This window comes from Crocodylus siamensis, chromosome 9 (genome assembly GCF_052110815.1).
Source record: "Crocodylus siamensis isolate JL-2025a chromosome 9, ASM5211081v1, whole genome shotgun sequence".
NCBI lineage: Eukaryota > Metazoa > Chordata > Crocodylia > Crocodylidae > Crocodylus > Crocodylus siamensis.
In genome coordinates, this window is record NC_143403.1 from 10,571,916 (window position 1) to 10,644,004 (window position 72,089).

Sequence of the window (72,089 nt, forward strand, 5' to 3'; positions counted from 1 at the left end):
AAGTTATGACCCATTCACTAGGCTATATTGCTATATCATTGCTTGCTATTTAAACAGGAAAAAGTGGCTTTCAATAAAATATCTGTTTTGGCAAACAAGATACTGTTAAAGTAATTCTTTTAAAACACCAAACTTGTGAGACGTGATTTTCGTGGGGAAATTATCTAAAACCTAAGAAGTAAAAGCATTTAAAATGGAGTAGCAAACAGACATTTTTTTCCATGCATATGCCTATTTTTGCAGATAACCTCTTTATATTTCAATACTGCCAGTTGCACAAAAAAGGTAAAAACAAAAATTAGACACACTTAAAGACATGCTTCCTCTGCTAAACTATTCTGCTGGGACTTGGTATGGATAAAAGTAAACCGTTAAAATATTCTGCATGGCTAAGCCTGCTATCTCCGGGTAATATTCATTGGTTAGGATAACACTTTTAGGGTTTAGTACCTAGCTTCTTAAGGGTAAAAATAAAGACTCTATCTGTCCATTGGGATTATTAACGGTAAGTGATTTGCACATTAACATCAATAGCAATAATGAAGATGTCTTTTCCAATTCATCCTGGGGAACCTTGAATGAGAACCGTTATTTGTCTGGGGCTTCATTCTTTAATAGAGTCCAAAGATAATTGACTATTGAAAATTCTGTCTAAATCAACCAAATAAATCTTTCGCTTACCAAATTAATAATTTCATTGATGCCATCAGCCTTCAATTCTCACTCCATTAAATTCCTAAATTCATGTTAGAATGGCACAGCAAACAAATTAAAATGAGATTCTTATAAAAATGAGAATGATAAGATTGTGCCTTCTGAAAAAGCAATTTAACTCCAATAAATTATTTTTTAAATTATTAAATGAGGCATTGCATTAACTATAAAAAAGGAGCTTAAAAGGGCATTGGTCTAGGAACAGCGAGACATCTATAGACCTCTACAACCTTGAACAATTATATTTGTAATAATTGCATCATAAAACTTTATGGCATCTCGTACAATATTTCTTTCTTTTTTTTTTAATATAGCGTTCTGATCAGCGTCACAATGAGACAGTGAACCAGAAACACAGCTAAATGTTTTCCAATAGGCACTTGCTGCTTTATTCAACACACAGAGCATTAAAGCAAAGCATTGCTTGAATATTACAGATTACTGAGTGACTCACATTTGTAATACTGCAAGTTATACTAAAGCTATAGCAAGAATTCCAGGTACAAGACGAGGAAAATTTTGTAATTCAGATTATATGTTTGAAAATCTGGAAGCTTTAAATGTCAGGGCTGTGCTCTCTGCTTTGGAGCTCTGGTCTGGGAGATGAGGATCCTAGAAGAGGAACAGGAATGGAGAAAACTTGCTAGCAAGACTGTGCAAATGATAATTTTTTCACCTGCATAAGAACCATTGATCTGTGAAGAAATCCTTTGTTGACTCTCATTGATAATATGGACGTAAATATTATATCAACTAGTTATAGTTGCAAGTTAAGAGTTTTGACTTTTTTTTTTTTAGATAAATATGCTAACTTTCACTAGTTTATCAGGACATACAGAATCTCCATGACTAGTGTCCCAAGGACCTCCTGCCTGCACAATTCCCTCCCCATAAATTCCCATTTCTTTCCATCTACTCCTTATATTAAATTAATAACAAACTGCAACATTTATTGGATAGGATTATCCACTGCATACACTATGGCTAGTCTTGAAGTAGATTTATCCAGGCCTCTGACTTGACTATAAATTTATCCAGGCCTCTAACTTAACTTCGGAGCGAAGAAAAAAATGCTCTTGCTTCGTATTTTAAAATGTTTTAAGATAAGAAAAACCCTTCTGCTTATTATGTCTCCATGCACAGGTCCTTAGGAACAAATGTTTCTTTCTTTCCTAAAATCAACAAGGTGATAACAGTTCTCAAAACAAAATGTGTTGCTGAGCAAGCAACTGTTATGATCAACCTCTGACTCTCTTTTCAAGGACGCTTTGTTTTAATCATGTGTCTTTTTTTCCCAGTTTGAGGTATAAAAAGGTATGTTAACTTGCAAAGAGGAGGAGTTCTGTTTAGAATCCTCCCTACGATCGTTTGTACGCGTGCCATTAAACTCAGTCTGTGAATTCTAGTACCAAACACAACGCAAAGTTTGATTTCTTCCACACTAGGTAAAGACATTCAAAGAGCCTGAGGATGAATTGACCTAAATTACACATTTTCCTGTAAGCGGCATAATTTATACCGGTAGCAAACTTAACACACATTTGCGTTTTGAGAGGGGCGGGGGGCAAATCTTAGACCAGGTTCCACCATTTTTAAATCAGTCTGAGTATGCCGACTTCTGTTCTGTTATAGGTATAGACCAGTTTCTGATCACTTATACCAGTACAAGTATAATGTCCATACCTGCACTATGGGAGAAAGCCTTGCCATAGTGAAGTTTATAGATAGAGTTCTGCCGTCAATTTGAATGAAACCAGGATTTTATACCACGTGAAACTTCTGCATTTAGGGGATGCCAGACATATATGATGACTACTGCATCAAGTTTCCCTTTGTAGAGATTCATACACAATAATTACTAGGGATAGTGGTGGACAGTATTCAATTTGAAATTGGATTCAGCCCAATCTGGGGGACAGTGAGTCCATTTGCTGATTCAGGTTACTGTCCCCATTCAATTTGGCTGAATTTGAAGATTTGACTCTGAATCAGACAATCAGTAATTCGGCCATACACACAGCTTTATACGTTTTTTCTACATACCTCAAGGTACCAGGTGTGGCTTGCGATTGCTGAGATGGCGGGGCAGATGAAGTGTCCCATGTAGTGTGTGGGGGGGTCCACTGCCGAGCATGCAGAGGACCCCCCCCATCCCCCTGGCTTGGCAGGACCGCCCCCATCCCTTGGCAGTTGGGTGCAGGGGAGTCCCAGGTTCTCCCCTGACCCAGGAGGCACCAGTCACTGAGCTGGGGGGCCAGGGTAGTCCCCTGCATGCTCTGTGGTGGACCCAGAAGTGGACTAGAAGTACTTCTGGTCCACTTCCAGATATGTTGCTGAGCCCATACTCCCATGGGATGCTCCATCCACCCCACCTTCTCAGCATTCATGAGCCAAACCTGATACCTTGAGTTAAATAGAAAAAACATAAAGTTGTGTCTATGGCCAAATCATCAAATCTCTCCAAATCGATTTGGAGGCTTTCAATTCAATTCAATTCAATTCAGAGAGATTAACGAGTCTCTTGATTCAATTCAGATTTGTTGAGTCAGCCTCCAATTAGGGCCAAATCTCCTCCAAATCGTATCAGCGACCGAAGCGTCGCACAGCCCTACTAATTACATCTTACTCATACTCTGCTTATATGCAATGAACCACCTTACTCTGGAGTAGTAGGACTCTGCAAGCTCTGTGCTATTTCTAATTGCTCTGGTTTTAAAAACAAAACAGAAGCACTTTGGCACTTCCCCTCAGCCAGGGTTTTACACACTTTCAAAATGTGTTTGAACTTGAAAAAGTTGAAAACAAGACAATATTAAACAGTCCTAGCCATGAACCATAGACCTACACAATGATGTGACTACGGTTTACACGAATGCACCAGAGAGTTTTGATACCCCTGATCTCAGTACCTTTGATTTCTCAGTGATGTCCAGAATAAATAAATACCTTGTTAAAAGCCAGTATGTTAAGGTAGAATGCATTGAAGTCACTGATTCAGCCTTTGATTTTGTCTGACAGAAAATTAAAAATGAATGAACAAAAAATTAATAATAAATGTATTCATGGCCTTATTGGGATTCATGACTCTTTCCCCAACATTAAACAAGTACAACCAATTGTTTCTCTTAAAGGGAAAAATGTCACAATTATTCAACTGCAGACTCTCCAGACACCATTGCAGTGTATTTGAGCTGAGGTATGGTAAATAGAATAGAAATACAAAAGCTCACATACTTGCCTCAGGGTCCAAGATCCTTGATATTAAAGATTTTCAACAAAGTCTTGAAAGAGAGTTATTCTGTCCCCTCTTTAAATAATAATAATACTTATGACTTACAGCTGCAAGCACAGCTAAAGCTGTAAAGGCTAGACTGCGATCCTCCTTTGCATTGTGTAGACCCTTTCTTTGAAGGTAGCCGCATTCAAACAAATTGTTACTTGTCAAGTAATGGGCTATTTAATATGGGCAAGAGTATCAGAATTTCGATCCTCTCATATGGTAAGTCATCGGTCCAATGTAAGAGGGACAGAGGTTTTCAGAAATGGTCACTGGACCATTTTTTAAATGGACAAACCCATCTTTCCCTTACCTCACTTTCAGGGATGAAAACAAAAATCATATCGATCGAACAGCAATAACAAAATTGCAGCCTAGTGGAAACAGGGAATTTCAGCCCAAATACTTAGAATTGGGCAAAGGGATAAGGCATGTTGCAACTCAGAACAGGTTCTTATAATGGGAAATGGCAGATAACCTTAGAAATTTGTGTGATTCTATAATTTATCACTTTGAAAGCACCAAGTTTATGATGGTTCATAATGGTAGGCAGAAGTACCTTGTGAAAAAGGAAACCCCAACCCCTTAGTCATGTGCCTCTGACTAAGCATGCACAGACCCTGCACCCCCCCCCCCCCACACACACTCTTCTCAAGGAGGTAGGAGTAAATTTCCAGAAACAATTACCACACATAACAGAATAATACTTTTACCCAGATGAGAGCTACAAAAAGATCCCCAACAGGAATTAGGTACATGACAATGTAGCCCTTCCATACACAGGTTATAACCTTTGACTCAATATAGTCCAACCCTATCTCCTAGTCAAAGCTTAGGGTCACATGATTTCAGAATATTTTTTATGGTCCTGCTGAGTAGTTCATTCCAGTTCTTGGAAGTGCTACATTAGCCTGGACTGTCCTGTTGGCTCCAGACTGTTTTTTGCAGCTGCTACTCTTGTACCCTCTGACCAGCATGCAAATCAAACTGCCCCGGTGCCAACAGCACATTTTTCAACTCCTCCTCTGAGATTAACTGGCAGCCCCTTTTACACCCGGCTGACCCCCTTGCTAATCTCCCAGCTTGGTTTTGGAGCCACAGCTACCCTCACCAGCAGCAATCAAGAATTTCTTTTTGCTTAACAGTCCTGTCATTTTTGGTCGGGGTGGAGGGCTACTTTCAGCCTCCTAGACCTGTCCTTCTGTCTGTCCCACCAGGAATTCTGGAGGGTGGTATTCCCCTCCCTGCTTCTACCCAATCATAGCTACACTAGGTGATATTAATATTGCACATGTTGTATTTCAGTGTTCTGGTGTACTGTATTTCTTATACTATGGCATACATGTCAGTGCCTAGAGAACCCCAGTTGAAACTGCAGCCCAATTACACCATGCACTCTGTTCATACATAAGATGACATATTCCTCGGCTTGAAAAATTTACTGTCTAAATAGACAGAAAGGAAGACAGGAAACAGCAATCGGCCCATTTTCTATCTGTAGAACTGAGATCCATTGAGATTAAGTAACTTCTTTCTTTGTAAATAATAGATTATACATGCAACTGGGTCTTGGAGAGGAGGCAGGAGCTGTGAATACCAAAAAGCTTGAGATTATTCAAAGCAAAGATAGGTTTATGTCCAAATAAGAGAAGTTTGGGTTGCCTTCAAAGAAGCTTATGGACAACAGAAGCAGCTTACTGAGTGACGCTTGTCTACAGTGGCTCCATGCCATGCCTGGGAGGGCGGCCACAATGATACCCTGCTCCACACACACTAGCTCCTCCAAATGTATCTGCTTCAGAGTGACTCAGTGCTACTCTTTGTCTCCCTGGCCTTGGTGTGCTTACTGGAGTCCACTCAGGTGGATGCATTGTTTCATTGCTAAGATCTGGTGTGCACAGAGTGGAAGTATATCACAGAGCCATACATCAGAGCCAGAGTATATCAGGGTCATACATCTGGGCCTGGGGGAGCATCTATTTACCAAGTCCCACCCCCCAGGGAAGGACAGGAAATAATGGGCACAAACTGATTGAAGATCACTTCAAGCTAGACATAAGGAAAAGTGTCTTTACAAGTCGAGTGCCGAGGGTTTGGAACAGGCTCACTTCAGAGGTGGTACAGTCCCCCACCTTGGTGATCTTCAAAAAGCATGTTGATGCCCACCTTGCTGGGGTCATCTGACCCCAGCAGTCTTCCCTGCATATGTGCGGGGGTGGGGGCCTGGACCCAATGTTACTCAAATTGCCAATTGCTCAAATCATGAGCAAGACTTTATAAAGGGGGATAAGGCAAGGTGCAGTGTTTATTGATCATGAGTTAGACATAGAGGTTTGGGCACGCCATTCATACAAACACACACAAATCATCCTAAACATCATTACACACAGGCATACACACACACACAAAAGCCATTTCATCCACACATACACCAGATATAGTTACCAGCAATAGTAGCTCAATATCAGCCCAGAATGGCCAACCCAGGCTTATTGAGTAGATGATGATGATTTGAAGAGAGCAGATATGAAGATAACAGCTAGAGCAGGGTGAACAGATGCATCTGTGCTCTGATGAAACAGCAGTAAAGAAAGAAACTCGCCCAATTTGGTATTTTCAAAGTGTTTTTTTTATAGGGATTGGCATCATTTGTTTCAGTGTTTTGGGGTTTTTCAATATCCAGCTTCTGTTTTGGTTGTTGTTCTTCTTTTGTCTTTTGCTTATCTTAGCCTTGGAGTATTCTTGCTGCCTGTCTGGCAGGATTGGTGCATTCCTTCTCCTCATTATCTTCTTTGTGCCCTAGGCCTAAAAGGGATTCTTCAGCCATTCATTAATTAGTTTACTGACTGGTAACTTACATTTGGCACCTTGTTGCTTACATAAACAGTTAAATTCTCTTCTCCCTTCTCTATGCCATTCTCTCACCATTCACCCTCTTATACACGCTTATACATAAAGGCTATGCAGAGTTCATTTACTTGTGTCAAGCAGAAGGATACAAAATGGAGTTTTCAAGTTGCTTACAGGACAAGACTAACCTGGTTATTATATTTCATTATTATTACACTCCATGTTACCATCAGCTACATTAGTTCAGTTCATGCTACACCGATGATCTGTAAGGTCCCTTGCAGCCCCGAACAATTATGAAACTATAAGTGGGGAGGCAGGGCATTGCAGACATGCTCTAGGAGTCAGAAGACCTTGAGTGATGATCACTGTGTCAGGGGAAGGAGAAGGTTTTGCTTTACCCCCGCCCCATCCATTGCATGACTACAGAAGGGGCTCCCACAAGAGTATACACCAGAAGTAGGTTGGTTTCTGCACCTCTCCTTATGGAGCAGAATGACAGGAGCTGGGAAGAGTCATAGTTCCATCCCTTCTATACTAGCACAGGCGCAGTGCTTCAGCTGAAGCAGTCTGGCTCTGCACTGTCCCTTCCACAGAACCAATTATTGAGCCCAAGTTCTCCCTGCTGTCCTCAAGACCAAAAGCATTTTTGCAGTGTTAATGAAGGGGTGACATTCTGCTGTTCAGAATAATGCTCGATTTATGAGTTGGGAATTGGTTGCCTTAAATCAGACTCAGTAAACTGTAGGGTGGAATGTATAATATGCCAGCCCTTTTAGTGTCATGGATATTCTCTCACATTTTAATCTATATGAGACATTAACTACTATTATCTTTTCAATGCACTTGTTTGTTTAGAGTTGACATTTTATTCTCCATCACTGTATTTACTGATTAGATCCAGAATTAAAAGGAAAATGAATACAAATGGAAGAGTTTTGTGCTAATTACAGCAGGGGTACTAGTGCTGCTAGTCTGTAGCTATTTCTCCAGAAGCAGGTTCACAAAACAACACTAAAACAACTCTAAATCTTTGACTGTGGAAAAAAATGTATTTTCCTGGCAAAACCTATATTTGCACAGCTGGTGAGAAAATTGATTGTCCAGATTCCAGTACCAATCCTTCAAGCCCATATCACAAGATATCCAGATCAAGTGTCCTTTTAAGTTATAACAGCTTGATATAACCCAGTTCACTCAGGAAAATCAAGGAAGATTTGCCCAGGTGTCAAAGTAAATTATAGCACCATAAATAACTGTGATGCTAAATTAGCAGCAAAGAAAACAGTTCCTAAAATACTTTTCATTGTTTGGGAAAATGGCAAAATACATGGGTATACATTAAGAACGAAAGAGAGAACGAAAGAAAGTTATATGGAGGATTTTTATTGTTTCAACAGGGGCCCTTCCATAGAGAATTCTATGTCTTTAAAGAATTAATTCATATTGGACTAAAATCACCAATGGGGTAACTCTGCTGACTTTAATCATGCTACCAAAGGGACTAATTTGGCCCTACTAGGAGCATTTCCACTGATCTCAATTGGCTTTGGATCAGGCCTTCTGTTCTGTTCTACACCAGCGTGTAAGTCAGCACAGAATTTGGCTCATTGGGACACATTAAGTTTAAATTCTTGTCAAAACCATACACCATTTCCAATCCATAAACTTAAATAGGAGCTCATAAACTTATAAATATGTTTATTAGTCTTTCACAGACAGACACAGACTAGTAAACATTTCAAAGTCTGCATCCCGCAAGCCCCAAGGGTGTCTTCTTTAAAGAAGTCATTGATTTTTGTCATCAAAAACCAAGTATTCAAGTAACCGTCTCAAACACAGGCTGATGGTAAAGTACCCTGGATTCCCAAAGGTGCCATCTGTAAAAGGATCATTGATTTTGACCTTTTGGGTGGATTTGTCTTTTTTTTCTAGTGTTTTATTATGTGCATCAATAACAGGGAAGCCAAGGAAGACAAAACCAGAGAGAAAAAATATAACTTTTTAGAGATTTATGTTTGGAACTCTGCCAAGAAAACATTTTGCATTCAAGTATTCCAGTGCTACCAGCCCCTAATCCAAGAAAATCTCTGAAAACTGAACATGACTGACAAAATCATATGCTCAATGATTCCAATTGTCTGGTTTTTTTCAGCCCTAACCCTATATAGCATAATATATCCATTAATGTGTTATCTCCCTCATTATCAAAGTGTAGCTTTTTATATCTCACAAAATTATGATGTTAGTTAAAAGGGGGAAATAGGCAAAGGTCAGATTTTGCTGTCCGTTATACTACATTAAACCTAGATCATCACTACTGAAGTGAATGGAGCTGCTCTTGATTTACAAGACTGTAACTGGCAGCAGAATTTGACCCAAGGTAAAATTACTTCCATTTAGCAGGTAGAGCTGCAAATAGCACTCGTCTTGCTCCACTACTTCCCACTTGGAGCGGGAGAATGACAGAAATCCGCCCCCTACACACACAAACACACATTCCCTCAGTCCCAGTGCAAACTATTTCCAATTTTAGACGGGCACTGGGACCAAATCGGTGGATAATCAGCTCTGCTGGATTACCACCACAAATGAAGTATAAAGAAGAAAAGGAGCATGGCTTCAGAGTAACAAGGCACGTGCCAAGATGTCCGGAGGGCTCTTCACATACAGAAGCTTCAAAACAGTGGAAACTCAGCTCGCTGCAGCTGTGTAACGTATTTCACCTCTAGGTCGGTAAAGCCTGCATGCAGTGTCGAACAGAGCTGCCTTTATCTACCCGCTACAACACTGCCAGTCTGCCATTTGAGGAAGGAGCATGGAAGATTGCCTTTACTGGTGCCAAACCGAACCTGGCAGGAAACCAGGCCAGCAGGTGAAGCGATGGCCTCTTGCCCTTGCTGATCATAACAGAGGACTCTTTTGTGATGCCAAGTCCTCTGTCTCAGTAGCTTGATCCTAGGCAAAACACTTTGGGCTGTATTTTGCTGCCACCTGTAGGGCACAAATTGCCCATTCTGATGAACTTTGAACAAGAGGCCTTGTAACCTTTATTTTCTACCTTCCATGATGCCGTGTCAGTGTTCTGCCATTGCTGTTTGCATGCGTCTTGGGTCACATTAGCCTGAGGTAGAGTGGGAGAGCACTGTCCAAATGTGGAGTCATTTAGGTAAAATGGATGTGGCTTGGCCCATTAAGCAAGCTGCATCTGTTCTTCCCTCCCCAAGCATATGCTGCTTGTGAAAAATGAGCACAAGTTACATCCACACAGTTTCTCTCTCTGTGCTCCAGCTGTGGAGCCTGGCTCTTGTGTTCCTTTTCAGTTCCTACAATGGATTTAACTAAGGGCAATTTTGCACATTAGTAAGAATTCTTCTAAACAAAACAATCCTTTCAGTGAAAATGAAGAGGCTTTGAAAATGATTGCAAAGTGGATTATGATCACTTACAGTAGATAGCTGTTGACAGGATATTGCTGGTGATTGCTGTGAATATACATTGATAGATGCCAGAGAGGAAGGGCATAATTGAAATGATAAGAACATTTCAACATACACTCAAACAGATCATGCTACATTAAAGAATTCTTGTCATTGCAATGAAAAAAAAAAAAAAAGTCATTTGGCTATCGAGTAATGTGCATTCACAGCAGCCCATGAGTAATTTAATAATCTGAGTTGCCCAACTGATTCTGGTCTACCTTCGAAAGAAATGATCTTATCCTCCTGCATGGGGTTTGGCACAGTTACTTAACATGTAAAACAGAACTTCACTGACAAAGGAATTTGCTGGATATGAAGAATGTTAATCCTTTTGGTGACCTCTCTTTTTCCGTCTTCTTTGAAGCTAGATGTTGATTTACCGATTATCACCTTGCCCTGCAATAAGCTCAGTGTTATTTCATAAATTGGCTTGGAACGCCAAACCCACTAAATGCTCCAGCTGAACACGTTCCCATTGTTCTTATTTCTGAAACTGTTACCTAGGAAAAGCAGTTATTTTTCCATAATATCTGACTGCTGTCTCTCTGTATTCATTAACCTTTGCTTATGATTAGGCTGACCATATGGAAATCCCAGAAATCTGGGACATTATCCCTCCCCCCACCCCATGCTCTCACAAGGTTGGCAGGCCACATGCTGGGCAGGCAGCAGTGCCCGTCTGTCCATCTGACTCTCGGCCAGACTGCACCCCACGTTCCTGTGTTTCCAGGATGCCCATTGCAATTCTCAACAGCTGGCTGGACCACCCTCTGAAATCTGGGACTGCCCCGGGTAAACTGGAACATACGATAAAACAAATTTAACTGACCATAAGAAAAGCATGGATCTTCTATTACCTTTTTGAGAAATATATATCATTCTGTAGTTCTTCACAGTCCTATAGATACACATAGGCACTCGTATGTAGGAATTCTAGGACCATGCATATGTCCTGAAACATGCACACCTGGTGCCTCTTCAAGCTCTACTGTCGCACCGAAGAATGAAATAGAGAATAGGGTTGCCATATTTCCAGTTTAAAAAAAAAGAGGACACCTGTGGTGGGGAGGGTGAGGAGAGCAGGGGGGAGTATATGATTCAGGGGGTGGGGAGGGCATTGATATGCCTGTGCCCTGCCTCTTCCCCTCACCCCTAAGCCACAGCCCCCCGCCCTCCACCCACACACCCTGCTGCTGCCTCTCACTCCTGACCCACTGTATCCTACCCCCAGACCATGCTGGTGCCCCTCACTCCCAACCTGAAGTCCTTTGCTGCCTGCCTGCCCACACCCCCTCCCCACCGTCTCTGTCTCTTTCTGTCTCTGACCTGCCTGCAGCTGCCGGGCCTGTGCACAGAGCACATGATCCCCTGGCCTCCAATCACCTTCCCCCGCTGCCCCCAGCAGCCAAGCTGGAAGTGCTGGGAAAAAGCAGAGGCAGAGCAAAATCCCAGGCATTTGTTTGCGTTTCCAAAACCTGCCAGATGGAAGACAGAGGACCAAAAAAAAGAGGACATGTCCAGGAAAGCCCGAACATATGGTAACCCTAAGGGTTTACCTGGCATTGCTTGAGAGGTCTCTGCCACCATTATAGGGACTGGGACAAATTCAAGCATTCTTAATGGATGGATTCTTAACTTCCTGGAGTTTGACTGTCTTCCTCTGCATTTGCTGTAGCAACTATGATTAAAATGATGAGCTTTCTTCCACATCTGCCTTACGTGGCTAAGGAATCTATAGGATCTCAGGCTCTGGATGCCAATCCGTGTGGTTTGGGTAGGATCTCACTGTCTGGACAATCCTTTTGCTGATTTAAGTCTGCATGGCAGATGAGGGGTTTTATTACTTCTGCCCCCCAGAGCCAGCAGATGGTCTACTGGGGTCCTCAAAAGCTAATGATCTATGCTGCCTTTCCACTCAGAATTTCCCCTGCTTCTTTATGACCCCTTCTTGCTCTTTGAGTTTCTAGCCCATCTCTTTCCTGACCTCGTTATCATTCTATTCCTCCTGCTTCTGCCTTTTCCTTGGGTTTTGGGTGCAAATTCCTGCAAGCTTTCAGTGATGAGCATGTATCCCTACTTATAAGAGCTGTGAATTTGGCCCCTTGCCTCCTCTCTTGGTAAAAACCGTCCACATTGACTTTTTCTCCCTTTTCCTCGCTGAGATGGTGTGAGAGTTAGACCTGTGGGAGGAAGGGAAACGGGAAGGGAAGCTTTTTCCTTTTAGCTTTGGATCTACCTTCACCCCCCTGCCCCTTCTCATGCGCATCCTCCCATTCCTAATCCTTTTCCTATCTCCCCATTCTAGGTCCCACCAATGCAATTATCCTCTGTGATTAACATGCCACACTGCAGGGAGAACCGATATGCCATTCCCAGTGGAAGCAGCCACGGGGGCCGCCACCACCTGCCACGCAGAGAAGACAATATAATCATCCCTAGGAGTTTGCCTAGATTCCAAGTCAGGATCAGCAGAAAGTAATATGAAGCATTAATAATCCCGGCTCAGCAGCGGATCCTGTGTTCGAGCCAGAAGCGGGAGTAAGACGAGTGGTTAAAAAGTCCCAGGAGACATTCGTACGGTGTGCAAAATTGGAACATAATGCAGGAATAATCATTGGTGTGAGCTCTCACTGGTTTCCTTCATTCTTGCACAGTCATTATTCCTTTTGGGATGCTGTCACGGAGTCTGCCAAGTGGTGGTCAGAAACCAGAGGATAGTGACCAATTAGTGGCGTTCTCATTTGGTGGGAGGTCATGCTGCGTGTTTGTTCTGCGCACAGCAGCAGCTGACACTCAGAAAGGGATTCTGGTGGTGTCCTGGCAGCCGCTCTGCCTGAAGAGCCAAAAGGGAGCCTCCCTCCGGGTAAGTCAGCAGGTGTTAAGTGTATGCTAAGCTGGTCTCAGCTGGAAGTCACTCTTTCAGTGTTAAGGGATTGTTTTGCATATCCGAAAGAGTTTGCTGAGCTGTTTAACTAGAAGTATTGAAGGAATAATGCCGCTTTTATCCATTTCAGTCTATCATTAATAATAAAAGTGGCTTTTCTTTCTCATTTCTGGCTGGTCTGGTAGTACTATGAATTTAGAGGGATCTCTAACGGGAGAATTAAACCAAATCAAATTCACTTCCTATCTACAACAACAGCACCGCAGATGTGACTTTTGACTGAGAAGATGATGCACAATTTTGTACCATGAAAGAGTGAGTTAAATCACTGATCTTTCTCTAGTGGGTGTCCTACCCAGTGGTCTCATTATGAAAAAGCCCCTTATTTGTGGAAAGCTCAGAGATTGCTATTTGGAAGGGTCACCTGCAATTCTGATCTCGGCGCTTCCCTTGGGGATTGCACGTGTTTACTATTCATGTCGAATCCTGATTTAACATGGTTCAGCTTTTGGGTTTAACAGTATACGCCTTACTTCAGAATGGAGGGAAAAAAATCTATACTTAATCCCACATTAGGTTTGTGGTGTCTAATGTTAAAAAGGAGCAAAGAGCACGAGGTTAAATTTAAAGATATACATCACACTATAGATCACTGACAATTAACTTCCGGTCAGTAGCAAGCTTTTTAAATGATGCCTCCAAGGGGAGTCAGTGTGAATATAGGAAATACCAGGAAAGAGGGAAAGTTGTATAAACAGAAAGAGTTTTGAGGGGCAGAGAGGGAAAGCATGGACTTTAAAAAAGGCACGGTAGTTGGAATTTTAGAACAAAAGGCATATAACTCTGGTAACAGCCTGACCCAGTATTAAAAACTCGAATTGACTTCAATCAGTGTTAATGAGACAGTTTTCAGAGTAGTTGCTCCACATTTTTCCAATGAGTAAATCTTTCATGGCTAAAGGACAATACTTTTTTGTGTAATAAGTACTGTTAGCAAGCTGAAAATTAAATAGTCAAGGCCATATTCTTTCCCTTAAACTGAGCCTGATCTCTGCTCTCTTCTTCTCGTTTTTTTCCTAACGAAAAAGCCCTGGCTGTTGTCATTTTAAAGGAAGACAATAGAAATGGGAGACTAGAAGACAAAGGCAGACAAAATGCATTAGCAAGAAGGTCTACAAAACAGTTGTTAAAATGGAAAGCTTTTTCTTTAATTGAAGAGTCCTGCCTGACATCTCTGTGCAGTAAAATGCGAGACAGTAAATGTCTAAACAAAGGGAGAAGCTCTTCATTAGTAGTTTTGTCTGCCACATGGTTCCTCAAAAAAAAAAAAATAAAAATTAAGCTTTACAAAGATTACTTTTCCATTAAAAGGCAAGGAATTTGCTCTGGGAAACCATTTAGGCTTAAAGACTGTTTTAGGGAAAATTGGAGTACAGACTGTGACTTCCAAAGCCATCTTCTGAAAAGTCACCGTTTTGGTGATATCGGAATCATGCATCAATGGTCAGTGGGACATTGATGAGACCCTATTGTCCCCAACTGAATCCTTTATACCCAATGGACCTGATTCTCATGCACAGCTTTTATATTGCTTAGAAAGAACAACCGTGAGCGATCATCATTTTTACTGTCAGAAGGACATAAAGGGACTTTGATCGTGAGAATCAGGCCCATAAGGCTTAAAGGGGAGAAAAACATTAAGGTTAAGGAGGGCAATTGATTCAGCCCCCGTGTTCTCCTATTCTTCATTTACATTTAAGGGAAGTGCATGGATATTTGCTTATAACTTTCTATTTCCCTCTTCCCTCTCCACGCCTGCTCTTAGTGCCACTCTGACTCTCTTACAGCCAGCAAGGTTCCTTGAAGGTTTTCATCATACTTAAAAGGCAGGACAGGGGACCCCTAAATTAGCTTCCCAATCAACTTTTTAAAGTAATACTTAATAAGCCCAGAGACTTTTCAGGAGCAGTTTAGTGCCACTTCCCTTCCCAGTCTTGCTGTGACACTCAACAGCACTTGAGAAGTGGCTGCGCTGAATTGGAAGCTGATTTAGGTCTCTTCTCCTTCCTTGTCTAGCAATACATGCAAGCCTAAGGAGGTTTCAGTTAAGGGACCAAGGAAAAGTTACCAAGGAGGAAAAATTCAACTACATTTTATTATATCAAGTGCATTTTACAGATCCCATGACCCCCCCTCCTGCCTGACCTTTGGCTGAAACAATGGAAGCTCTCCAGATATGGCTAGAGAAGAAGTGAGAACAAAATATTGCCTTCCTATTAGTTTAATTCTTGATCTTAAGCCAAATGGGAAAAGATCAGGGAGCCCAAGATTTTTGCAGTGTTTTGTGAACAGCTCGCTGCAACTCTTTTGATTAACCCCCAGCCCTTATTATTTAACCACAAATACATTAAGGTCATGCATATTGAATTGTTTTCATGGCAGTCTAGTATTTAATAATAAATTTTAGTCAAGAGAATTGAACAGTTCCAAAGCAGTGCTCTAGAAATGTGATTTTGAAAAGAGCACAAGTGACTAGTCATATAAGGGAGGAAAAAAAAAAAAAAGTACCACACGGGACTCACAGGGGTCAGCACTGTCTCCATCACAGGTGAATCGTCACTGAGACAGAGATAAAGGGATAAAGCAGAAAATAAAGAAATAATAAAATATCAAGTAGTAAATGTCAGACAGCTTGGTACTAAAAGGCAGGCATTGTCAAAAAAAAAAAGTCAATAATTAAATTACGAGCTGGTTTAGGACTTTCACGTTCCTTTCTCCCTGTATCCAATACACTTTTCTAGTCACTTTGATAATTTTGCATCCTTTATGGAACTTGGTTTTGTAAAGGCAATGTAATATTTATTGGCTTACAAATCAGTCTGTCTTACATTTGTTTCTCTTCTGTTTACCTCCAAACTTTTGTAAATTTATGTATCTAGTCACTGAAATATTTATGCAAGGAAGTTCCAGAGGGAAACAATCTTGTTTTCACAGATTGTAGTCGGTGCCCTGAGACAACGCCATGGATAAATAAACAATAAAAATCAGAGAATTATTTCTGCACATATTTGATGACAGCGCATGCTCCCCACGATTTCTGTAAATATTTGGAATTTGTAATTACTGAACTAAAAGGCTAGATCCTCAAATGAGGTACATTAGTATAGCTCCTTTTAAGTCTACAATAATGAACCATTTGAAACCTGCTGAGGATCTTGCCCTTACATTATTGTTCTTCTTCATCAAATTTGATATGGGTCTTATGTCTGAAAGAATAATAAACCGGTCAGGTCATCTGCTGCGTTGATCTAAGAGTTAGCTACTTCATTAGATATGCTATTCATGGTGCTCGATTAAAAATGTACCAGCTTTGAATGCAGCAAGGAAAAACAACTTCCCTGTGAAGATTAATCCTTAAAGTCAGCTTTCCTAAACTACCACACACTGGAAAAAAGAAAATAAGGATTTGCACTGGGGGAAATGGATTACTCAAAGAAACGGCAACGGGAAACAGAGCTTTTTCAATTTCACATTTTCAGCTGCAACACTTTCTAGTTCTGTGATAATCAATATTGTTGCAGGCCAGGTGTGCTGTATCTTAGGAGAAATAGCGATCTCAGTCTGACTATAGGTCACAGATTCTCTTCTCATTTCCCAGCTACTGTCATCCTTATTAGCATCCTTAGTAAGGAGTTTGAGGATCCAGTGAACACAGAGAATGAATATTCTCCTCCCTCTAATAGCGGCCTCTATAACTGGGAATAAAGCTGTTAAGATGAAGCCGTGTGTCATCACCATGTTGTATTACATTCTATCCCCTGAATCCAGCCAAAAAACCAGATACTAAAATGGTGCCATCAGTTCACCCAATACCACTTTCATTCTTCAGTCCCTTTATTATGTCCCCTTGTCACATCTTATCAAGGAGAACGTCTCGTTTTCACCTGCAGGTTCTACACAACTCTGTGATGTCTTGAGCAAGTCTACCTACATGTGCATTCATACTTTTTTCTTCATGTACATTAAATTTAGTACCTCCGGTGTGAGATATTAAATAATGCGTGTTAGGCTGTCCAAATGCGCAGTAGCGAAAGTGCATACTTTTTCAGTGATGCTTAATGAGCCCATTTTACTGTGCACTAGCATATTTGCATGGTTTTTTTACGCAACACTTTAATGCGCAGTAAAATAGGCTACTGGGCATTAAAGCACACAGGTAGATACCCCTTAGGTCTTAAGTTTTGCTACTTAAAAGAGTACATCTTGTATTCCGGTTCTTTGTTCTTCCACTCATATGCACCTCACCACAAGTGGTGTTCTCGTACTCCCAGGTATGTGCCTTTTCCTATCACGCCCTAGATATGGGGCAAATCACCAAATTCCAAGCATCAGACCTCAGAATTTCCTCATTCAAGACTTTCTTAAAGAAACTTTTTCTTTGATTTCCAGAAGTGCCCATCCAAATGGCTTCTCAACCTCAATGCTTTCCAAACGAATCCAAGTAACAATCCCCCCTGGAATTCACAGTGATTGCCACCTTGCTAAACAACCCAGGGAAGGGGATGCCTTTTTTATGTGCCTTTCATACAGAAAAGCCCACCCTACTTAAGCAAGAATAGGCCAGGTCCTTAGCCAGTGTAAATGAGCCTACGCTGATTAATGCCAGTAGTGCTGATTTATGCTAGCTGAGGATACTCCCAGAAGATAATACTTAAGAAATAATAATAAAATCTTCCCAAACACCGAAACTTAGAAAAAAAAAAGTCAAATTATGTCAATCTTGTAACACTAGGCAGAGGCAGTAATGAATGCCAGTTTATACACTGTAATATTGTACCTTGCCATATGTTCAAGTAGCTTCCCTTGGAGAATTCCATCTCTCTCATATGGACAGAAGAATGAGAACAACAAACTGTTGAAAAGGTCACCAAGAAATACAAACATCACAGATGGCATAGGTGAAAGCACTGCAAAAAAGCAGAGTGAAAGAAGAATGTGTAGGAGTATCAGTCTTTAATTGGCAGTGCTGAGCTAGAAAGTGCACTTGCATGCTACCTTTATTAATATTAAAATGACTATTGTAAATATAGCTTATGATTATTTGCCAACTGGCCCTGATCCTAGGGAGATGAAACACAACCTTATTCCTCACTGACATTCCACAATGAAACTTCCTTTTTTTCGGTAGATTAAAAGGGCAGCCAAGAAACCCTGTGACCCCAGTCCTTCACTTTGATGTCCTGTGGAGGAGAAGGTTTTCCCCTCTCTCTTTTTACAGAGAGCTATTTTATAATTCAGATACTTATACTACACTGTTCCTGTCTTGAGCTGGAACAAACCCATTCTCTATCTAAGTGATATGCAGAGACCTACAACTACTCTCTATTCCATATATGAAAGAGTCACAAAGCAGTAGATTCCCAATTTTCGCAGTAACTCTCTGGTACTTCATTGATAACAACAGGTTACAAGATCACATCCCATCGAACTCAAGAAATAAAATATGTGGGGAACATTGTTCAGTTCTCATGACTAAAGACAAGATAAGTGGAGGCACTCTAACAGGTAGCTGGTTACAGAGCTGAGTTTGATGAAAAAGACAGTGTGCCCAATTCTAATTTAAGATTTCTGTGTTTGTCAGAAAGTTTTACGTTTTGACAACGACTAAAATTGGCTTCTTTCTGTGAAGTCACATGTCCTGGTCACTATTAAAAAGCCAACATTTTTTCAACAGCTGGTGATCTCTCAGGGCATCTTTACATATGCTCTAGGAATGGGAGGAGGGGGGTGCTTTACAGTGGCTCTGAGAGCTGCTATAATTAAAGTGCTCACAGCATCCTGTGTATTCAAGCTCATAGATTCATAGATGTCAGGGTCGGAAGGGACCTCAACAGATCATTGAGTCCGACCCCCTGCCTAGGCAGGAAAGAGTGCTGGGGTCAGTTGACCCCAACCAGAGCCTGTCCAGCCGTCTCTTAAAGACCCCCAAGGTAGGTAGGGATGAGCACCACCTCCCTTGGGAGCCCATTCCGAATTTTGGCCACCCTTACCGTGAAGAAGTGTTTCTTGACATCTAGCCTAAATCCACTCTCTCAGTTTGTGACCATTGTGCCTTGTTACCCCAAGAGTCACCCTGGTGAACAGAGCATCTCCAATCCCTTGCTGTGCCCCCCCTGATGAATTTGTAGGCAGCCACAAGATCACCTTTCAGCCTTCTCTTGCAGAGGCTGAAGAGGTCAAGGTCCCTCAGTCTCTCCTCATAGGGCTTGTCCTGTAAGCCCCTAACCATATGAGTGGCCCTCCTCTGGACCCTCTCGAGTCTATCAACATCCTTCTTGAAGTAAGGCACCCAAAACTGGATGCAGCACTCCAACTGCAGTCTGACCAATGCCGCATAGAGGAGAAGTATTACCTCCTTGATTCTACTTTTCATACATCTGCTGATGCATGATAAAGTGCAGTTAGCTTTGCTGATGATTTTGTCACACTGATGACTCATGTTCATCCAGGAGTCCACTATGACGCTGAGATCCCTTTCCACTTCTGTGCTGCTGAGAGGGTCACTTCCCAGCCAGGAGGTGTGCCGGATATTTTTTTGTACCCTAGGTGCAGCACTCTGCACTTGTCCTTGTTGTACTGCAACCTATTGTGTGCCACCCACTTTTCTAACCTGTCCAGGTTTGCCTTCAATCATTCCCTACCCTCCGGAGGGTGCACTTCACTCCACAATTTAGTACCGTCTGCAAACTTGGAGAGAGTACACTTCACACCCACATCCAAATCACTGATGAAGATATTGAAGAGTACAGCTCCAAGGACTAAACCCTGTGGGACCCCACTACTCACATCCTTCCAGGTCGATACTGACCCGTCTACTACCACTCTCTGTGTGCGACCCCCCCAAGCCAATTTGCTACCCATCAGACCATGTAAACCTCTGTCTCAACCTCTTAATTTATTTATGAGAATGGGATGAGATACTGTATCGATGGCCTTGCTGAAGTCCAAGAAAATGACATCCACCTCTACTCCTGCATCTGAGCATTTTGTGACCTTGCCATAAAATGAAACCAGATTGGTCAGGCATGATCTACCTGCTACAAATCCATGTTGGCTTCCCTGCTGCATTATTTTTCCCCACTGGACTCTCACAAATATGGTCCCTCATAATTTTTTGAAAGGATGGAGGTGAGACTGACTGACCTATATTTACTTGGATCCTCCTTCCTCCCCTTCTTGAAAATGGGACCGTGTTGGCCTTTTTCCAGTCCTTCGGGATCTGACCTGAGTGTCATGTGTGCTTAAACAGCCATGCCAGTGGTTCTGCTATGACACCATCCAGTTCCTTGAGAACCCTTGGATGCAGCTCATCCAGGCCTGCTGATTGAACACATCCAGTCCATCCGAGTGACTCTGCACCAAGTCACCGTCAACAGTTGGTGGGCTGGTGTCCCTCTGATGCCCATCTAAGAACCCATTAGGAGACTTATCTTGACCCCTGTTCAGGAACACTGAGGCAAAAAACTCATTGAATAGCTCAATCTCCCCCCCTTGCTTCTTATTGTTCAGTAGGGGTCCTATGCTGCCCTGGGCCTTCCTTTTACCCCATACCTAAAAATAGACTTTTTGTTGTCTTTAATTTGTGTTGCCAGCCTCAGCTCTGTAGTTGCTTTGGCTTTTCTAATTGCTTCCTTGCAAGTACGGGCCAAGTAGGTATGATCCTCCTTGGTAGTTCCCTCTGCTTCCACTGCCTGTATGCCTTCTTTTTTGCCCTTAGGCTCCCCTGGATTTCCCTGTTTAGCCAAGGAAGTTTTTTGGCTCCTTTCCCCCTTTTCCCTCATACTGGGATAGTCTCCCTCTGTGCCCAAAGGATAGCTTCCTTTAGAAATGACAACCCTTCCTGAACTCCCATTTTGTCAATACTCCTATCCTGCAGTGCATCGACTAGACTCCTGAGCACACTGAAGTTAGCCTTTCTAAAGTCAAGCACTTCCACCCTACTAGTTATCTCACCTACCCTACACCGTATGGTAAATTCAGTTGATTGGTGGTCACTGTCCCCAAGGTGACCACGAATCTGCAGCTTCCCTACTAGGTCCTCCCCCACAGCCAACACCAAGTCCAGTATGGCATTCCCCCTAGTGGGATTGTATACCTTCTGTGTTAGGTGAAGGTCCTGCACACAGGTTAAGAACCTATGTGAACGGTTGGATTTGGCTGACTGCTCCTCCCAGCAGATGTCAGGGTGGGAGGAGCAGTCAGCTAAATCCAACTGTTCATGTAGGTTCTTAACTTGCTCGTTTGACAAGCTTCAGTTAAAGTGCCCCCACTGCCATTTTGAGGTGTGGTAATGCTGAATACATGACACACAGAGGCTACTGGAATACACTAATTGGCACATTCCAGCAGACTCGATTAAATCGAGTCTGATCCAACATGCTGCAAAGTCCCCACACATCAACAGGCACCCTCAGACAGAAATGTATGAGAATTGCATATAGTTAGCAACCCTAAACACAAATAATTATGGCCAAGGATGGTCCAAGTAGCTGTGGTACTTCTGAAGCTATCGATGCCAACTAGAAGCTTTATCTTTTCAAAAGCTCTCAGGATGGTGCACAGTTTGTTATAATCTTTTGCAATTCAGGATAGCAAATGAAGATGTGATTACCTCAGACCAGTGTACATTTTTAAATATTCAACAAAAAAAAATATTAAGCCATTTCAGCAGAGGATGGGCAGTGGCAAGTGAAAGACAGAGACTCTTCTTCACATGGGGAGATGGCACCACATGGGTCAAAGATTCTCACTTAGTTTGGAAGAACTAACAGCCGTAAAGTTGGAACGACTTCACAGCAGTTTCTCTAGAAAAATCTGTTGGGGGAAAAACGTGCTAAATTCCTGATCTGATTTGATTTGATTTGATCCAAATCTGATTTGGATTTTCATGCTTAGTGCCTAAAAAATATTCATGGCAAAATGAAGACCATGCATAAGCTCAAAATTTAGCCTAATGATTTTACCAGCCAGAAACATCATCTCCATGGAAGGACATGGATACAAGAAGCAGCTTTTACATGATAAACTAGAGTGCTAATTTTAAGGGCAAAAGATATTCCTCACTAACTTGTTGTATAGTCACTCTTATTCCACAGTTTATTTCCAGTTTAGTTTAATTCATTGCAGAAGAACAACTTAATTTAGTTTAATTCACTGTTGAGCAAATATTAGCAGAGAATAAGAACGTCCGCAGGAAAAAGCTACTGTGGAAGCGGGACCCCAAGCTATTTCAGCATGTAGACAAGTCCTTAATGTTATGGATATCAGTAGGCAAAAGATCAAATAAGCATGTCAACGTCTTCTATGGAATCTGCTCTGTTCCTGAAGCTTAAGTCCCAGTAGTCAATGTAGACTTGAAAGATGATAAGAAGTATTACCTAGGCAATTCTTTCTTGATTTAGAGTAAAACTCAGCTCTCAGATCTGTATGACAGTTATCTTGGACTTTCTGCTTTCCCAGAGCACTGAGCTCCCAGTGTTCCATCTGCATTAATGTGGAATATAAAAATTAAAATCCACCTTGTAGAGCTGGAATCATATTTTCACCTTCCAAAGGAATCCACCAGAGAACACTTGTTAAAATTCTAGTGACACAGATGCATTTTTTTTTTACCTAAAATACTTGCTTTAGTAGAGAGAGAGACACAGACAGACAGAGGAGGAGAAGTCAGTTTGCCTTATTGTTCCTTGATGTGCCTACACATGGGTTCATAAACATCTTCTCTCGGAGTACCGCAATTCACTTAGAACATGATTAGGTGTTTACTAGAGATTCTAATCATGGCAAATAAGTGCTCTGAGCTCAAGAGATCACTTACTTTTCCTGGCTGAAGCAGAGATGAAAAGCAAACCTAAAGAGAATTAAAAAGATGGAAAATCACCCTGGGTACAAGTCAATGGGATTTCAAGTTAGATAACAGCCTTCAGAATTCAGAGCGTTGTATTATGATCATATTTATAACTCGGGATGTAGATACACAACATGATGACTCTATAATAGAGTAATTCATCTGAGATATAACACCTGAGGTAAATGTACTCCATCGTTGTCAGCAGCAGTCCCTCAATATAAGGATTACAGTCTTCCAGTAAATAGGGAAGTCATTGGTGAATCCACAGATGACTGAGGAGGCTAATGCAAATTTGCATGTTGCACATGTGGAAAATAATTCTGGAAGGAAGGAGTAGATCTGGGTGATGTCAGGTCACAATTTTTTCCTCTTTGTCTGTTTCATCTATCTGCTTCTATAGTGAAACAAGTTTGCTCTGAGGCTGCTGCCACCTGCCATTCATATCCTGGCTTTACAGGCTGAATGAAATTGCTTGGTGGCCTGGATCTGACCCACTGGCTACCAACTGCTGATCTAGATTGTTTCTGGAATACTCAAACCAGGCTCGTAAGTGTATTCTGGCTATCCCATATTATCTGCCCAAGTACAGTATAGCCAACACAATTTTTTTTAGCCTTAGTTATGAGGTCCCATAGTACCTCATAGTTACCCATAGTACCTCACCAGTTACAGTACTATTTTCCACTAAGGCTTTGATCTATAAACCACACTGAATTTGTTGTTTAATATTAATGGCATAATTTTTCAGACTTTCAGGCATTTCATAATCTACTTCAGCTTCAATTTGTTTTTATTAGGTTGGTTATTTTGATAAATTTCCTGAATTAAAGCTTCTTTGCCTCATTTTCTTTATTCATCAATCAGACCAAGTGTCCTTCCTATAATTCCATAGTTTAGACTATGGTCAGCTCTCTATGAGCTTACAGAGGCAGTGGATGCTAGATGCCTCTCCTTTCTGCACAAACAGCAGAGAGCTACAGCTTCAGTCCTTTTAGTCCTCTTGGACAAAGAGTCACTGATAGCCAGACCTAAAAGGGGAAGAATCAGGTGATATATCAGCATTAATCCATCAATAATTTATGACATATGCTATCATAGCAACTGCTTCCTTGTTACATTCCAAGTTAGCTTCTTGGTAGAACCCTGATTTTCAAACTCTCCAGCAACAAAGAGAAGGTGAATTGATGAATGTTTCTGGGTAACATCTGAGAAAAACCCTTCTGTAAGCATGGTAGGGAGATAGAAAATCATAGATCTGCCCCTTGCCCTCCTCTTTTTGCCCCATCATCTCTGTCCCTCCCCCCAGCAATTGTAGCCCTAGTGAAGTCAACAGGTGTTTTACCAATAGAGGTCAGTTATGCCAAATATAATACTACTAGATAATTGTTTATCAAGAACAATGGATTTTAGGGAATGTTTACATGCCCCCCCCCCCCACCCTTTGGGACCAACCATGTAAAGACTCCCACTTCTACTGCCTCCTCCTCAAGCCTCTGCCACGGGGGCTTCCTAACCCCAACCAACCTGCACCACACAGCAGGGCTTCCCCCTGCCTTCCCCTTCCTGCTGGCTGTTGTCAGGGCCAGATGGCAGGGGGGGCACTTCCACCATGACCCCCCTAACCCCTACCCTTCTGTCTGCCCCAACAACAGCCAGCCCAGATAACAGCTGCTACTGTGACACCCCCCCCGCTTGGCCTTCCCCCACCCCACGCCCACATGGGCCTATGCAGGATCCCTCCCTCCCTGCCACTCCCTCTCTCTACCAAGTGTCGTCAGGACTGGGTGATGAGGGTGCCACCATCGTGACCCCCCCCCCTCCCCCAGCCATCTGGCCCCGACAACAGCCACCACCATGACACCCCCTTTTGCTTCTGGCTGCCCTGCCCCATGTCAGCCTGGGTCTGTCCAGCTAATTGCCACCCACCCTCTCAGCAGTGTATGCACACTTGACAAAGAGCGTTAGGGACAGACAGACTACATCCTTTATATAATACTATGGGGTTCATAAATGTCCCAGCCTACAAAAACAAAGCATATTGTGTTTCAATAGCCTGATGAAGCATTTCATTTCTTTTCTTTCTTGCTTAAGCAGTTCAAACATGGTGTGTATTCTAACATTGCCTCCCTCAGTTCACAAACTACTGAAGGTCAGTGAAACAATGAGGGAAAGCCTAAGGCCGCAGAGTCACTGGGTATCTTCTTGTACGGCTTGTCTCTATAGGCTTCATTGGAAGCACAAGAGGGACCACACTCATGATTAGTAACCAAAAGAAACCTGACAGAGATTTTTATGACAAGAGAGTCCCTTAAATATAAATGGTGCTTTTGTTGTTGTTGCTAAGAATGGTTGACATCAACCTGAGCAGCACACAATGACAGCAAGTCATGCTGGGCAACCCACAGAGGACCACAAATCAAATACAAGGGAAAATGGAGGGATACCAAGAAATAAAACTTTAAGCCAGGGAAAGTACCTATTATTATATGACTAAAAAAACAAATCAGAGGAAACACTGAAACTATCTACAGTTTTCTTGAAAAGGCAGGTGATGGAGTTACCCTAAATCCTACATCTTGTGCAGTCCATTATACCTGTGCAAGTTAGATGTAAAATACTACTGAATCAGAAGAGCTTTCTACCCCCATTTTTGCTCATTTGTTCATATAAGATGCACAACATTGGAGAACTGGCCCCAGAGTATATGCCTCTGTCAGGTCCCACTATGATCTGCTATGAATGAGATATGCAATGTTAACCTATGCTGATGACTTTGAGCAAGAGCCTAATACATTGACTTGCACTGAGCAGCATCTTACTTGGTGCATAGTTCCCCTGAGGCACTACGCTTTGAGCTACTAAGGTGAAGTTACTTGTTACATTTAGACAAGGGATGGGCAAAATAAGGCCTGTGGACCACATCTGGCTCACCAGGCAATTCCATTGGGCTTCAGCACCCCTCTGCAAGGTGGCTTCTCTATAATAGGTACTGGATACAAAAAGCCTCTGCCTGGCAGAGCTTTTGCCTGGCCACCCTGTGGCTGTCCTCAGCCTTCCTGCATGCCTGCAGGACTGGGAATTCAGGTAAGTGCAGGCAGCCATGCACTATGGGGCTGGCCCCACATGCTGCCACTACATGAGACTGGGGACTCAGGTGGGAGCACTATGGGGCTGGGTGGGGCTGGCCCCACATGCTGCCACCATTTGTGGCAAGAGATTCAGACAGGAATGTGAGAGCTGTGTGTTATGGGGCTGGTCCTGCTTGCTGCCACCATGTGTGGCTGTGGCCTGGGGTAGAAGCTCAGGAGCTGCACACTATGGGGCTGGGTAGGGCTGACCCTGCACCCTGCCACTATATGTGACCAGGGGCTTGGGCAGGAGTGCATTTAGGCTGGGCAAGGCTGATATTTTTAGCGTGATTTTTTTTTTTCTAGTTTCAAGATGGAAGCACCTTCCATCCCCAAAGGAGTACTTCTGGGGCAAAGACCAGGGGTTAGGGCGAGACTTCCAGTATCAGGATGGCTAGCGGGGGGCAGGGCTACCTTTGCGGCCCTTGACAGCTCACCAAAACTCATTAAGCAGCCTTCCAACCAAAATAATTGCCTTCCCCTAGCGTAGACCATACTAAGGGCACTTAAAATATGAGCATCTGCAAGTTAAAGCTCATTACCTTTTGCTAAATGTCCTCTGAGCAGCTCAAAGTTACGCTGCTTCTGGCGAGCGTTAACTCTAAGCTGTGCTACCTAGCTTCTGTTATGCTACCTTCAGTCTTCCCCATGGAAATAAAATGAGAATTTTGCAGTCCTTCAGCATCCCAGGCTACACCACTCCCAGCTGTTCCTGCTACCCGGAGCAGCTACAGAGGTTCTAGTCTCCCCCTGCTTGCCAGCCCTGTGGCAGAAAGTCAAAGCCATGTTAAGCATTAATATTGTTTCTTGCCTACATGTAACTGCTTATAGCAAGTGCATCTACATGAAATATTTACTGCAGAGCTGCTCAATTAGCTGCACAGTAAAGTTTCAATGTCTACAAGTGTGGCCCCATTAGGCCACTGGGAATTAATTAACTCTGCCGTAGGTTAGTACTTGTAAATATAAGTACTATCCTGCATCAGAGTTCTTTAGTGCACAGTGACACACATATGTAGAGGCTGACAGGGCTGACTAGGGCACAAGAGTGCTTCAGTGTGGTGGCTGCCTGCCAGCTAGCCCCACACTGGAGGATCCTTGTGCCCCGGCCAGGCCCTCCAAAGCATTTTGAGCTGGGTCAGAGCAGCCCTGGGCTGGCAGGCTGAACCCTTGCTCCCTCTGCCAGCCAGGGCTGCTCCAACCCAGCTCAATGTGCTGTGGTCCCAAATGCAGCACCCAAGGAAAATTATCTCTGCTACTATATGTGCTGGAGTTTATTGCACATTAATAACACATGTAGATATGCCCAGCATGTCTTACCTTTAACACCACTTAATATTCTATACGTTTATTATCATCTAGGTGTAATGTGTAACTTCACTCACTCACTATGCCAAACTCATGAGACTTTGCCCTTTTGTTTGCAGCCCCATAGATACCTATTTGTTTCCAATTTCCTGTCCCAGTTCAGCAAAAAGATCCTTCTGTCCATGTGTATTTAGGAACATGCTTAAGATCTTAATATGAAGTATGAAACTTCAGATGGACTTAAACGTATGCCTAATGTAAGAGCGCATCAAATTCTTTGCTGTCTGGGGATGTGCTGCTGGATTGGAGCGTAAATAAATCAAAAGCATGGGGGAAGGTGTCACAGCTGAGAAGATGCATTAAAGGGAGACGGGCCATAGGAATCTCTCTTTTCCTCCTGTCAAGGTGAACAGTGTAGAATGGATGGACAATTCTCCAAGCAAGTTCATTTACTCTTTCATTGGTGCTATTTCTTCGAAGACAGCAGCAGGTGGGGAATGAAATGGGCAGACTCTCTTTAGTTTGAAAAACTTCCTTGCATTTCCATGAAGGCTGGAAATTAATACTTTTAGTTTTTGCCCATTGGAAAAAAAAAGATGCAACAAAGTATATCCTCAGGACTAAAACAGCGGTTTCCTTCCCCCCTCCTTCCCAAACACATACAAACCAAAGGCCAAATAAATGTTGGCAAACAGAAATGTGATGAGTTATAGTATTTTCTTTGCTACAGTAGCTGGGAGGAGAAAAAAAATCCCCCAGAAAGATTAAGCAGCAAACATAAAACAGGTCTTGAAGTTCGTCTTTGTTGATGCCCTAGGGCAGGTACTTTTTCAACAATACACCTATTTTTAAAAAAGTACCTGCCCAGTGGGTACCTGACTCATTGAGTTCTCAACTGTGTCCAGAATCAGAGTCACTGACTTGGTTGGTTTAGTGAAACATATAATACCGTTCCCCTGATCAGAGCAGATCTTAGGCCCAAAGAAGAGTTCAAAGAATTATATACTGAATTATTATTTAATTTGATGAGATTTAGTACAGCAAGGCACTGAAAGTGTTAAACCGGAACCAGATTTTCAAGTCCAGAAAAAAATTCCTCATCTTACAGCTGCCTAAGATGCAAGTAAGGAGGTGACTTGTGTAATTTTGCTCTGTGTTTCCATCTAAAACCTGGTTACACAATATATTGGCAGGGTTTACTGTACTGATTTAAGCCCCTGCCCCCCATAACTTCAGCATTCAAAGTAAAAATTTTATTCTTGTTCCCTAATTGGCACATGATGTTTTTGTAGGTGTAATAGTTCATTCTTAGGGAAACCTTCACAAGATTACCCCATCCCCCCACCTTCTATTATCTTAGTCCTCCCACCCCCCTGACCGGCTAATCCTTTATTTGATGTTTTTCAGTTGGTTTTATTTTTATTTACTTATTTTTTTTAATTTCAAACACATTCAGATCCTTACTAAAGCCAGTGAGGTTTTGCTGCACTTGAAATTTGCAGACTTACAGGAAAATGCCAGGTATATTGAGATGAATCAAACCCATCTGAGCATGAATGAAATGTAGTGAAAAAGTGCCTTCTGGCATCATTTCTGGGATTAGTAATTTGAGAAATTGTGGTGATGCAAGGGAACAGCATGAGAAAGCCATTTCCTTCCCTTTTGTCCAGTCTAAATGCAAATCTGAACTTTCTTGGCAGTTCATTTGCATATTAATACATACACTATTCCACTCCAGAGATCACTTTAGATTTTCTAAATTAAGTTGGGTGGGTGGGTTGAGGGAAAGGGGTCATTTTTGTTACATCAGCTTGTGTATTCCCAGACACTGCACAGAAAAGCACGGACAGTTGGAAATGATTTCAGTGGCCTGATCATACTTTCAATTCGCCAGCTAGCCCAGTGAGGATGTGGGAAAGAGGGGGTACAGATGACCAGAAGAAGACAAATGTTTCATGTTACTCTGAGGAAGAGCAAAACACAATGAAATTAAGAAAGGGTAAGAGTGCACTCCAGTCTAATTAGCATTTCTTCCTAGTAGCTTGAGAAATGTCAGCCACCAGTTGGTGGCAAAATAAAGATGTTATGCGAGTAATAATGAATTAAATTGTGGCTATTTGCATTGGAATGCTAAGATAATGATCCGAAATGACTATTGTAAATATTCCCCTTGACAGTTCAAAATTAGACTTAAAGCTAATAGTACTTTGGATGAACTTTAAGCCATGAAATCACTTTTAATGCTTTGCAGTCCTTTTGGCTATGACGAGATGCTTCAGAAAGTTAATTTACCTCTGTTTTGTTCAAGCTGTTTGGTAATTGATGCATATATCATGGAGGTTTTAATGAACAACTACAGGGACTATTTAGTCTATTCACTAAGTATAACTGGAACACTTGATTACTACTCCTATTTGGAATAGACCAACGGAATTGAGCACAGCAAAGAGTGTCAGGAACCGTGGTGGTAGGCTGTTCTGCTACATACAACATCCAAGGGCAAACATTTCTGAGCATTTCAGATACTTTTTCTTGCATTAGCTGCAATTTATAGATCTGATATTAGCAGTAGAAGCTGCTTGGAGAGAATTTTGTGAGTCTGCCTATACACTCGAGATCCTGTCACAGTGAGGATAACCGGAAACGCACAGAATCCACAGCTATCTTCACAGCATCTGAGAAAAGCTCTCCAGCAACAGTCCATTATAATAGTTCATTTAAAATGAGGGTTTATTTCCAGACTGTGGAGCTTAATTACATTATAATGTTTTGCCATAAGAACTACTTTATTTAAAGAAATGAGGATGAAAAAGCTATAACTTGCGTAGAACTGAGACACACTTATGATAGGTGCTATCACTACAAATGAACAGCTGGGCAGCTCTGTGCCCTGGGCAGACGCGATTCCTGGGGCAGTGCTGGCTGCCACTAGGGCCGTGCAATGTTTTGCCGGTTGTTTTGATTCGACACTGTTTCGACTCATTTCGAGCATGAAACAGTGAAATTGAATTGAATTGAAATGCGCTTCAAAACAGCCTTGAAACAAAATGAGGCTAGTCGAAACATTTTGAACACCCAGCAGCAGGTGGTGAGAGACAGGGGAGAACCAGGGCTGCACACCCTGCAGCAGCCAGGAGTGCAGCCCTGGTTCTCCCTGTCTCCAGCTGCTGGGCTGCGGGCAGCCAGTAACTCTGCAGGGGAAGGAAATTGAGTTCCCCTTCCCAGCACTGCAAAATCAGGCTGGGGAAAGAAACTGAGCCCGATTGCTCATTTCCCCTTCCCAGCACTAGATTGGGCTGGTGGTGAGGAGTCCACCCACCTGGGCTGCGAAACATCAAAACAGCATTGAAACAGCCTCACTGTTTCGATGAAGCAAAATGGAACAGCCATTTTGAATTGAAATTAAATTCAGAACAGAACGCTGTTCCGCTGAAACCTCAAAACTCGAGGTGGAACGGAACAGTGCCGTTTTGCACAGCCCTAGCTGCCACGGGGCTGACAACAATGATATGATCAGCCACTGCTGTGGTGGCGGTTATTTTTTTTTGCCCTCCCTAACTGTCTTGCAGTGTCCAGGGGGTAATACCTCATCCTGTCTTCTCCACCCCGAGTTACGCTACTGTTCTGCTATATTGGGACAGTTCAACACAATGGTAAAAATTTGGAAAAGTGATGCATGTTTTTGAATCCCCAGCTCAGACTACCTTTTTCAGAAATTGGTTTTCAGATAGTACTCTGAAAAGCAAGGCCTTTTCAGGGTGTGTCCAGTTGTCCACTGGGAAAGAAAAGACTCCCCACTTCTGAAATTGTAGGTCACGTTGGGGCCTGTCAAGATGCAGAACTGCAAACTCACGTTCCATCTGGATTCAGTGGAATCAATTTCCCCAAAAAGGCCAATTCCTGGAGCAGAATTTATGTTTAATTCAAACTCTGCCTCTGCTAGTAATCTTTACCTCATGGCTCTTCACTTTTTTCTAATCTGAGAGTGGCCACTAGGGTCCTCAAAGAGCACTGAGCTGTCTGTTTTTACCCAGTATCTGTGTGAGGAGATAGCCATCGGATCACTCAGTAGATAGAAACATGAGTATTGAATGCAAGTAATAGAAAATCAAATGCTGAAAATCTGCTACTTTCCAGTGAGATATGGGAATATACAGCAGCCAAATGTTTGACTTTTATGAACTCTGGTTTTGCATTAAAAACCCCCCCACCACAGCCGAGTATATGAAACAAAATGTATATCTAACCTGAAAAAGCCAAGAATGAGAAATACTATAAAGGTATGTCCAAAATGAGTTTTTGCTGCCATTAGAATTTTCTTTTGAGTTACTAAATGCTGCTTGTTTCTATTATGCATTAACATAGCATTGGGCATTTAATTGCCTCACTTCTTAAAAAGAAAGAAAATAGGAATTGCTTCTTGTTAATAATACTACCATTAAAGAGGTTCTAGTTAGGCTTTTAAATTCACCTCCTTGTCAGGTTAACGGAGTGGCTGTGGGCCAAGTTCCCATTAGTACTTCAGCTGTATTCTCTGGCTGGAGACAATTTTCTGGCTACTTTAACAGGAAAGAAACCCACAGTTCATGTTCCCAAATCTTTCCTTTAGGGCTCAACTTCAGCAGTTAAACTGTGCTAAAACACAGCTTCCCCTGTCTACATTACGATTTAAAAGTGTGTTGGTCTCAACATTTCAGCAGATGCACCCACCATGATTTCCTTTATTCTAGATTTATTCAGTGAAGAAGCTGCAGTGCAGAAAGACCCATGCACTTGAGCAGCTCGTTGTGGCACAGTGAACCCAAGGAGCATCTCACAGGACTCTCCAGTGTGGGCCCCCTCTGCAGCCCATTGTTGAAGGGCAGATATAGGGCTGTAGGCCTCCAGAACTACCCATTGGAAAGCCTGGGCAGAGCCATCCCTTGGGTAGGATGAATTGGGGCAGCCACCCCAGGCCCCATGCTTTGGGGGGGGGGGGGCCCTCCCCCATGTAGCTGGGTGGAGCAGCCACAGCCCCTCCCATAGTGCCAGCCTGGAGCTAGCAGCTCATCCCTGTGCCATGGAAGATGCTGTTTGCCAGATCCTGCCCCCCCACAACCAGGCGCCACCAGCTTCACATCCTCTGAAGAGCAGCTTGTCCAGTACAGGGTACGCAGGATCTGCTTGGCACCAGGTGCAAAATTTCATTGCTATAACACTGCCATGCCCTACCTTTGCTATGGCCTCGTGCAGTGTTAAAGGAGCCCTGCACAGGCCGATTTGCCCCAGGCCCCACACCCCTGTGTTTGGCTCCAAGCCTGAGTATGGGTGCAGCCTCCCCCAGAAGGGTGCCACCTATAGACTTTGCTTTTTAGTGATGTTTTAAAATTATATTTAGTGTTTTGTTTTAGTTTCTGTAATAAATTTGGGTTTGTGTGGTTACAGTGTTTGTGAGAAGGGGGTTTTGTTTAGCAATTTTAGTGTTCAGCAAATTTAGTGTTCCCAGATGTCTGGGTTGGGGCTCAAGTCACTGGCATAGTTTATGGGATACTCCAAAATTTGAACCTGGCCCTTTTTGCTGCTGACCAGTGCCCAGAAGAAGGGTTACATAATAAAGTAAAAAAATCAGCCGGTAAACTGGAAATCCTGCTCTTCAGATCTCCAGTTGTCTGATGGTGCAGGGCAGGGGAAAATGCATGACCCCCAAAATCCTGTTAGATTACTGAACAGTGGAAACAGCCCCTTCACAGCATCTGAGGAAGAGAACTTGTGTGCTATAGCTAGATCTTAGTTAGTCTATAAAGTTGCATGTTTACTTTGCCCTCTTTTTCATTATGTGTGTGTGGCTTTGCTGCTGTATAGGAAGAGAGCAGAATTTGCCTGTCTCCCAAGTTAGAACTTTCACATTAAAGGTCTCTCTCAAAAAATGAAATGACATGAGGTGAAAACTCGGGCCGGCAAGGCCTCGTGGTGGATATGGGATGCATGGCAAACCTAGAGCAGAATGCCAGCATATACAGTCTCTCTATAGTAAAAGACATGGAAATGGTGAGAAATGCAAAGCTGCCCAAGAGATGACAAGGCAAGGCTGATAGGAAACCCTAGAAGGTTGCATGTCCTGACTGCCTAGAAGGCTGACCTATTCAGTATATAGGTCAGCCTGCCATTTGTAATGAGATGTTGCAATATGTTGTAAACACTACTGCAAGAAAATGCTGTTAAGGTTTTATCTTTTTCTTATTAGGAATAAAGGTCAGGTATAGGTAGGTGCCTCCCGTTGCTCTCAGCTCATTTGAGTGCAGGCCATAGAAGGAACACATTACAGAATAGAAGTGAATTGCTTCAGGCTTGCAAGTTACATAAGCCAACATTGAGGCAGAGGGCTCATGAAAATGGTACGGTAGTAAATCATCTAATTTCTTGGCTGCCTCTGCTTCATTTTCTGATGGAAGTTGATATTTTAAAGGCTTTAAAATTCAGCTCTGATCAGAAAATGAAGTTAGTTGTTGGAAAAGCAGCTGTGTGAAATAGTTATGTTCCCTCCTCAAGCCCCAATAGAGCTTCCAATCCTCTGCCAATAAGGAGAGATGCAAATGCAGTCCTCTAAATTTTTCTTCTCTTATCACTAATTTATTATTTCATTTCAACATTTCTAGCAGGTGCTCATTCAAAGAGCATGGCCCAACAGAGTGAGCACTGAGGACCTTGAATTATTTTCCTGCCCTTCCAGTGACCTGCTTATGCAAGTCACTTCCTTTGTCTCTGCTTCTTTCTCCATTATTTACCTGCTTTTTGTTTGTTTACTATTTATTTAGATTGGTGGCTCTCAACCAGGGTGCTGCAGCACCCTGGCTGCCTTGAGTTCCTTTCAAGGGTGCCACAGGATACACATGATTCACAAGATATTTCACATAGGTTTGCAAAATTTTCAAATAGGAATCAACGGTATTAAAAAATATTCTGACTTCTTGTCATCTTCCCAAATTCTTTGTAACTTAAATATGTCTTTATTATTTCCTGTAGTCAGAAAACAAATGAAAATTAAGAGCTGGAATTTTCAGTAGGCTGCCTTCAGTGCAACAAGGGGTGCCTTAGCTCTAGAAGTCTTGAGAACTACTCATTTAGATAATAAGCATCGTAAGATGCCATTATATGCTCCTATACTGCGACTAGCTTGGTAGATAGATTTTGGCTGTAGGAACATAAGTCTATAAGGGTCTTGGATTACCAAGACTGATGTCATTCTATATATACACATACATGCAATTCTTCTAGTCTCTTGTCATAAGACAGGTTCTTCAATTCCATGATCATCCTAATGGCTCTTCTCTGAATCTTAGTTCAACTAACCTTTTTGAATGTGTACGACAAGAATTATTTTTAGTGTTTTAGATTAAGTCTCACCTGCCTTGTACAATAGCATTCTCTGTCTCTGGCTACATCCAGACATGCAGGCATGTGAGGTTTGTGACACCACAAGCCTCTTTGCGGTGTCTCATCAAGCAACAAAGTACCTGTGTAGCCCCTGTAGTGATGTGGAACTGGGCAGCTTGGTTGAGGCGCTGACCACTACTTGTGTTTTGCCTGGCAAGGGCAGGAAAGGATCAGTTATTATCAGGAGGCAGAGAGCTGGTGGGAATGGAGTGGCATGTGGCAACAACACCGCAGTTTGTGAGCACCTGCACACTGAGGATTAAGAAGTGAGTGGGTAGTGAGGTCACAAACCCTCACCCACTGCTGGAGCTTAGAAGACCAGAAACATCAGTCAGCTGGGAAAGAGACTTCAGTATGCCTGCATTGTTCATTCCAGCAGGTGCAAGGTAAATAATAGTGTCAGTTCCCCAGACTGGAGACCCAGACAGATCTCTAGTTGTCTGATGGTGCAGGACAGGGGAAAATAAAGTACTGCAAGAAGCCCATGTCCAGATGATCAATAGACAAAAACCCAGAAGATGAAACCAGGAAATCCTTGTACTGAAGTCCAGAGGACAAACACTCCACAAGAGGAGTAAAGCAAGCAAAAAGGGGGCGGAAATTTAGAATAGATGCAATGGCTCACAGGACGAGTGTGAGCTCTTATATTAAAAGAAGGGGACACAATTGATCACAGATAAGGAGGGACAGCCCCAAGCTGCATGCATAATTGATGTGGGGTGAATTCTCCTCATAACTGATTAATGAAGTTGATGCAACAGAAGCAAGGAGGCTGATGAATTTACCATTGAATTTTCTCTTGGTATTATTGTTTTTATTATATGACCTATGAATTGATTTTATTTATATTTTCATGCCTATGAATTAAAGGATCAAGCAGGGCAATTCAGAGCCACTTTTGGGCATAGGATGAACTAAGCCATCAGGCACTCAGGCACCTAAGATTAATTTATAAGTGTACTCCTCACCCTGACACAAAGGGGACTGATAGAAAATTAAGGATTAGTGAAGAACCAAATACTTGCTCACAATTATGACAAGTGGAGCCATCATGTCTTGGTTGGCAAGTAGACAGGGTGTAGGGGAGGTGGAGCCCCAAGAAGCATCATCAGTGGGCACACGCTCACGATAGTCTTTACCATCACAGAGGCCTCCTTTTTCTTTATTCTTATTGAGATCTTGATGTGGCAGGTAAGTTAAGGAAGACTAACTGTGAGCAAGGAGGCCAAAGTACCCAGATATTGACCACAGAATGCTGCCAAAACACAATAACTCAGTCCAAGCGCACAAGACACTGGCTGTTTTGACGCAAATGGATACATGGTGCCACCAACCTTTTTGAAGTGCCACAAATTACTAGCCCATCACATTAAAATGTGTCCCATGCTGCTAATTTGCAGTGCAGGGGCAAAATTTGATACCCGGAACACTGCAAAACAAAAGTATCGTGGTGCATGCCACAGGAACATGTGCCAGCAGATACAGGGACTTGGTCCTCCTGGGAGATGCTTTGACTGATGGCCAAAGCATCTCCCCTCCTCTAATTCTACCCTAGCTCCTCCAGCATGCTGGAAGCCAAGAGGAGTGGGGAAATGGCAGTTTCCCTGAAGTGGGACACTTTGGCACATACCAAAGCACATGTGCAGGTGTGTCTGCAGTTGTAAGAAGTGGCAGCACAAATTTGTGGCACTACTTCTTTGCTGTAAGCACATGCCCCTGCATATGGGGACATGTCCTCTCTCTCAATGGTGCTATACCTAGGATGCATTTGCCTCTCTCATGGTTGTATAAACACTGGCACGTCATCATTATAGTGTGATCAACAAGAAGATCCAGCCATTTCCATCCCCACAGTCACTACCACAATACAATTAATTAATTTCTATTAGTAATACTCACTGTCCCATTCCCAAATAATAGTGAAATCCTTGTTTAATTAGGGGTTTAAGCCAAATACAGCTCATTAGATGAATTAGAAGTTAATTACTTAGAAAGTCTAAATGTATTTCTTCTTGCTGTCCCTTGTAACCTTCCCTTTTAGGCTATAGTGTTCCAAGTTACGTTATTCCAGTAAGTGTCAAATCCCAGCCAGAAAATATGCCCATTAGCATCCAATAGCCATAGACATAAGTTAGGTACTGTACAGGGGTTTGCAGTAGAGGTGTGAGGAGATTTTTTTTGGGGGGGGGGGAGGGGGAGGGGTTCAGGATTCACCATCAAAATTGTTCATGTAAAGCTGGTTTTTAGCTGCCTTCATCATATCTTTATTTATGCTGAAAGTGATGCATCCTTACAGCAACAAAAATGTTCTTTTCAGGTATTTATTCATGGAATTACTACTTTTTTCCTGTCCTATCAATCTTGGCTATAACACAGATTTTAATGCTTCCCCTTATTGATCTTGTAATTTGCTCCACTCTAACTAGTTTATTGACCAATTTCATTTTAAAAGGGACTTATGTACTCCATAAAATTAAGGTAAATTAGTACATTTTCTTCCACTTCATAAAATCTTTGGAGGCAAAGCAGTTGCCATGGAAAGGGCTTAACTCCTACAGAAATAATTAACTTGTGTGTAAGAGAGCTCATAGAGATATGTAAAGGTTTCAAATCTATCTTAATATACTGCAGACAATAAGACAGCACCCCAATATAATAACTTAGAGCAACAAAGAGCAAACTCAAAGCGAGGCAATATGCCAAGCTAGCTAAGGAAACTGTTACATTATCATAATTTTCTTTTAAACTGACAAATCTTCAGAATGGGGCAGTATAGGTTATACATGCTACCCTTTAGTGCTCACTAGATGTGTTGCATAACTGGTATCTCCTGTTCATTGTAAGCTTCCCACAGTTAACCTGTTCTCCCAAAGTGGCAGAAGAAAATAGCAAAAGGAAGTCTTGCAGTTTAATTAGGCCATACAGAGGAACAAGTATTTCTGATGCATTGGACAAACCTGCATTAGAGCGGGATTGATGAGAAACAGCTGTTCACGAATCAATCCTCAGGTTTGCAAAGCAACATTTATTACAATCGATTGCATACATTTTATTCCTGGGTACACGGCCTTCGTTACTTGCCGTTTTGTTGCTCTATAAATGAGAAAGGATAAACCTCTTCTTTCCCTTCTCAGCTCATTCTACATCCATGTGTGTCCAGAATTGGCATTATATGAGCTTCTAAGGATTTTTCTTGAATGTATAGAGTCCTTTGACTGCCCTTCTCTATTGAGACTTCCAAAATGACAATTTTTTCCACAGGGAGCACTGCAGTGTAAAAAAACTGCTGGAATTCCACCCAAAAGGCATAAGCAAGCCCAATCACTGCTAAATTTATAGAAAAGTCCTAAAACAAATAAGCAATAAAAGAAAAAAAAAACAATTGTTCATTCAAGGCCTATTCAAAAGCCCACTGGAGCCAGTAGAAAGATTTATTGATCCAAGGCTTTAGATTAGGCCCTTGCTTTGAGTATGAATGAGCTCAGGTATTTATAGAGCTTAGCCATGGCCTTTTCTACATTACAAACTCCAGCAAGCCACTAGTGGCATGAAAAAAAAAAAAAAAATCATACACGGTAGTTGATGCAGCTGCTTTAGTGAAACCCCAGGGAAAAATATGGTTCTGCTGGCAGAACTGTTTCCCAGGGGCCATAGTATAACTCTGGTGGCAGAAAGATTCCTTCTATGCTAGAGGCCCAGCTGCCAAAGTGTAGACACTAGCTTAGTTGCGGCCACCCTTCATAAGCTGATGATTAATCATTCCTCAATTCTGCCTCCAGGTCTCATACTAGTTTGTAAGCAGCACAAAGATGCTTGGGCTTTCTGGATCTATACCACCCATCTTAAAATCTAAACATAAACCACTTCAAATGCAAGGGTGCCTCAAATGGGAAATAGAGAGAACTTACAAACAGTCATTCACTGCAATTATTGGGACATTTTGTTGCAAATATACATAATGCTACACAAAGCAAAATGGAGCTTAGAATAATTAAATGTAAGAGTTCACACCTTTTTAAGAATTACTGACCTGGAATTTCAGCTTGAAAATGAATTTTAGGTCTTGGGTCCCTGGGAGAGTGTAATAAATACTGCAGGTGTATAAAACTGACTTCTGGGGAAAGACTCTTTTCAAAGCTACCTAGCTGCAAAGCAGAGATGGACAAGAAATATTTTTTTCTGTGTCACAAGAAGTTGCGATTCCAAGGATGTCCTCTCCCAAAGCAGGATAGAATCGTAACTATTTTTTCCCCAAACAGACCGACAAATGAAAAACAAAGAAACAAAACCAAATCTCCAGCAAGAGATTCTGTTCGAAAAGGATACTGTGGATTAGTTGCGATGGAAAAGCTGCAGATGAGAGTTTGTTATAAATGCATCTTCAGTTGTGATATCCAAGTACCCAATTCGAAGGTGATGAGAGAGATAAATGAACTCACTCTTTAAATTTCAATGATTGCAAAGACTGTAGGAGAATTTTTTCCTCACTGCCTTTATAACATGCCAATATAAGTCGAGCCTATTTTTCTGTTGTTTGTATAGCTGCTTATGCATACAAATATGGCCTCTCATAAAGTGAAATCTATTTTTCTGTGTTTTAAGTGATACTTCATCAAGTTCACTGCAGTGTATTGAGGAGGTTTGTGCAGTAACTCCGAGACAACTACTTCATTTCATAGTCTGACCAAGACACAACATTAAATACATGTATAGTTGATTGTCTCACTATAGGGATACAGTCTTAAGGTGGAACCACAAAATCCTTAGGTTTTAAAGGCCCTCCCTTCCTCCTGTGAGGCTTGGCAAAACCTTTTTGAAGCAGCATAGGCATAAAGAGAGACAAAGAAGGATCAAAAGGCACTGAACTACTTGTACACACAAATATCATAGGATGCAAGTTACCCAGTAGGAATTGTGATTCATCTGGAGGATTTATTTATGGGCTTAACTCTACACTAGCATAACTTCAGTGCTACAAGGTAGAAATGACACCATCTTGAGAATCCTGAAATCTCCTCTGATACATTACGGGATTTGAGATTAAGGAGAAAGTTTTGAGGCATGGGAGATGCGAGTAAAACACAAACAAACAATGCAAAAGATTAGAAAATTCCCAGCGACTTAGCAAGAGGATAGTAGGAACAATTGAGCATCAAGTAGTTTGATAAGCAGCAGAACTGGGCAGAGTCCCAGGCCATTCTGAAGCCTAATAATTATTCAGAAAGTGAGCAAGACATTAAAAAGGAGAATATGATAACAATTCTCCTGCAGCTGGTCTGTGACATGTATAATGTACTATAAATTAAAAAACTAATGAAACAAGAGCTATTTATAGGAGTGTAAAGTTATTTATTTAAAGTTATTTATTTGGTTTAAATTCTTATTTATTTATATAAATAGCTTTATACTGCTTGACACTTGCAATATAAATAATAACAATTTAGACCAGAGTGTCAAGCAGTGTAAAGCTATTTATATAAATAAGAAGAACTTACACCATATATTTATAACTCTTGTTATTCATTAATTCAGGAAATCCAGCATTCCAGTCTTCATTTTTTAGGATAGAAAAAAACCCACTAAGACTTATTGTAATGTTTCAGATTGCTTTTTCTTCATAGCCTGAGATGAAGTTACTGCTGGGGATGCCAATCACTGTATACTGGTAGCATATTTTTTTTTAATTGGAGGCGATAACCCATGTAGTCTGACACTTGGTAAGACACCAGCATCTGACACCTCCAATATCCATTGGACACCACCGGAGCTCTCTCATCTCACACTTAGTTGTGAGAGCAAGACTGACAAGTTCTTGTCTTTTTAGAGTCATCCCTAAGCTTCTTCCCATTTGCATTAGTTAGACACAGGCTTCGTCTCCTTGAGAAGAAATCAATGTTTGGCCAAAAGAGGCAAAAGCTTGACAAGCATCTGTGCATGGTGTCTCAGTGTATGTTCTCCCTTTCTCTGATTACGCACATCAACAGATAAATATAAAACACACACACAAACACACCAGAAGAGTTGGCATTCTTTCCTGCAGATGGAAACGCCACCTCGGAAGGAGTGAGAGAATTCGTGAAAAGTGGTATCCTAGCCTTTACTAGCAGTTACTAAAAACAGAGACTTCCATAATCACTTCACAGTTGTATCATCACAATCCCTTTGCTTTCTATTCTGTTATACCCAATGCCACCAATGCAGCCATGCCATATGTACTAACCCTCTTTACCAACTGTGTTGTTTTCTTTCATTAGCTTGCAGTAGTCACTAATAACATTCAATATATTTCAACAGTTACCATGCACTTGCAACATCCAAACATTTAGAATGGGTTGTGTTAATTGGACAATAAAAGATGGGAAATAGTGACTTTTTAATAGCTCCTATCATGCTGTGAAGATGCAGTGTCACACAACATAATTATAATAAAGAGACGCTGCTATAAAAATCCACATCCAGGGTAAAGGGTGGGGTAGGGGGAAGTGTTGCACATCAAGAAAATCAGGACTCTTGTAGAGTAGAAATGATCTCTTTTATTAGACCAACAGAATTTTATAATTTTTTTTGCAAAAACCTTGTTGGTCTAATACAAGATATCCTCTCTACTATGAGTCCTGGTTGCCTATTCCTCTAGACCAATAGGGCTACAACCTGGATACCTGGCATATCAAGACATGCTTTTATATAAACTAGTGATAAACTAAATACCTGTTTCTCCACCCCAGGCACTGTTAAATAAGGCAAGGACTAAACAAAAATCAAAAGTTTATTTCTCTCAATAGGGAGGTATGATGGTGAGCAGCACTTGAATTAGAAAGAAAATATTCTTTAAATTTGCAGCAAAGATGCTATCATCTAATCCAGTGTGAATAGTTTATCAATTTGTTCTGCTTAATAAAGTGTAAAATCAATAGAAAATTGTTCCAGAGACAAAAAAAAAAAAAAAAGAAAAAACAGACTGCATAAAGAGTGGAGGTGCCTGAACTCCAGACCTGAATCTTGTATAAAAGGTCAGATCTAAACTATCCCCAAATTAAGGGCTGAAGAAATGGTTTGCTAGGTAGATAGGGACAAGTTGCAGAGTTCTCTCCTGGAACAGAGGTAAAGAAAATATGATACTAGCCTCTACTTCAAGGATGTTATTATCTATCTTTAATTGCATGATTGACCCATGGCACTCATGCCACAAGAGGCACAGACAGTCTGTGTGGGGTGGATAGTAGATCAGCGAGAGAGCAAGTAGCACAGCAAATAGGGCAGAGAGTAGAAAACAGAACAGAAGTTTGGGCAGGGAGAAGATTGAAGAACAGGAGATTGGCAAGGGCACAGGGCAAGGAGTAGAAAGCAGAGAAGAAAATTGGGAAAAGGATCTGAGAGGCTCTTAGGGAGGGCACAGGGTTTAATTTGTGGTATACCGGCCAAAAAAGGTTGGTCCTCACTGTTTTTATTATACATTTGTAATAGAGACTATATTAAGGGGCCCTAATATAGTCTCTATTACACTTAGAATCACCGAAAAGTAGCTCTCGAAGAGACTTCCAGAGGTCATTTTGTCCAACCCCCTGCCAGTGGCAGGATCAGCCAAACCACCTCATACAAATCTATTTTCTAGCTTATTAGTAAAACTACACAGTCAACCCAGACACAAACACAAGACGCAACACCCTAGCACGCCACAGGTGAAGCAGGGGAACAATGGCAGCTGATGTCCCGCTGCTACAAGGATCATTAAGAGATGCCTGAGGGATCCACACCTCCTGCTACATACGGGGAACGCTAAAATGGCTCCATTTTTGGAACTTTAAGAGCAACTACTAAGGTGGGCAGAGCAAACATGGTGGCAGCAGCAGCTCAGCCAGGTTTGCGTAGGAGTCTAGGGATGGGTAAGGCTGCTGCCTCCCGTCTCCCATAGGGTTTGCCCTGGGTGCCAAAACTGTTCCCTATGTCACTGGAAACCTGGCTCATGTTTCAAAGCAGGTATGCAATAGTAAAGTGAAATAATAATAATAATAAAATAATAAAAATAATAAAATGTTCTTTTCCCATTTTCTTTTCTCTTCTGGTCCTTGACTGTAGCCTATGTGGCATGCAAAAAAATTGCGTAACTACAGTGAGATGTTCATGGATTCAGTGGTTTAGAACTGATCTCTTAACACTTACGGGATATGCACGTTACCCTGATGTTTTATTCCACGTAGACCAGACTTTATACCCATATGCGACTTCATTAAGTAAATGGAGTTCCACATGGATATAGGGATCTGTCCACACCACTCAATTTTCAGCATTAGAGTTCAAGGTATAATAAGGAACAGCACATATTAGATGGAACGGCACTCTCCCCACTGCCTCTGAGCCCCGAATATTTTTTTTGTACCAAAGAGAATGTTCTGTGGCGATTTCAAAGACAGTATAGCTCCTTTATTAAAAAAAGGGAAACAAGAAAGCCATAGCTTATTTTTGTCATGCAAAAATGAGATAAAAAAAATATTTGAAACTTCAGTTGTGCCTTGTACATGCATTGTGCAGTTGTACACATCAAAAGCTGTAGTGACGGCTTTTCTCATATTAAGTAAAGGGAAAGTATAATTATTTGTTTATATTTGCAAGTTCTAAGGACCTTGTGTACATCTCATTTGAGTACATCACAAAAGAATAATTTATTGCAACTACCTAACAAAAAGCTACCACCCAACCTGGCTCTTTCAATTCCTTGCTCATTTCCTTTTGAATCTCTCTCCTATATTGCAGCAAAAATCTCATCTCTCCAGGCGTCTGCTGCAAGCTCCTAGGCTGTAACAAACCTCAGTCTCAGAAATGTCAAGCACAATGAAAAATGGAAATCACAACAGAGAAAGTTGTTCTCTGCTCCTCTGGGCCTCACTTTCTCTAGCTTCTGGGTCACCCAGTGAGCTGCATACGCTACAAGCCTACCACTTCTCCACTGTTGCTGATGCTTTATGCACTGCCAGAGGAGTGCAGTTCACAGGGTACAAGGGGGAAATATCTCCCCATGCCCTGCTTTCTTAAGAAAACAGTCTTTGATTCAGCCGCCAAGATAAAGGCGAGTTCCATTAGCAATGCCTGCTCAAGTATTACAGCTAATTTAGGGGTGGGATGGGGTTGAGGGAATTTATGTTACACACACACACACACTGCAGCATATCTAAATGAAAGGAGAATGTACATATCTTCTCTCAGAGAAAACTCCCCAAGTGTATGGATATAAAAGACATTGTAGATACTTGGACTCACCTACTGCATGCGTGTAAGAAGACATTTGGGTTTTTTAAGTGTACATTCTCATCTATCTCTGCCCACCTACACTACTTTAGTGATAAGACAAATTGTCAAGCTAGGGCAGATCCTCAGGGCTAGGGACAGACATTACACATAAACTGATTTAAGCGCTCAGAAACCAGTTGAAACCTGTCACAGAGCACAAGGGCAGTGCAAGTAAACCAGTTTGAAACTGGCTGAAACTGGCTTAATATAAACCTGGTTGAACATAGTATCAGACTTAACTGATTTGGGTCAGACTGGTTTATGCAAGGTCTGTTCCAGACCCCTTGCTGGTGTTAACTGATACAGTGAAGCCAAGAGCACTATGGCAACTTACTCCAACCCTAGGATGTGGCCTGACATACAGAGGTATCTTTACATTGGAGAAGCAAACAATGACTGCCTGCTTGAAGTAAATGGATTCCTGCTGCTTGCTCATAACTGCAGTGCATTTGCACACTTTTTGGACTCAAGTTTAGTTTGGTCAGATCAACTTTTAACATGATTTCAATGCACACAGTTGTTCGTTATAGATAAATGCATCCTGCTGTACAACAAACAGCTCTCTAACTCACAGTGACTGGCAAAAGAACAATTAATTCTGACACATAAGAGCAAGTGCGTGCTCTTTTAAATTATTGATAATGATCTAGAGAAAACAGAGCCAGGAAGAGGAGTGCAGCTGTTTTGCTTACTTTTTATGGTAAAAGAAAAAAAAAATTAAGAATGCTTTAAACAACAAATTATGGAGATAAATGGTAATTTGCCTTAGTTCAACTGAAAGCTTTAAAATGCATATACATAGATAATAGATACATACCTATCTATCCATCCAAGAACAATGAAAAATACTTGGGAACCGCACTGAAAGAGTCCTGGCAACATAATAAATGGGTATAATTTGAATCCGAACGCTTTTTAAAATTTTTAATAATGCTCATACGGAATTTGTGTTGTCACAACTGAACACCTGATATCAATATTTCTGATGATCAACTAAGAGTCCCAGTTGCTGCATGAAATCAGAAGCGTACAAGCAGGATGACAAGCATAATATTAAGCAATGTAATGCAAACATATTTCCAACTGATATGACTTTCCTGATTAAAAACATTACAATATAAACCAATCACTGAGAGTTTACTTTTAATTTACTTTTTAATCAGTTTTATTTTAATCAGAAAATTGTATCTAGCAAAACTCATTAAATGATATCTAGAAGGAATGAAATAAACCCTTACTATTATGTTGATAGTTTTTATGTAACATTTAGTATTAGTTTATGCCCACTGAGCAGGCTATATGTAGTAAAATTATGCAAAATAATAAAAAAGATGGAATCTAGTCATTTATTAAAAAGTCACAACATATTGTGTTCTGTAATGCTCTCTAGTAAGCTGTTTATAAGATGAAATGCATTATGCTGAAATCAAAACATTATTAGCCATCTTAGGAAAATGAAAGTGTATATTAACCTGTAGCTTATGTTTCTTTATGAGTATTATTGAACAGTTAACTTAGAAACATTTGTGTTTTTTTAAGCTCAATTTACTATTTTGACCATGGCTCTGTATTACTTTTCAGTTCGTATTTTTGCAATTTAAGCTGGTCGAGATCATAAAATGTCCTGTTTGACAACTTTTTCATGAAGGGAAAGAGGTGCTGAGGAGAAGAACAAGTACGAAGCAGGGACCTGGTCTCCCACCTCTCAAATAAGTGCCCTTGTGCACAGGTTGTTGGCTAGTTTGGAGATGAAGTATTTTTGTCTGAAAAATATCAGAAGGTCTGAGGTTTATCCCTGTATGCCATATCTCACTTTTAATGAACAATATTCCCCCCCAGTTTGTCCTACCAATGATGGAAAGATTAACTAAAGTTTCAAAAGCGCTAATGCTTGGAAACTTGCACATTTAGTACTCAATTTTTTGGCATTTTAGTCTAACTTGAATGTTCTGTGTACCTTCAGTCATGGGCAACTGGGTGGGCACCAGCAGCTGATTGCCAAGCCGGGGCGGGGCGGGGGGGGACAAACAAACAAACAAAAAAACCAGTGGCTTATCACTGAACCCAGAAGTGCCAGTGGCAAAAACAAGGAGTACCACTGGTGTTTGTCTTGGTGGTCCTCACTGGCCGGGGAGTGGGGGGGCAACTGCTACCGCTAACCTCCCTATGTAATTGCCTATGCCTTCTGTGGGGGGGTGGGGGGGAAAGAAGAAATCAATCCTTTTCATAGAATCATAAATCAGGATTGGAAGGGACTTTAGGAGGTCGCGTAGTCCAACCCCCTGCTCAAAACAGGATCATCCCCAACTAGATAATTCCAGTAAGGGCTTTGTCAAGCTGGGCCTTAAATCTCCAAGGATGGAGATTCTACCACCTCGCTAGGTAACCTGCTCCAGGGCTTCACCACACTCCTAATGAGAGAGTTTTTCTTAATATCCAACCTAAACCTCCCTTGCTGCAACTTGAGACCATTGCTCCTTGTTCCGTCATCTGTCACCACTGAGAACAATCTAGCTGGTAATTGAAGGCTGCTATCAAATCCCCTCCGTCTTCTCTTCTGCAGACTAAGCAAGTCCAATTCCCTCAGCTGCTCCTCATAAATCATGTGCCCCAGCTCCCGAACCATTTTTATTGCTAAATTAGCCTCCCCAATTCTTCGGTTGAACACAATGTTTAAAAGGCTGCAGGTAGGTTAATTGAGTAGACTTTCAACCAATAAGCAATTGGTTGGGTCACCATCAGCTTGGTTGCTGCCTCATTTTTTATTGTATTATTTATGAAAGTACTACTTCTAGGAATGATCAGGCCAATTAAGATCATAGCTGACTGGCCAACACCAAGTTACTTCCTAGAATATCCATTTCAGAGAGTGGTTCAGTTTGGGTGACCTTGGGGAAAAAGCTTGTGGGGGACTCTGAAGTGATCTGTGTGTACATAAGAAAAAGGACTTTGTAGAATTCTAAAGTTGGGTATAGGTATAATTGTCTAATGAAAGGACTTGACAACTCTGAAGTTTAGCATGATAGAAATTATAGTTTGGTTATTCAGTATATACTTTCTTCTCTCAATCATTTCAAGATGTGCAGTACTACACAGGTTATTACATATGCCAGAGTGCAGAAATAAAAAACAAAACAACACAAGACACACACACTCTTCTGAAAAAGCAATAAAAACCAAGATAGAATCAGTATCTCGTTTTCAACATTCACAAGAAAATAATGAGTCTGTTTACGTTGTAGGATCAGGACTTAATTCTATTAGTTCCCTACTTCTATAAATGAATTCTCATTCTTCTAAAAAAAAAAAACTTTTCATGAAATATCTAGTGTTATTGATCTGCTTCTGTTTATAAACACAGGATTTTTATATGCTCGTTCATGCAAAAAAGAACCGATTTTGAATTGGGGTTGTTATCCTTGCTGTTCCTGAGAGGTTTCATTCCAAAGCAACACAATTAAGGCAGTGCAGAGAAGGATACTGGTTATACAATAGCAACTTTATTTTCCTCACTGAGCCAGACTGAGTTGATACTTCAGTATTCCCAGAGACAGTTAGATGGCCACAAAGATTTTAATTTCTACCAGTGGAAATGTCTTAGAGCTTTCTACTGATGGGAATTATTCTGGAAGAATAAGTGGGACAGGCATTCAGCCTGAAGCTGCACCCTATCCCTTGCTCTCTCTGCCAGGTTGGGGTGATCCCAGTCTGGGGAAGGCATGGGGAGAGCAGTGGCTCCTGGTCCCCAGGAGCAGTGGGGAAAGACCCCTGTGTTTCTCAATACAGGAGACATCTAGGTGTGGGGAACAGGTGCTCCACTCCTTTTCTGCAGACGGATCTGAAATGGGAAAAGCCCCTCCACATCTACTTCTCAGATTGGGGACCCTGGTCTGAGGAGTGGGCAGGGAGCATGGAGCATCTGCTCCTGTCTTTGGCTCCCAGTGTCCAGGAGATGATTGCAGGGAGCAGTACAGCAACTGCCTTGTCCATACACTCCTCAGACCCCAGTCAGAGAACACTTAAGGGACTTTGCTCTCTTGTTGCATTCTCTAGGTTAAGACCTGAAAGATCTCTCTCCCAGAAGGGGCACGTTTTTCCAGTGAGAAATTGCATGAAAACTTGAAGTTTGTATGATTGTCACTTCTGTTAGGAGAAAAACAATTTCCCCCCATAGAAATGTAATGCATGTTTATTGCCTAAGACTCTCCCCTCCCCCATCCCCACCCCCAACTTCCATTTCTGGGTAAGGAAGATACACCATGGCTAACTTCAGAATAAGAATTTTTGTCCAAACAGTCTGGTTAACTTCCACAGTGAACATTAAGTATTGTGCAGTGTCTATCAGCTTCCCCCACAGGAAATCCTGCTGTGTAATCTTCTGAGATAGAATTTGTTGTGTTGCATGGTAGTTGGTTCCACTTTAATGATGAGTGAAATGAACTTTAGCTAATCATTTCAAAGTTGTGCTAGAGATTGAGCCCCACAACTTGCATTAAAATTAATGCTTTGAAATTGTACAAAGGGGGAAAGACTATTTGAAGAACTTTAGTGTTCTTCTGGGTAAAAGATGTTGCATCAATATATAGGTGGGAAATAGTCAGACTTCGTAACTTATAAATGAGAATATTTGGCTTTCCAAGCACCTTACCTACATAGAAACACTGTAGCTACATCTAAACAACTTATCTACATATAAAAAAAACAACATATTTTAAAAAGGAAAGCTATGGGAGATTTAACCCCTCCCCTCCCCAAGAATATTATTAAGCACTAGTCAATCAGAATTTTTACAGACCCACATAAACCAGAATGTGGACTCACTGGAAAAAAAAAAAAGTTTTGATATCTCTGTTTCAATTAAACTGTCAGGGAAAAATATGAATATAAGTTTAATAAAACTTGAATATTCATTTCAAACATTTTTGAATGAAGCATTTAAATTGACAACTTAATAAGTATTAAAGCTTATTTTATACATATATACATTTCTTTATTTCTGCTTTGAAAACATGCTATGTTAAAATCGAGGTAAAATATTGGAAATTTGTTGTAATGATATATTTTGATTCACACACATTTTTACTTTGCAGGTGGTTTTGAAAATGTTTTCTTCTTCCTCAAAACAGAAAACTAATTGCAGATTTCATTTGGAAAAATCCAATTCCCACCCATCTCTACTTCAAACTATATCCACTGAATTGCTTTAAATTAAACACAAGCTTATAAAGAACTTTATTATCAAGTCTGAGAATCTCGAGGCAATAGAAAATACATTCCCAAACATCCAGATTGCAGCAGTACCATGCTTGGGACTAGGGAACGTGTTATATCTATAGGTGTCTCTCCTGTATAGCACACTAAGAGACTGTCTTTCTACTTCAACATTAAACTTCTTTAGCCATGGCTATGGACTTACTATTTCTGGAAGCAAGGGAGGTAACCTGTCTCAAGAAACCAAACCTTTAATAATACACAAGAAAAAAAACCACATTCATGTCCTGTGCCTAGAGGACAGGTAGCTTTGCCCTAACACTACTTAAATTTAATAACACAATATTTCAAGTAGATGTCAATCTAGCTTGGAGTATATGACAGTTTTGACATTCAAGTTGCCACCTACTCACCAGCAGTTCAGAAGCAACATGGGATCTATGTGGTCCAGATCTTCAAGCTCTTTTGGGATAAGGTTTACAAGATTTGGGGAAAGATGCCACAAATTCAGTCCACCCGATGCCTTTCTCCAAGCCTCAAATTCAAGTAGATTCAATTAAGTAGCATTCACCAAACCAACAGTTAGATCATCTCTTCAGGCCACAACTATTTAGCGACTAGCTCTTCTTTCTTGACTGCTGGGCATCTATTTATCATCCAGTGCTGTGGTTAAACAGAAGCAATCCAATGATAATGTAATCTACCATCTAACCCAGTTTAATTTCCATCTCTCACTTTTCTATCCCGTCTCTTTTTTTTACCTTGACTTATTCCATACTCCCTTCTTTTGCCCAACGGAGAAATAACACTTCGGAGAACAGCCATTAAATCAGATACATTCACACACTATACAGATGTAGTGTGTACGCACAAATTATGTTTGTGCATGTAAATTCTATTATCCACTTGCAGAAGTGATAGTGCATGGAAAATTGCTCATATACGTGCTGTCAAACAAAAGAGCAAGCATTAAATATATATCACAATTTGAACATTTGGCCCTGGGCATTCACTCCTTACATGAGCATACTGTTCTTAACGGACAGCTGGCCAAGTGCCCTGCTAGGTTTGAATGAAGGTTTGATCTCCATACTAATGCACAATGCTAATAATACACAAACTGCACTGGAATTTTGAATGAGGAAAGCAGAGTTTGTAGATATGCAATCTGGAAGAGCTCTAGAGTTTTTTTCACCGAAAAAGGTTCTTTAGTTAAGCAAATAATTTAACGAAAACCAAGTGGGAGCTTCTACTGGAACACTCATGGGAACAATTGCACCCATTTTACTGGCCAAGTATCTCAATACACCAGTAGATTTATGTCTTCATAAAGCTTTAAATGGGTCAGACTGGTTCAGAGGTCCTCAAGGTGGATAGTTGGCTTCCTGCCACCAATGGAGCCAATTCTGACAAAACAGAAGGAGAAAGATGGTTGCAGGGGATTTGAAGTCAACGACTTCTGGATTTACTATAACCTGAGCTCATTTTAAACTGGAAAGAATAGGTTTTAAGGAAGCTATCAATGTAAAGCACACACAAAGAATATGCAGTGGAGAGAGAGAAACTTAACTACGGAAAACAAATGCCGAATTCACAAATCAATCTCTAAGTCTCACATACTGAAATTAACTTTCTTGTCAGAATGCTTGAAGCTACACTCATGTTCCCTGCAGGCCATGAACAGAAAGTCAATTGGACCGTAAAGGAGAATGAGAAAGAGGGTTGAAGGGTAAGAAGAGAATACGAAGGTTTGACTTTGGAGAAATTGAATAAGGTGACATTTTGCCTCGGAAGGAGATTTTAGTGGTTTGCTGCATGACAGTGATTAGTTTTTTCTCATTGAAGACGATATTTTGGGACAAGATGCGTACATACCGTCTCAGGCCAAGTCAGCAAAGCACTTAGGCAGCTGCACATTTTTAATGTGGGTAGCCCTACTGGCTTCAATGGAATCACACATTTGTGGGGCAGGGGAAAGGGCTGTGTTGGACTAGAGTCTGACTAGACCTGTGAAATTTTCTGACTTTCTTCCGCCTATCCTTCATGCATTTCTGGAGCTCTTATTTATTAATTCACTTTTGCCATTAGGTTTCACCTCCTTTGGGCAAGGCTTTAAGTACCTTGGGAAGCATCTTGCACATTTAAACACTGCACTGTCAGTAACAAGAGCTAATCCTGAAAATACCATTGGAAAGGAGTCATTTTACTGCATGGGGCTGATAGAAGAAGGGAAACTGTTGACTGTTGTTTATGGCTCAGTTTAAGACCAGCTCAATTAGCTTAAATATATATGTCCTCTGTCCTTGGTCTCTAGCAGCGTGGCAAAATGATTGATGCAGCTCAGTATAGAACTGCACATCATATTTTAGAGATAATTTGGCGTGAACCTATGATACAGTTGCGACATACTTCTGTCAGGCTTGTCCTGCCTGTAGCCTGCTCATCCGTACGTCCCAAACCTAGAACTACGCTACTAAAGTCATCCTTGTGGCTGCTCTTAAGCATAACATAACTAACAGAGCAGTATGGAAATTTAATTAATTAATGTAACACTATAAATATTAGGCCTGTACAAAGCCGAAAGTATTTGCTTCCGATTCGGTGATTCAGAGGGCCAGCAATTCACTTGAGTGATTCAAATCACTGTCCCGATTTGATTTGGCCGAATCTGAAGTTATTCAGCCATAGACTATACAGGCAAGCAGTGCCAGCAGGAGCAGCTGGGGGAACAACCAGACTGGCCCTGGCTTGAGCTAGCAGTCCTGGGAGAAGCCGTAGCTTGTCCAGCTGCCCCCTGCCAGGGCGGGGCAGGCAGTGCTAGCAGCCCTGGGAGAAGCCACGGGGGCTGGGTGGAAGTCCCTGTTAGTTCCCCCCGCCTCCAATCATTCCTCCCAGCTTCCAGTTTGATCCCCCTAGCTCCTGCAGCTTCTCCCAGGGCTGCCAGCACCGCCTGCCTTGTCCTAGTGAGGAAGCAGCTGGATGAGCTGCAGCTTGAGCTGGCAGCCCTGGGCGAAGCTGCAGAGCCTGGGGGGAATGATCAGGGAGCTGGGGGAATGAACAGGGGCTTCTTCCCAGCTCTGAGTTCAATCCCCCCAACCTCCAGGGCTTCTCCCGCGGCTGCCAGCACCGTCTGCCTCGCCAGGGAGCAGCCGGATGAGCCGCGGCTCCTTCAGGGCTGCCAGCTCAGGCTGGGGTGCATCCAGCTGCTCCTGCCACCAGTGCCTGCCTGTACAGTCTATGGCTGAATTTCCGAATCGATTCAGGAGATTAACGGGTCTCCCGATTCAATTCAGATTCAGAGATTTGGCTGTCAAATCGGCTACCAAGGCTTTGCACTGCCCTAATAAATCTCTTATTTCGGTAAGTATGGAAGCTGAAATGTATACACCTAGACGGAATATGTCAACATACTTAATGTGTATTTTTATTCTGGTGAATGAATCCATGGGATAGATTACTCATAGCACATAAAATGATTGAAAACAAACAAACAAACACCCGCACGTTTATTTCTATGGCCATGGACACTCCATATGCTTTAATAAATTCAAACTGATAATATGATTACTTGAGTCGCTAGCCAAACAAAATTGCTCAAGTCACTGGCACTATCTTTAGAACCCAGAGATGAGGCTCTGAAAATAAGCCCTGGTTAGCACTGTGTAAGCACTTACTCACTTCACCATGAGTTAAGACGGGATTACAACAGTGTCATAATGAGGAATGAAGTACAATCAAAAAGCAAATTGACATTGACAAGTAGAGAGTTGAAGGCTAATTTTTATATATGCGCATATGCTGTTGTTTGAGAGGTAACTTTTTTAATTTTTAAAAAGGCCTTCAAGTCCTGATTGAGCATGAACAACTCAGAAAAAGAACATGTAATTTTAAGAAAACTAGCTTCACAGTCAAACTCCACATGCATGTTGTCTCTTGATATATTTTGTCCTCAATTAATCTGAGAGAAAAAAAGAGAAATTCCATCTCTTGGGGTTACATACTTCCCAAGTTTCTACCTCGCTTGTTGTAACACTAGTGCTGGAGGAGAGATGTTTTAGCTCAAGGATGAACAACTTTCAGATTGATTTCTGTTTACTATGGAAATTACTTTAGCCTATTAAATCTACTTTCATGTGAATGGTATGAAAGAGGAATTGAAGGCCATTACTAAAAAGTTACTCTGCTGGCCTTGAAAGATTATTTAAATAATCTTTGAATACAGCCCGATATAGACCAAATTGCACTCTATGAAATTTAGGAAGATTATGGACTAGCACCATGTTTTATTCTATTAATCACATTTCTAACCTTTCAAGCTTTTCAATGCCTTCATAATTTGTTGACAGAATTTTTCAGTAGACCTGAGGATAAGGAACCAGATGGGGTTGGCTGGCTGTAGATATCTAGCTAACCAGTGATTTTATCTCTACTCATCTGTTATTTAAGCATTTCAGAGATGACAACCATCCCATAACTCCAAACTGGTAGAAATGCTCCGCTGAAGCCAAGTACAACACATCCCACTATGTAAATTCTTAAGGCAAGATCCAGCAAAGGATTTGAGCCTAAAAGCTGAGAAATGTAGCAACTAGCTTTCAGGTGTTTGGTTTCATAGTTGGTAGGGTTGGAAGGGACCTAATCAGATCATCTAGTCTGACCCCCTGCCATGGTAGGAAAGAGTGCTGGGATCAAGTGACCCCAGTGAGGTGGCTGTCTAGCCTCCTTTTGAAGACCCCCAGGGTAGGGGCGAGCACCACTTCCCAGGGAAGTTGGTTCCAGATCCTAGCCGCCCTGACAGTGAAGTAGTAGATTCAGGCTAGATATCAGGAGGCGCTCTCAGTCAATTTTTGGCCGTTGTTTCTTGTTGAAATGAAATGAAATCCAGAATCTTGTGTTAGTCAAAAACCTTCCCTATCCAGTGCATGGGAAAAGTTGTGCAAACTAGTGAGGAGCTGCCTAAGGGCTTGCCAATAGGAAATGCTAAGCACAGGGACACAGCTTAAATACGTATCTAAGGGGTTTAGGCACTTCAACCAGCTCTTCAAGGACACAGGATTTACTTGAGCTCTGTAGCCAGAATTGCCTCCTGAAGACAAGAGCCCTCCTTTTTTCAATATGGCTTAAGGTAGCAGCAGTGGCTGATAGTCCTATTTTATGCAGTAGTCTAGTGGCTATGACACTTCAGCAAGAGATGGGACACCCGCAATAAGTTTGCCCTCAGTCTGACCAGGCCCCAAGCTACCTCTTCCCGCCACACAGGAAAGTGCCATAAATCAGGAGTGACCAACCTGCAGTATGTGGGCCACAAGCATCATGGGGAGTCTGCATGTGTGGCATGCAGCAGGTTGCGAAGGGGACAGGTAGTAAGTGGAATGGAGGATAGGAGAGGGTGTAGAAAGAGCAGCAAATCAGGTAGGGAACACAGACAGAAAACAAAGCAGTAGAGCAGGTGGAAGAGGGTGATCAGAGTGGTATTTGGGGAGGGTATGGGGATCATCTGTGGCATGCCTGCTAAAAATATTGACCCTCAGTGCCCAAAACTACTCCTGGGAGAGAGACTGTCAGTTCTCCAGGTGAAGCTGTCACTGTGCAGAGATTCACTGGACTAGAAGCAACAAGCTCACAAGATAACACGCCCCTAACCTAGTGGATAGGGCACTTGCATGGGAGGAGGGAGTTCAAGGCCTTGTCTACACCAGCATGCCAGAGGATCATGCATGTTCCATGGGTGTACAACACATGTTCCAGGGGTCCAGCGAATGCTGATGTTTTTCAGCGCGAACAGGATGAGTGGAGCATGCTCCATCAAAAACAACCTTCAGCTTGGAGCACTCTTCCGGAAGATGGCTGGGTTGTTCACCACAGTGCAATTTCTCTATAGAAAGTGTAAAAGTTCTGCTAAGAACATTCTCTATTTCCCTTATGCAAGAAAAAGTGAAATTCAGAAGCAAATGGGCAGCTAGCCATTAATCTGAACTGAACCAATACCAACTACTAAGTGGAGTTTGATTAATAGGAAACAGGTTTAATCAATTCCAAGACATGAAATAAAGTTGTTTTCCTGCTCATTCCCTCATTCTCCTTGATCCTGATTGATTGCAATAGAAGTGTATACATCTACAGAATTCCTTTCATCCCCAAAGATCTCCAAGCCCTTTAAAACAATGACTCCAGCCCTGAAAACATTATGCACATAATTAACTTCATGGCCATTAGCAGTTACCTTGACTTTAAGGGGGCTTAGTGAATGCATAACTTTCTGGAGAACCAGGATCAGCTAATATAGGAGGTGGAAACGCCACATTATTGGACATTAATGTGGACATTAGTGTACGTGGACATTGTTGCAGTTCTGTGAATCTATTTCCCTGTGGCTTATTACATAAACCAGGGCCTAAATTCTTATGCTAATTTAAAATCTATGAGTTTAAAAACAGAATTCTTCGCCCTAGGGTCTTCTAGAGCATTTTGTGGACATTTCCACCTCAAAGTAGGTGCTCCTATGACCTCTACCGCTGTTGTATCTGTGTAGTGTTTCATTGCCTGGATACTTCTCTGGATTGAAAAGAGCTATTAGAAGGCTCCGCCGGTTGAAAAACCTGACTTGCTGAACACTCTTAGGTACTTTATAATCAAATAAGTGATCACATATATTTCATTTCCTAACAGTTTGTTATGATTACTGATCTGCTGAGTACTGTAATGTAGGTGTCTCAGGCTCTGTAATGAAGTTTCTCTGCCATCTTGGATTTGCTTTCTTGGGCAAGGGTGTTTTGCTCCTCATTTTTTCAAATCTGGAACTCAACAACAGTCCAAATTCATCCCACAGTGGAGTTTTATAGGCTTCTCTGAACCAGCAGGTTTATTTAAGAAAAGAACATTTTATGAATAATAATATTGCACATTAAACAACAAGAACTCTGAACTTCATCACTGATAAGTCATGGCTCACTTCGTTTTGTCATGGCTCACTTTGTTTTGCCACACTGGGTTAGTCCATTATGTATGAAACCTAAATGCAACCTAATATAAACAGCACTAATTGTTTTTAATGCCTACTTTAACAAGACTTTTTTTTTTTTTTTTAAATTTTGTGGGGGAGTGAAAAAAAAATAAAAATCTCAAAACTAGTAGCTGCTGCATTTTGTAGAATAGGTTGCATTTTTTCCCCCCCTTACACTTTGGTAAGATTGGTCTTATACACTACTATATTTTGGACAGGATCATGTGGAATCGTACCAAAATCTGGACAAAAAAAGTCACAAGTTGTATTTTAGTACAGATTGTCTCCTCTTTTTTTTTTTTTTTTAATATATATATATATTTTTGGATACTTGAACTTGGTGGTTCAGATCATTTTGAATGGATTTGAGTTATACCCGTAAGGTTCATTTACCCTTTACCTTTAATTCAAACCTGGGACAAGCAGAAATGGAGTTACAATAAAAAGATAATCATGAATTGCTCAGTGATTCTGTAGCGTAGAATGATTAAAGAGATATTAAAAAGCTCTATTTTCTTGCTTGTTGCACATTATGATTTACCACTGGAAGGAGCTAGAGTAATGATGTTGAATTACTGACAAAAAGTAGCAATAGGCCAGCACTGTGGTTAAACATTTAGAAGGGGAAAAAGATACAGTCATACCTAAAGGAAAGGGAAAGGAATCCATTACACAGAGATTCAGGGAATAGTGACTGAGATTTACAAGATCTTTAAAAAACCACAACAAAGCACATATGAAATGCACATCTTATAGACTGAACACAGTATAATTTAAAACCCTGATCGATTCCATACCCCTGCCCCATTTGTTAAGAAAATAAGGACGGCAGGCATGGAGGGAGACTAGTCAAAAACAGCCACTCGGATGCTGCTGAGTATCCGTCTCCTTTACATAAACCATCAGGGACTCTTATTTAAGGAAGCAAGATTCCTGTATATTAGATAGATTTTGCAATCTGGGTAGAGAGACAGTCACTTCCTAAATCTGTCACAAGGATGATTAGAATGACACGAGCTTTCTTAAAACTCAAAACAAAATTAGACGTGGGGCCCCTTCCATTTTCTTTTTAAAAAGCCACCCTCCCCACCCCAATTAACCGAACTGTGTTATAAAAATTAAACTGAACTGACCTGTGTCACCGAGCTGTGACCCTTGCAAAACTTAACTGGTCTAACTTCATATCACAACCACCATTCCCCACCCCTCCCCTGGCATTAGCCTGTCTTATACATCTTCCAGATTATGGCTTGCCTTGCTCAACATGTCTTTTGCAGTCACATGACTTTTTCCCTATGGTGGGAGAATTCATAGTACAGTGGGAAGAATAAGACTGCTGGTTATATTCAGAAATGGGACTTTAGGACCAGCTGAATCCAAATGCATGGAGGGGCTGTTGGCTTCACTGAGGCGCTGCATGGGTACAGGGGTCCATCAGCATGGAGTCAAGCACCAGATCTGGCCCTAAAATACCAGCCTCCAGGGGTTCTGCTATTCTACATAAGCTGGCAAATATCTTTTGAAGACTTGATGTTGCCCGAACCAAAACGGTCAGTACCTGCTTTATAGTCATTCCTATTTGTACATTGCCGGAAGCTGAACGTGCTTTTCTGCCTGGTGCTAGACAGACACAGATTTCCTGAGGCCATTAATCAGTTGACCGTATGCTTATTCTTTAAGACTAGGTACAGACATTCAAAGAGCCTATGGCAAAATTGACCCAAGTTACAAAAAAATGTAAGAGGCACAGTTTAGATAGGGAGTGAACAGAACACACATTTTGCCGGGATGGGGGCAAATCTTAGGCTAGGTTCCACCATTTTTAACCCAGTCCGTGTTGAAATCCTGTTCTCTGATGCCTATAGACAGGTTTCCAACTACTTAGACTGGTAAAAGTGTAATGTCTGTACCTGGCCTAAGTCTTTTGTATAGTGATCTCCTGTACCAGGGAGGCAACTGGATCTTTTCCCAGAGCAAGGCCTGACAGTTCAACATAATCCTGCCCATCTCCTACCCCACAACGTTCATTTTTTTTTCTTTTATAAAGTGCCTGGCCTCTGGGGAGGGATGAGGAATGTTCATTCAAGTCCTATTCAAATCAGTGACAACGCACACGACCTTTGTCAGAGCAAAATAAAGTCCTATATTTGGGGCCGTCTCTGCTTTCCTCTCATGATTGTCTTCACACTTCTGTTGGCACTTGCTCAGAAACTACCGATTGAGCGATTCTTCTCTGCCTTTATCACCATGCTGTCATTTATACCTCTCCAGAGTGTAAAAAACACACAAACCGGAACGGGAGCATTTGCACACAGAATGACTCCACAAGGTAAAAGGAAATAGAGAATCAGGCCCTTTGCATTTAAGAGCTATGTTCTCTCTTCAGCTTGACATGTCTAACATCGGTTGCTTCTGTTCCTTTCCTGTTCCACTAGGTTTTGATGGTTGCCCAAGCAAAACATTTTGTTAAAGCTGTTCTTTTAAATTAAGGTATTTGGGAGCTGTGACTATTAGCCTGTCTTTCAGGTTACTGACTTTTAATAGCAAATTCCTGGGACAGTGGGAAGTGTATTGGTTTAACTGCTGACTAATACCTGAGCATAATAATTCTTTTAAAGGTTGTTTAGATATGTTTTTTCAAGGTGGCTCTTTTTTTCAGCTTGTCATTTCCTATTGTACTAGCAAAAAGCACTAACCTGTAAAAAGTACTTCCCGCTTGTTTAAAATTGCTCTTTTTAACCAGGCGTGTACGTTTCTGAATGTGCTTGCTCTAGTAATTCTCAGTAGCTATTTCCTTAACTCTGTAATGGAAAACAAATCCTGTCGATTGTAATGACACAACAAGGAATATCTAAAAAATATAGGTTCAGAAGGATACTGGTCATTTTAAATTTTAATTGAAAAATAATGCTAATTGTAGTCAAAACCAAATGTCAACATATCCTGGCTCAGATATTAATTGATCAGATTGAGGAAGGGGAGATTAAAGCTTCCATTTCATAATTCATTATTTGGCCAATAAAAATAATTGGACCCATATTTCAAACCAGAAGTTCCCATTAAATATTAGAGAACTCTTCAACCTATCTACAATATAAAGGAAGAGATCATATCTAGTTTAAAACGGTAGAGCATGTCGGACTGTATCATTACTTGTTTTCTCATCTTGCATGTTTAAAGTGCAGAGACAAGCATTTCATAAGGTGATGCATTTTATTAGACCATCCTTCAAAACCATGATATTCTTCCTCAGGTCAAAGTACAAAGAGAACGGATTTCTACCACTTCTTAGCAAGACACTAGCCAGTAACCTCTGGACTGCATCTTCAATTGCAGAATAGTCAAAACAATAAATAAGAGCTTGGTTATGTCATAGACCCACCGCAATAGAAGAAACACATCTTCTGTTTGTTTATAAATGTAATATTCTGCACTTTGGCTGGATCATACTGAATTCTCCCCAAGTGCACTCACTGGGTTATCATCTGAGCTGTGCAAATAATTGTTTTGGCAGCTGAATTAAAAAAGAAAAATGTTATTTTTCGTTGACCCAAAAGCCAAATTAAAATAATGAAAAAACCCCCCCAAAACAAAAACTGGAAACAAACCCAAACTCAAACCTTCAACCATCTACTCCTTTTTGCTGGGTTAGAAGTGGTGCCTAACTCTTCTTTCAGAACTACCAAAGCCAGTTTGTTTCAACATGTCCAGTACTTTTTTCTTAATTTTTTGGGGCCAAAATTATTCACCAAACATGTCCCATATTCACAATAGCACATCAGCTAAAAGTGCATTTTTTGGCATATACAATTCATCTAAAAACTGGTGAGCCTTATTTATTAAGAATAGTTGACACTACAAAATTATTAAGGCTATCTAGTTTGGTGTAGCGTGGAACAGCAATGCAAATACTGTAGCAATATTCCTGGATATTGCTGAAATTAGACTTATAAATCAATCACCATTTTGCCTTTAATTGTTAACAGACCTAGTAAGTGCTGTTGCAATATTAGGAAAACCAAGGGCAACACTGGACCCCTGCTGAACCAGATGGGGCAACTGATGCCCAGGAAAAAGCCAACCTATTAAATGGGTACTTTGCATTGGTCTTTCATCAGTCCCATGGGACGCCCATGCCAGCTATGGGACAGGGAGGTCCGGGTGAGGGAGATCCCCTGCCCTCCATTAATGTTGACCTTGTGAAGGAACACCTTGAGAAGCTGGATACTTTCAAGTGAGCTGGCTGTGACAATCTACACCCTAGAGTGCTCAAGGAGCTGGCGAGCATCATAGCCCAGCCTCTGGCATGGATCTTTGAAAACTCCTGGCACTCTGGTGTAGTGCCCGAAGACAGGAAGGAGGCCAATGTGGTGCCTATCTTCAAGAAAGGGAGGAAAGTGGATCCATTTAACTATAGGCCCGTCAGCTTGACTTCTATTCCGGAGAAGGTCTTAGAAAAAGATTATTAAAGATCAGATCACCCCTGAGCCTGCGCTTTTCCAGGCTCTCAGCCTGTTGTCATAAGGTCTGTTTTCCTGACCTCTGATCATGCGCGTGGCTCTTCTCTGGACTCTCTCAAGATTCTCCACATCCTTTTTGAATTGCAGAGCCCAAAACTGGATGCAGTACTCCAGTTGCAGCCTCACCAAGGCTGAGTACAAGGGGAGAATGATGTCCCGGGATTTGCTTGAGAAGCAGCTATGGATGCAAGCCAGCATTTAATTGCTTGACCAATCTCATTTCCTTCTATGACCAGGTGACCTATCGCCTGGACAAGGAAGAAGAGATTGAGGTCATATATCTCGACTCCAAAAAAGCCTTCGATCTGGTATCCCATGATCACCTCTTGGCAAAACTGGCCAATTGTGGCCTTGGGTCCACCATGATCCGCTGGCTGGGAAATTGGCTCTGTGGTCAGACCCAGAGGGTAGTAAACGATGGAAGTCAATCATCATGTTGTCCTGTGACCACTGGGGTCCCCCAAGGCTCTGTCCTTGGACCCACAATGTTCAACATCCTCGTTAATGATGTGGACACCCGAGTCAGAAGTGGACTGGCCAAGTTTGCCGACGACACCAAACTTTGGGGCAAAGCATCCACACAAGAAGACAGGCAGGTGAACCAGGCTGAACTGGACAGGCTCAGGAAGTGGGCAGTTGAGAACCTGCTGGTATTTAACACTGAAAAATGGAAGGTTCTCCACCTTGGGAGGAAAAACCTGCAGCATCCTGATGTGGCTGCTAGTAAAGCAAGCAAAACACTGACTTGCATCCATAAATGCTTCTCAAGCAAATCCCAGGACGTCATTCTCCCCTTGTACTCGGCCTTAGTGAGGCTGCAGCTGGAGTACCGAGTCTAGTTTTGGGCTCCGCAATTCAAAAAGGATGTGGAGAAGCTTGAGAGAGTCCAGAGAAGAGTTTATAAGGGGTGTTCACCAGAATCTGGAGGAAAGTTTGATCACCAGAGCACCCCAAGGGATGACAAGGTTGAATGGTTATAAACTCCTCCAAGACCGTTTCAGGCTGGACATAAGGAAGAATTTCTTTACTGTCTGAGCCCCCAAGGCCTGGAATAGCCTGCCATTGGAGGTGGTTCAAGCACCTACTTTGAACGCTTTCAGGAGAAATCTGGATGTTTATCTTGCTGGGATCCTATGACCCCAGCTGACTTCCTGCCCCTGCAGCAGGAGGCTGGACTTGATGATCTTCTGAGGTACCTTCCAGCCCTAATGTCTATGAAATATATTTGCATTTTATATGCAAAACCTCTTTCCCACATGATTATATAACCCTTAGTAGTAGGTTGCTGTTATATAACCCTAAGTTACTGTGTTGGGCATAGCTATATTGTATTAGGATTACCATGAATACAGATTGCAGTTTCTAATAATAAAACTTAGTAATCAGCAATATTTCTGCTTTTTTTCAGACATCTGGAGTGGATAGTGGAAAGCTAGGTTTTCTATTCATGGAATCGAAATAAAAACAAAGTTAAAGAAAATGTGTCAGCTTCCAAAAAGAGAGAAAGTATCGTCTGACTAACTGACAATACAATTAGAGAATGCTCTTTAGGCAAAAAAGCATTGTGGGTTAGAAAGTTAAAAACTGAATAACACTCCATGACAAAAAATCCCAAGGCAAAGTAAACCATTCCATTCCCAGGTACATGGAGGGGAAGTTATGAATAATGCATTCTATATAATATTTTTGTCATGTATTATTGAAAGTATTAGTGCTGACTACAAGTAATCATATGCCTTTTCCACTACAGCTCTGCGATGCGCTTAATATCCTCTCTTGATTGCATTAGTGTAAAAACAGGATGTATTATTTTTTACAACCTATATTTTTGAAACCTGAGATGCCACACACACATTTAGGGGACAATTCATTATAATATAAATCCTTTATATCAACATCCCAGTGTTTATGGTTTTTTCAAAGGAATGAAGTAAAAATAAAAAGCATTTGCTAAATCATGATTTCATAAATGCCTCAGCTTAATACCATGGCTCATTAGCCCCATAACTCAGATTTCATGATAGTCTTGAAAGCTAAATTTGCTCTTCAGCAATATATATTATCACATCAAGGTTCCCTTCTTTTACTCAGCTAAAACGTTATGTGAAGTTCAGGTGAAGGTTACACAGAGATGAGCCAAATATCACTCTTGGCCTCATCCTGCAAAAGAATTACCAATCCACGGACGTGCCAGAAGTAGAAAATCCTCACTTGCGCCTGAAGTCCATGTGGACACTGTAGCAGTAAGGATTAATTCATTTGCTGAGGGCTGAGATGATGACAACAGGAAGTCCTGAGCCATTTTTCTGTCCGCTTTCGCAGTTGCAACATAGCCCTTTTGAGAGCAAGAAGTCTCCTCGCCTTTATGCCAGGTCTTAGGAAGGGAGTTAAGCCTTACTATTATAGGCACGTTATATGGAGTAGCCAGGGACTATGATGTAGGGCTGTAAAAATATTTACAACTACTGAACTTAACTAAAACAAACCAACCAACCCACACTCACATTTCTGATCAACTGACCTATCATTTGTGAATTCATGTAAAAAAAAAAATTCAGCAAATAGTTTCAGCCCATTTCAAAGTGTGCTAGATTCACAAAGGAACAACACAGTGAGGAGAAGAATTACACACGTATTTTATGGTTAGGTTATGCATGTCGAAATCCTTTCTATAACCGATTCATAGCAGGAACTTAGGTTTCTGTCCTGTGAGGAGAGTATCCTTAACATTATAAAATGGTTTGGCAAGAGCGCTCTCAAAATCTGGAACGTTTGTTATTTTACATGGAATCATAAGGGACGTATCTTTCTTCTTTTATAAAACAAAAAAAAAGTTGTCTTGATTTTGGGTATCTGAAATAATTCCTAAAAAATTCTGAAAAAAAGAGAAAAAGCTATAGGTTGACTCTATCTATACAGAAGTTTTTTTGATTTGGTGAACAAATCAATTTTGTTTCAACATACAAGCAAAACTACTACTTTTGAAGTCCAAGAACTTAATTGGTACAGCCATCTTGATTAAGGTTTCCCAGCAAATCACTGAACCATTTTCTTCTTTGATAAAATGTGATATTATTCTAAAAGGAAACAATTAAAAAAAACTCAATTGAATTGTAACATACAGTTCACAAGCTATCCAAAACAGGTTTTTTATTTAGTCCTTTTGAATGCACAGAAATGCAAGTTATTAAAAAACAAACCTAGAGCAATGGAATTAAATATAAAAAGGTATACCATGGAAAACCATTTGGACATCAGCAGTATAATGAACCAAGTCTCTGAAAATGCCTGAAAGTTGCATCAGTAAAGTGTCTGGAAACCTCTTCATCTTTAATTGAAGACCTTTGGTAATCTATACTGAATTGGGAGGACTGTAAGCTGTAGCTCATAGTAAATAGTAAACACGGAAAGCCTTAGTTTAGCTTAACTAAACTGCCATCATTGGGCCCCTTAGATAGAACACATTGGTTGTAATTTTTTATTTGCCACCATCCTTATTGCTTGAGAAGCTGTGTCTTTATGAAAACAATACTTCTTTCCTTTAATGACTCTGGAAATGCCTTTGACCTGTACTTCAGTGACCTGCATTTATGACTTTATTCAAAATTGAACTGCACTGTAATCCATCTATCAGAATTTTTTCATGCTCAATTTTGCATTTGTGGAGGTCACTGATAAAGCTCCCTTATAACTGACCAGAATCAGACCCTTAATTTCTTTTCATTGAACTCAACTGTAAGAATAATTATCTTGACTTCATTTTTTTTATTTCTAAGAGTTCAAGGAGTGGGAAGGAAGCACAATTTTAGTTTGTTAGAAAGCAATAAAAGTGGCTCTGAAATTGTTTATTACCTCTAATGTTTACTTTAATGAACAAAAAACTATACCATTTTTTCTTTTCAGCATGATTTTTGCCTGCAGCTTCCATAATTTGTTTCTTGGTTTGCTTTTGGAATTCAATAGAGCAATTGTTCTGATCCAACATCTACCTACGTCAATTAAAAATAACTCTTGTGGGTTGTACTGTTAATTCGTATACCCAATATCCTGACTCCTGGAATGGCCAAAACCAGATGTTTCAGAGATATGCAAGAAACCTATTAAACCCTAATAATGAAAGGCCAGTTCCTGACTTGGCATGATGCTTGAGATCTCTGGGTTCTTAATTCTAGAGCAATTATTATTTTAGGTGACCTTTATTGTATCAGATGATTATTTCAATTAGTCTGATTTGCAGCCAAAGCATCATCCATACTTCAGCCAAAATATAACCAAATCAAACAAACAAACAAACAAAATTCTACTCTTTACATTGTTTTCCCCATTAGAAATTAAAATGCGTTTTAAAATAATCATTAGGAACTATTCAACAGAAATAAAATGCCCCCCCCAAACATCATGAACTTTCAACCTTTAGAACTCTCCTTAGTTTTAATTTGGTTATGTTGGCATTACAGTATGTAACATTATCAATTCCTGGTGTCTTTGTTAAATGTCAGTTTTGGTGTCTAAGTGGGAAATTTATTAAGATTCAAAGGGCAGGTAGATATCCATTTCCAGTTGAAACTCACAGACAGCTGGGTGCCTAAGTTCCATGTGTGCCTCTGAAACCCTCTCACTTACTGTTTGTTTTTAAACTATAGAATAAAATACACAGTTGTGTGTTGTCAAGCAAACTAGTGAGAAACTTATTTGAGCAGTATAATGACTTGAATTCTTGTTTCTTTCTAAATGTTTGTGAATAGATTCAGGCTAGGTAAAGACATTGCACATAAAGCAGTATAAGTGATTGGAAACCAGTCTAAACCTTTAACAGAACAAAAGCTCAATAGACATAGACTGGCTTCAAAATGGCCGGACATGGTCCAAGTTAGACCTGGATGGTCATAGTATTAGACTTAATTGGTTTAGGTTAGAATAGTATATCAAAATTCTTTCCCAGACCTCAGAGGGAATCATATTAGTTTGGTGTCCTTTCTCCTACCTGTCTGGCCAAGCAAGGGAGGGTGTGGGGAGCACTGCCTTGGGTCCCAAGTCCACACAGCACAGGAGAGGGACCCGTGCAGCAAGAGGCTATGTCCCCCACCCTTTTCCTCCAGCTCACCCTACCCGCCTGACATCCACATGGCTCTGAGTTATGATTCCTAGCTGAGGCTGTCCACTGGGTGAGCAACTGGGGGTGGGATGGGGGGTGGAAAATGCAGGCCTGTGCTGCATGTGCCCTCCCAACTGTGCAGGCTTCAGGAGAGGAAGGAGAATGGAGCTTCCACGTGGGCCTCCCTCTCCTGACAGCTTTATCCAGGAGCCACGGCTCAGAGCTGTGTGGGGTCCACCTCTCTGAAAACTTGGGGGCAGGGAAGGGGAAGTGGACCTCCATCACTGCGCAGTGCCCTTTGGCCAGCAAGCTGGGGGCAGGGGGGGGGGGGGGGCCCATGCAGTGGGGTTGCCACTCCCCTCACCTTCCAATGCTCAGTTCCCGGCAGAGCAGACCGCCACATAGGCCTTTCCTGGCTTGGATCTGGCAGGGCCAGGGTCATGAGGCTGAAGGCTCTATTCCTCTCCCCATTCCAGCCACCACTGACAAGTGACAGCTGGTAGCAGGGTGTAGCCAATTCCCCACTGGCCAATCAGGGGTGGCCAGCTCTTCAGCCGGGCTCAGCATTTTCTTTCAGCCTGCTCCAGGGCTCCAACTGGCTAGTAGCCTCTATGCTCTCCCCATCCCCTTGCTTGCCCTCCCTCTCTCCCTACCCAAGGATTAATATGAGTTCTGTTTGTTCTCAGACTAACCTAGGGCATGTAGAAAAAGACATGAATGTTAAGGCGGCTAATGGCATACTGTGCTGCATTGGTAGATATGTTGCCAGCAGGTCAAGGGAAGTGATTATGTCCCTCTATTCAGCACTGCTTATGCCACATCTGGAGTACTGTGTTTAGTTTTGGGCCTCCATTACAGAAAGGATGTGGACAAATTGGAGAGAATCCAGGAGAGGGCAACAAGAATGGTTCAGGGGCTGGGGCACGTGACATCTGAGCAGAAGTTGAGGGAACTGGGCTCATTTAGTCTAGAGAAGAGAAGACTGAGGAGGGATTTAAATTGCAGCCTTCAACTACCTGAAGGGTGGTTCCAAAGAGGCTGGAGCTGGACTGTTCTCAGTGGTGCCAGATGAAGGAGCAAGTCTCAAGTTGCAGCAAGGGAAGTTTAGGTTAGATATTAGGAACGAATCTGTCACTAGGTGGGTAGTAAAACACTGAAACAGGTTATCCTTGGAGGTTTTCAAGACCTAGCTGGACAAAGCTTTGGTTGGGATGATCTAGTTGGAGGATGGTCTTACTTTGAGCAGGGGGGTGGACTAGATGACCTCCTGAGGTCCCTTCCAACCCTCATTTGCCACGTTAATATGAATCTGTATCCGGATTTTTGAGCCTCTGTACCTAGCCTCAGTGTATACTAAATGTAGTAGCGTGCCCAATGTCATTAGGCACAAAAGCAAGGTTTTTTCTGATCGCTTTCATTTGACCAACTGTATAGTGCACTTTGTCCCAAAGTTTGTCCAACATCTCTCCAAACCGGAGGCTTAACAAGGCAGCTGGGCACCCAGGGAAGTGGGACTCAGGGGAGCAGCAGTGACTGCTGGCTGCTGTTGTGCTGCCATCGTGATCTCACTGCTGTAGTGGCAGATGCTAGTTTTCCTCCTCTATTCCCTGCGTCAGTTCAGCACCCGTCTTGATTGCCCCACCTAGTAACACTACTGTTCTCAAGTAAATAATGGGTCCAATAAAAATGTCCTCATAAGACCCTTGCTTCTCACATATTTCTTTGACCGTAACAGCTACAGAACCCCAACCCTATTAGGCATAGGAAACATTGTAGCTCTGTTTTTCAGGTTACAAAGGAACTAGAAAACATTGTAAAGCAAATGTTCCTGGTATTTTAAACATTAGTTTTTTTTGTGGGTGCATGAAGTTCCTTAAAAGCACTTGTTCCTTAAAACTACGAGTTATGTTTGCATCCTGAACTCTTTTTGTTCCTGTAGTTTTATATTCATTGCCAGGGGGATTAAAAACGACACTGTAGGTACATTTATGGATGTTATAAACCACCTGAATACAAGGAGGAACACTGACAAACTTAACTAGAGTGGCATGAATAGCACTGCTCTAATAAGATCCTTGAAGGAAAGAAAGGCAGTGATGCCAATAAAGTGCTCACGATAATATCTAATTGAAAAGGGTTTGTGGATTGAAGTTAAGGAGAGGACTGGCTTTTAAGTGATTCACTCTGAATTTCTAAACACAAAGGGTGCAGAGAAAAGCAATTACAGTAATATCAACTCAACAAGAGAGAAAAGCAAAGAGTGCATTTGAAAGCAAGATTTCAGGCCTCATTCTGCTTGCTCATCTCACCCGGGCAAATAAGGAATTTAACTTTGGTAGGCAAGACTGAATCAGGTTGTTTGAGAATATTATTTTGCTTTTCCTTCCTACGGGGTCAAGCAAGGTCTTCTCTTGTCCAGAAATTGTTCTTTAATATTCTTCTAAATTAGTGGGATATTCAGAAGTCTACACAAGGGACAAAAGCATCCATTCCATTTATCCATAGCCATGTGACCAAGCCATCACTTTTCATAAGCATCAATCACTACTGATCCAGCCACTGTGCCCCAGCTCAACAAGTGGACTATATGATGTCAGTGCCCTTTCCAGCCATACATTTCTTTGATACTAGATACATTTTTTCCAAAACCCATTGAAATTACCGAGGGGAAAAAAACCCAACAAAATGATTTGGCTTTAGATCAGCCAATAAGAGGTCCTGAAAGCTGTAGGACCAGTCACTCATTAAATGCTATGGAAGGCCAATTCCTAGGAAAACTGAATTTAAGCTTCGGCATCACAAATTCATTTCAAGCCTACAGCATCTTTACTATTTCAGTCCCACAACTCCCAAGTAAATATTTGTGATGGGGGGTTTATGACGTAAATGAGAGCTTAAAGAAAGCGCTAGTCTTCACTTGCTCGCTGTCAAAAAATTTTCCCTCATTTTGGAAAAATGCCCATTGGTTGCATTCTAAAATAGCACTCCGATACCTTTTGGTGATATTTCAAGAGACTTTTCACAACGGTGCTATTTGGCTCATGGAATCGTTTCACGTAGTGCAAAAATGTATTACCAGGGATATTTTGTTATGGGACATTTCTTTGGGAATATTTTCTCTCATTACTATACCGGAGCTGGCAAAATTTGTTTGTGTGAGTTTTCTAGCTTAATTTTAAGAGACCCCTGAGACTCAAGTAATTCAGATAATCTGTAGATAAACAAGCAAATTTGGGGGCAATTCCCTGAATTACTAATCATCCTGAGACTTAGCCATCACAAATGTATTTATGGAAAAGTTATAATACTCTTTCATTTTATAGCTCAATGTTCAGGTTAGGCTATTAGGCAGGGCCTGCTTCTTCTTACTTATTAGGGTTACCTGGCATAAAACTAGTGATTTTGGTTTAATACTGAATTTAGCAGGTATGAGTGAATGCAGAGTCAGGCTCTGGTATTTCATATAAAATAATCTCAGTGGTATGACCTGCAAGAACTGTGCCAGACAGGTCAAGCTGTTTTGCATCGCTCATGTGGTACATAGTAGGCATAAACCTAATCTTAACTGTTCAACGTTTGACAGCTATTTTGTATCATCAGAACAGCGCAAAACAGTAGAGAGCAGTGAATTTGATTTTCACTGCTGCTATTGAACAGATTCAGTGGAACAGGACTGACAGAACCAGAGACGCGATATACTAGCTTAGCAATGAGCTATCAGATACGGACAATCAATGAGAAGTTCTGCGGAAAAAGAAATCTTTAGGCACATAATTGCATGCTTAATCTGGGAACACTATTACCTCAGTTGCATCCAAATACCTACATATGATGCTCTTTTGCACAATTACTTGCATAATCACAGTGATTGCACACCTAAAATATTTGAGAAACTGGCAATGGAAGTCTCCCTGGATAATAGAAATTAACTCACTTAAAATTACTTCGCTCTAAAATAATGCCACATGTCACAGCATTGGGCTATGCTAATTATCAGTTGTATTCCTTCCTGTTACATTGGATGGAGCAGGAAAGCAAAGACAACCTTTGCTGGATTCCTGCCCCCCCCCCCCACCAGTAATTGTTGTGGGTATGCGAGAACCTTCCAGCTGCTGCAAAATACTTTGCCATGCATCTCACTTAACTGTTATGATTAAATTAAGAATCTTCCACCACTGGTGTGTGTGCAATTTAGATATGGCTCAGGGGGCTTTCTTCAAGATAAATTGCTTCACATTTATGCCTATTAGGAAACTGACCACAAACAAATACAAGGACCATCATCTGCTTAAAGTAATGAAAGAAGACTGATCGCTTAATTAGTTTTAAATAAAAACTATGACATGCCCAATGGTCAGGCTTGCTAGAAAGATGCGGTCATCTCTTTTTACACCAAGCACACCGTTTAAGGTGCACAGAGTCACAAAAGCTACTTACAAAATTGTTTTAATTCTGACCATAAATACAATTCAAGTTACTCTGCTCTCCTAATTCTGCTGAGAGCTACTCATCCAAAGTTCGTACACTTTTGATTCTGGGGGTGGCTAATCCCTGGAAAGACATGCCAGGCTGGACTGCTTTATTGTAGGCATAGCTACCCAAGGATCAAACCATAACCCCAGCCATGACTTCTGGTCAAAAAACAGGAGGGTAACATTTAAGCCTTGGAAGGTCAAATTTCCTGGCTTTCTGGCTACTTCGTCCTTGGACTGGGGTTCATGACCTCAGCCCCTATTTAACGAGGCTGAAAATAAATATTTCTCATTTTTAAATTTTCCACTGATAATGATTGGATTTAATAAATAAAGAAATAAAGCAAGCAAAGTTTCACTGGCTTGGCATCCCTTCCCCTTCTTTCCTTTGCACTAGACTAGCTGAGGTAACACGTTAGCTTATTTAAACACTGCCCTTCCCAAATGAGAGGTAAGAAGAGTGTGTAAAACCAGATACAAGATCATATTATGAGACTGGTCAGTGACTTGACTGGCAACGGTTCATCTTTTGTAAGACAGTGTTGGCAAATAAAAATATTCCTATTCAAGTTTAAGGAGCAGTGCAACAGTTAAATAGAGAGTTAAATTTTACCCACAGCCCCTTAAAGATCTGAAAATATCCAGGTCCCCATCTCTGCTGGCTTCCTGATGGAATCTGATGTGAAAATGCCATACAACTTGTCAAGAGTCATCAACCCAGTTTTACAAACAAGTGGCATCCAGGTGAAAGTCTTAACTTTTGAAGGCTAGCCCAAACCGGACTCTAGTTTCAGCTGTGCCGGAGGACTCACACCACCTTCCCTAACAGGAAGGCCCCAATTCTTTATTTTATGCTGTATTATAATACCTCTTGAAAGACAAAGAAATGCAACCTCTGCCAAGTGCTAACAAATGATGCACGAATGCTGTAAAGCTAGCATTGGTAAAGCCCAATAACATCGCACAGTCCTTTGTAATGTGCACATAAGAAACGGGGACGGATTTTCTGAGGTACTTAGGCACCTAAGAATTCATATAGTGGGATTTCCAGAAGTTTTTAGGTACCAAAAACACTTAGGAGACCAGGTCAACGGTTCCTATGGATAGAAATAGTCTATGACAATATGCAGGTCAGCATAGGCTCAGACAAATGCAAATGCTCTCCTATTGCAAATCTCCTCCGTTCCCAGAAATAAGTCAGCTTCCATGCACTTCTCACAGTAAAATAAGATACGCAGCACTTTTAAGTGTTCAATGCACTCACTATCTGTGCTCAGTGTTCGTTGAATATGTTTCTAGGGCTCAGCCAGTCATGAATAATGATGAGCAACCCTGTCCTTTGACCTGAGTTAGCACAGTAGCGTTTGACCAGTCCAGTTACAGGTCTTGCTATCCTTTCAGTTTATCTTCTACTGAGTGTTGAAAGAGCCCACTCTGAGGTTTCCATAGTATTGCTTCTCTTTCATATCCAGGTGAGCACCAGATCCTCTTTATGAGATATGCGCACATTAACTCTAAACTTAACTTCTGTTTGCTA